The 72,089-nt window shown below is 28.8% G+C and overlaps 2 protein-coding genes and 1 long non-coding RNA gene across 3 annotated transcripts in view; 2 read left to right on the top strand and 1 right to left on the bottom strand.

Moving 5' to 3' along the window:
- Window positions 1–21,072, top strand: part of CycY (cyclin Y) — a 39,783-nt gene extending 18,711 nt beyond the window's left edge. Inside the window, exons 3-6 of the mRNA XM_075358318.1 lie at window positions 2,631–2,819; window positions 11,362–11,495; window positions 16,397–16,549; window positions 19,907–21,072. Coding sequence (XP_075214433.1) covers window positions 2,631–2,819; window positions 11,362–11,495; window positions 16,397–16,549; window positions 19,907–20,201 — 771 coding nt within the window. The 3' untranslated portion in view covers window positions 20,202–21,072. The remainder of the gene's footprint in view (window positions 1–2,630; window positions 2,820–11,361; window positions 11,496–16,396; window positions 16,550–19,906) is intronic.
- Window positions 21,073–60,182: 39,110 nt separating this feature from the next.
- Window positions 60,183–60,673, bottom strand: ox (ubiquinol-cytochrome C reductase complex subunit oxen). Its single transcript, XM_075358317.1, has one exon. The coding sequence runs from the start codon at window positions 60,563–60,565 to the stop codon at window positions 60,383–60,385; it is 183 nt and encodes a 60-aa protein (XP_075214432.1). The 5' UTR covers window positions 60,566–60,673; the 3' UTR covers window positions 60,183–60,382.
- A 529-nt stretch (window positions 60,674–61,202) lies between these two features.
- On the top strand, window positions 61,203–71,833 carry LOC142320483 (uncharacterized). The gene is made up of 2 exons (XR_012755404.1): window positions 61,203–61,425; window positions 69,882–71,833. It is a non-coding gene; the product is annotated as an uncharacterized LOC142320483 (long non-coding RNA).
- Window positions 71,834–72,089: the final 256 nt, after the last annotated feature.

Raw genomic sequence — 72,089 nt, 5'->3', positions numbered from 1 at the left:
CCCTGTAGAAACAACAAAGAGTTCTCACACATTCTAATATTTTGTAAAACTAAACATAAATCTTTTTCTATCATTTCATTTGATTATAAACTATCATAAACATAAAAAAAAGCAAATAACATTTTAGGCCAATTACACTAAATTATTTAAATCAGAAAAGATATTTAAGTACAGTGACTGGCTGACCTGTTTTCCTTATTAATATGTTTCCATAAGGATTTAAACCCTTTTTCCATTTTCATATTTTTTCATGCTGCAAGAATTTTTCATCTTTCCATGGATAGGCTTTTGTTTATGTAGATTGATATATCCATAGGGAGAACCCCCCATGTCATGTTAAGAAGTCTCATTTTATTCTGTTTCTCAGCAGCTCATCTTTGTTGATTTTTCTTGTCAGTTTAGCTAATATCTGCCCAAACATTTTAATTTTTGAATTCATTGCTGAATGTAACATAAATAGGCTGATAGTTTTCATTGGTAATATGATAAATTTTATAACAGTCCTATTTAGTCTTATAGTTGTGTATTTACACCATTAAACTTCATTTTGTATCTTTAAATTGGAAGTATGTTCACAAAAATTAATTTTAAAATCAAACACTGAAATTTGTGATCATTTACATAGTCTGGCACAACTTCAGAGAAAGTTAAGTATTACTAAAATATTAGTTTCATTATTTAAAGAATAACTTTTTACTGAATAAGTAAAATAATTATAATAGTATTAAAGGTCCTCATGTATTACAGTAAACTGAATTTCTTATAACCTGAAGTTCTGCAAAACCTGGAATATCTAGAAATTGTATTCTGAAAATTGAGCAAGTGATGTAAAGAAAATTGCCAGTGATCAAATACATGCTTAATAAACTGTTACTAGTAATTTGTGAAGTGAAAAATTACATGCAGTTTCTTTTAGCATTATTAGTGGCTAATATCTATTTATCTATCTATTATTATTAATATGTAGGTAATATCTATCATTAATGGCCAATATCATTTTTATTATGTTGTTAGTATATTAATATAACAGTATATGAAACAAAATAAAAATACAAAAAATAAACAATTAATCTTTTAGTCTTTAAAATTAAATTAACTGAAATTAATGTTACTTGAAATTTACAGAGAAGCTTAATCTACTTGAATAAGTTTCTCGTGTAACAATTCATTACTAGAAAAATGTTATTCTGAGTTCGTAGAAGAGATGTTTCTGTTCTATACATTTCTATTTATTATAACAACTTTGAATTACAAATTGATTGGTTCTCAGACTATTAATAATTGGTTCATCCATTTTCAACATTCTATCTGTTACTCATTCATAATATTGTCAAGATCAAAATTTCATCTCTGTTTAAAATTTGCATATTTCTTTTCTAGGATTCATTTGTTCCCTTCTATATAATTTGAAATTTTTATTGCTTGTTTATAAACCTTTTCTTTAATTCAATTTTCACAGTTTAATTACTGATTAATCTTACCCAAGCAGGCTGCAAAGGGTTTCTATTATTTTTAATATTCAAGTTAATGGTAAAGTAGTTGTTCAAATTAAGGGTAAATACAAGGCTGTCCAGAGACAGCCTTGTATTTACCCTTAAAAATTAATCCTTTTACTTCATTATATTTCTGTCATGTTAAAGAAAACTTTCCCTAAGTTTAGATCTTATACACTAATTAGCTTAAATTGCAGCACATTTAGCAAACTTTTATGAGTTTTGATTGTTTATTTTGTCTGTCGATGTTGGATTGTCAAAAGTTAAAAAAATATGCCCTCAAGAAAAAGAAGTAACCTTTCTTATTTAAAGTTTGATAAAAGAATGAGAGTATCGCTGTAATAAATTTGCAATGTGAGTTACACTTAAAATCCTCACGAGTTCATACTGATGTCATTGTAGAACTACTATAGTTGCATAAGGATGGAAGTGGCTGTAACTAAAACGTACAGATAAAGTATGCCAATGATGTATATATTGGTGCCATAACAGAAGTGTTGAATGGAGACAATCTAAATCCCAAGATTTTCTGAGCAATATAAGGGCCTACATCAGCGTTTTCAAAGGACTTCAGATGCCTTTGTTTGGAGCAAATCAAAATTAATACAGCAGGGTTCCAAGGGGCAGAGCCACCTGGACTAAATAGGAAGGACAAGCGAAGCAAGCCCTGACCAGTTAGTTTAAGTTACTTTTTTCTTTTTTTTAATTTTTCTTATAAAAGATAAACATTTGCAATATCTAATTTTTAATGTAAATATCTTATACCATTTTGTAACAGGAGTTACTTGAATTCAAAAGAAGGTGGAAGCCATAATAAAATTAGTATAACATGGTAACTCCTGAAGGGCTTGAACATGAACATTTTTACTCGGCTTTTCATAAATAATTCACCACTTAAGCTCAAGGTTTTGCATGGGAATATAATATGTCATATTTTTAGTGTATAAAAATTTCAAGCCTTAACAGAATTCAATCTAGTAACTTTTTAGATGATTGTTTAAATTAATAATAAATTATTTCATAATGTTTGGTTGTAAATCTGAGATTTATGTACGTTTTTATCCAGACTGATATTGTCGGGTACTTCAAACTTGTCAGTTTTAGAAAGTCAGTAATAAGTGTTAATGGTTTTTTCAGATTGCCAATAGCAGTGGATTAAAGAAAAGTAGTTCATGTTCGACAATCTACTTGGACGATAGTACAGTCTCTCAGCCAAATCTTAAAAATACAGTTAAATGTGTATCTCTTGCAATTTACTATCATATAAAAAATCGAACATCTGCTAGACATATGGATATATTTGATGAGAGACTTCATCCACTTACTGTAAGTTATTTTTAAACTTCTTTTTTTGTATTTATATTGTATCAGTATGTTGATGATTGCTTTGTTCTATCATCCTCTGTATATCAACCACAAGCAGACAGACATCTACCCCAAGAGAACTGCTAGCAACATTTTCTGTTTTGATGATCGAAAACAGCATGGTTTCTTTCTATAAAATTTTATCTCTATTTTATATGCACTATCCTTTTAGAATTCATGTGGTTTAAGATGTAGGTTAGTAGAACCATCCAATTGTGTGAGGAGTCCTTAAGTTTTATTTATCATTTTATTGTATGTTGTACATAAAATATTAAAAATGCTTGTTTTTTAATACTCTTAATTAAAAAAAATAGCTGAAAACATTATTGCTGTATGGTATTCTTACAATTATCTGAGTTAATGGTGATAAGGGATCCATGGATAATACACATTATAACTTATTGATCTTGATGATCATTATTTACATTAATTTTCTCAGAATTAAATTCTTTACAGATTTAGTTAGAAGTCATTATTTGTTTATTAACAATTTAACAAAATTATATTACAGAAAACCTAAAAATCATCTTTTTTTACTTTAAATTTTTTAGCTTTGCAATAGTTTTCTCAGAAATTGCTGGAGATTCAAAAACAAGAATTTCAGTCCGACTTAATTTTATCCTTGAACCAGAAACAAGGTGAAATCTTTTAGTTGTAACTTAAAAATAAAGTTTTGGGGAAGTTTGTATCTACTATACAAACTTGCTCAAAGATTACTACTTGACCTTTTAGCTTACATTATTATCCTGAAGTATTGCTTTCCAGTTTTGAATTATCCTAGACTAACAAATACAACTGCAATAACGTATGCCTTGATAGCATCCAAGAAAATTTAAATTTAAGAAATAAAATGAAATTTTTCTTTAATGTGTTAGAAATTGAGATGGACACATTTTTTCCTGCAGTATTTGATAACAGATTATTCTTTCTATAGCATTGAGTTATAAAGGCATGTTGGCCTGGTGACCGTTGTGTATTTGCAATTTCAAGACTCCAGAAAAATGATAATAACACAGCTGCAAAATGGCTGTTTTGGCACAAATTTTTACATCCACCGGGATGATGTCATGTTGTCATCTCATATCATTAAAGTCTGGTTGCAGAATTTAGAAGAAACTTGTTAAGCATTGAATAAGATGCTGTCAGGTAAACAAAGGAGGATTGTACATAATCTTAAAACATAAATGCTAAGAGAGCTACAATACTAAGTAGAAGTCCTAAATGGTTCGCTTGTTATCAACTTGCCTGTCAATTTGATCAATTTGTCAACTTGGTTCAATTTCAACTTGCCTGTCGAACACCAGTGTTTACAGAATTTTTATGTGCATCCATATAAAATACAAGTAAATCAAGCATTAAATGATGCTGAACAAGCTAATTATATGATTTTTTGCTTTCAACTTTTGAATTTTATAAATATTAACAGATGTTATTCATAGTATTATAATGAATGATGGTATCATATTTCCACTTGTGTGGCTGTGTAAATAAACAAAACCTAAAATATTTGGCAATAAACAACCCTAATGAAGCGTATTAAGAACTGTTGCACATTACTAAAGATATCACATTCCGTGCAGTATCATCCTCTGAAATAATCAGCCCATATTTCTTTAAAGAAAATGAAGGGAATTCTCCTACTATCAAACTGAGCATATCTAAATAATTGAAGAAGTTTTGTTTTCTTAGATGGAGGAGAAAGTCAAAATCAATCTAGACGACTATCAACCTTGTAATCAATGAATGCAGTTAAATGCAATCAGTGAATTGCAAGTTACTACAGTTCTTATGAATGTATTATAAAATAATGGCTATGTTCAGAACTAAGCATATTTTAAAGTAGACTTTAATGCTATTAAATATACTGCTAATTTATAGTAATAGTACTTGTTTAAATGTATAAGTAAAAAAAAATTAGCAGATTTTACAAAATGACCTGTATTATTATTGGCTCATCCATTATAAATAGGAAAGCCCTCATTGATTGACAGATCAATTATTCTCCCATTTTCCAGGTAAATAGAAACCTGAAATTTGGCATCATTATTTACAAGGAGTCCTTAAAAAAAAGATAACAAACAGTTATTTTTATCAGTAACCCTTAAGTAGTTAATTAGCGTTAAAACAAATACCAAAACTGAAAGAGCTGAAGACTTGGCCAGGTAGCAGGGTATCCTCAAGAATACCCTTGATAACAGGCTGCTACTAAGGAGGAACTTTTTTCTCTTATCCCTAAGGAGATGAAAAAAAGGAATAACTTTTTAAAATCAGCATATCTGAATAATATTCTATGTTCAGGAGAATTCTTAAAACCACCCTTAAGAGGGATAATCAGAAGTAAATGCATTTTTTTAATTTATTGGCACAAAAGCTTGACATTCAACAAAGATGATCTCCAACATTGTATGGAAACATATCTTGGGTTTTCTCTTTAAGACTTCACTAAAAAGGGAGGGTGAATTAAGGATGATTTTCATGGTATCCATATATTTTGTAACTCAATTATGATAGAAGCTACAACTCAACTCTAAAAGTAACTTCAATAATTATTCAAAAAAATTTGGCATCCGTTTTAAACTCCCTATAAGGTTGAATCAGGATAAGCATAGGACATTGTAATTCCTGTGTATATTTATATGTTAAATAGAAACTGAAATTCAGCGCAGATTAATTACTAATGTATGAAAGTATGTTTAAGTCATCCTTAAGAGATTGCAACTGGACTAAGGAATTTCTTCTTCCAGTTTTTACTCTAAAAATGTTGGACACATTAAATCAGCAATAATATATTCTTGAAGTGCTAAAGCTATGTATGTTGTGAAAAAAATCTCACTGACTCACTATCATCTCTTAATTCTTCCATTTCTGGAGGACTGGAAGTTGAAATTTGGCGGGTTTTGAGGGTTCAAAGTTTTGAGGGGGAAAACAAAAATTAGTTATAACAGTCCCTTAGAGGTTAAATTTGGTATTTGCACTTCACAAGACAATAAAGCTAAGCTTAATAAAGTTGTCATTTGGATGCAGTATAAAACATAAAAATGTTGACAGCCCTCCATGTTAAAATCAAACCATTTAAAATAATTGGTGAGTAGAGTTTGTCCATTTTAATAGGTGATCTACTTAATATTAAATTGTTTCTTAAATTTTCTTCTTGGGTTTCTAAGTCATTAAGCAAAGTGCCGCATTACTCAATATAGAACTATGTTACATTTACATTTTGAGTTGATCTTGTGATTCATCATCTCTATGTTATTTTGTCTTAGTCCTTGGCTTTGTTTAACCCTTCAGGCAGGGAGCACGTGAATGTCACACATATGTTAAGTTGTATGTATCGGCTGGTGGACGTGATAGTCTCGCAGCGTGCAGTGATTGCTTCAAAACTTCATAACACTGCCATCTCGTTATGTTTATTTGAGCAACTGGCTCTGTGTTATCACGAAGCTTTGTTCTTCCCCTCCGTGTTTTTATAACTGTGTAGGATTCCATATCGGTGATGAAATACGATTTTGTTCTACAAAGTTGAATGCTCTTCTTTCAGTCAGTTGCGTCAGCTGTGAGTAAATGAAAATGGCCGGGTCAAGCATGTCGCGTTATCTTACATCGGAACAAATTATTGAATGTTTAGATGAGACGTGTGACAGTAAATATTAGAATATTTGATAGTGACGAAAGTGATGAAGATTTTGTGCCAGAAAATCGTAATGAAAATAAAGAAGATTCTGAACAGAGTAGTGGCGATAGTGATGACGATATTGATATACAAGTGAAGCGTACAAGAAAAGACATAGATTGGAGATGGGAAAAAGTGGATGATTCTTCTGCTGAAAATTTGGTTTAAATTGGTGTAATAATTTTGAAGCTATAATTTTTTACTTTTAGTACTGTAATACAGCTGCTGGTTGGTAGGTAGTTTAAATGCCGGTAGTAGGGTAGAGCTTTAAAAATTTAAATACCGGCTTGAAGGGTTAACAGAAGATAAAAAAAACCTGCACTAAGTTGGTTTCTCTTGGATGGTTGCTCACATTCATCATTGTATTTAAAATATTCATCAATATTTTCACCAAGAGTTTGTTAATTTCCCAAAACTATATTTACTATTTGTACTTGTGTGGTGGATGTTGGTAAATGGTATTAGTGTAAGTAGGTAATGGAAAACTAATTTACAAGGACAATTCCCAAAAATGACTTGTTATTTTGTATGATTGTGATACTCCAATAATAAATTATGTACTATATTGATTACTTTCATTAATAACATTTCAGTTTAGGAAAAATAAAATATTATTATGACAGTTTATATATAATATTATTTTTTTCTTAAAGTAAATAATGAATAGTTCACATTAAACATTTATTATGTAAAAGTAAATTCCTGCATAGTCTCTTGTCAGTGTAATAGATATTTATTCTTAAAATAATTTCCTTCTCCCAGGTAGCCAAAAAATGAATAACTTGATCCCTGAGTTATTCTTTTAATAAATTTAAGTTCTTTGATTTTTTTCAGTCATTGTTATTTGGTATAGATAACCGGTTTCTTTTCTTATCTGAACCTTATGTAATTATTAATAATAGATATAATTATTAAAAATAAGTATTATTTAATTATAAATAATTATTTATTTATATATTTAATTGAATAATTAAATATGTAGCAACCAGACAAAAGTGTATACCCTGTTATTAATATACACACTTTCCCATTATTACTAGTCTTTCTGATAGTGCTATAATCTGAGTAGAATTCTCTAATTTTATTAAATATGTTTTTTAATTTTATTAAGAAAAAAGTAAGAATTAGTATGCTGTAGTATTAAGGTTTTTTCTTCTTTTTTTACTTGTTAGAACATTACTTTTTTTTTTAAACAGAAAATGGTTAATTAGAATATAATTTTAAGTTAGTTTCCTTGGCATGTTCTATTTATATGTGCTGGTATTAACTGAATTGTAGTGTTAATTGCTTAAGTTTGTTTTAGTACTGTTTATTAGTGGTCATTTATTGTTTACTTAATAAATATTTATAATATATTATACAAAGCTCTTTCAAGTATCTCAGTTTTGAATAATTTTAAAATTACATTATCTCTTGCATATTTATGAGAATTGTATGATTTTTTTTTTTTTTTTAAATAAAACATAAATCAGTTATTTATTTACATCTGCATTCATGTAAATATTTATAGATTTTTTTACCAAAGTTGTTTTTTTTATGAAATAAAAGAAGTAATTTATGAATAAATAGTTCAGCTCTGTTATGATGGATTTATTTGAAATAGAGTTCACGCAGGCTTTCTTTTAGAATTGAATTAACAATGACTTCATCATTAGAAAACTGTTTTTTTTTTTTTTTAGAACTTTGTGTGTTTATGTAAAATTATTAATTTACATAACTTTATAATATTTACTATATTAGAAAAGAAATAGATTTCAATTGAATACCTCTTTTATCGTGATCCATATTTATTGTATGGGTAGATTAGATTAGATAAGTGTTAGGAGATCTGGCTGGCTTTACCAATTAGGCATGTCAGACACTAGTTAAGCTTTTTGTACAACTTGCAGAAGTTGAAACAAAGTCTTTGGACAGTAAACAGACATAAAGAGTCTACCAAGTTTCAATAAAGAAAGAATTGCTCTTCTGGCTGCTAGAAGGTATCCCCAGTATAACACTAGATTGGTTGCTGATCCAATCCTTTCCCATCTAACCAAGGAAGAAAGAACTGCTCGTTTTGAGAACTTAGGTGGCAAACAATTTAGTAAATTGCTCAGAAATAGGATTTATGGATTATTTCTGTATGTCATACTGTTGTTACACAGAGAATCCTGTCAAATTGTGCTTAGGTGTATTTTTTAAAGGAGACCGATCAAGACCCCCCCCCCCATCCTACTTGTGCATGTAACTATTGAATCATGTGCAAGCATGAACTAAAGTTTCTGATACAATGAATAACTATAGTTCCCAGCAGCATGGAACATTTAATTTGTCTGCAATCAAGGTTTGGACTTGAATATGGTGTTACTAATCACTCAGATTAGGAAGGTTGTATTTTCAGATCTTTAGCAAGCTCTGGATTCCCTGGATTGCATTAAGTTTCAACTTGACTTGAAGAGCTATTAGGTAGATTTAATAAGAAAGCTACCTATTGTAATGGGTACCATGATTCGACTTCCAGAAAATTGTGACATATCTTCGCATTTCACATTCCCCAGACCCCAAAACCATGGTCAGCTCAAAATTTTATGTATATATATTTCAATTTCTTGTGGATATGATAACTGCCTTAATTTTTTGCCAATCACTTTTAGATTGATAAATAAAATATAACGATCCAAAATCTCGATTGAGTTTGTTAATGGGCAAAATTGGACCATGAGGATGGAAATGGGGAAGCTTTTTTAAAAAAGTAAAATATAACTATAATTTTCTTATTAAGTAAAATATTGAACTGGTTTAAAGTTCCTACTACTCTTTGGATAAGAGCCTAAAACATAACTAAGTAAAGTTTTTTGATATCACCAACCATTGGCTTAGGGGATAAACATTACTTAGTCCTCTAAACTCTAAACTCCTCTTAGTCCTCTAAACATTACCTAAAACTTTTTTCTTAAACAGTTTTTGATATGACCAACCCTTATGGTAAGGGATAACCAAAATGTTGCTGAAATTGTAAAAAGGTGGGACTTGTCGTATGATAAACATGTGAAACTTTTTTCACATGTAACCATTGTCGTATTGAGTAAATTTGAAGTTCTTCTTAACTTAAAGGTGGAAATCTTTTTTATCCCCTACTTAGCAATGGTGAAATCTACCTCCACCTTCCGGTGTGCCGAAAGGGATTTTGTTCTTTAGCTTCTTCACTACAGGCTATTAGATATCAGAATAGATACTAGATATTAGGGGCTAGGGTCCTACACTGCGTAATGGGTATTTCAGGTTTATCAGGTCTCTAAAGTTGATTGCTTATTTGCCTTTGCCTTGCATTGTGAGCTGGTTAGACATGGTGATTGCACTAAGTAAGATCGACCTTTCCTGAAAAACATATTGTGCCCCTGACCAGTTCTCCACCTGACAACTAGTTTTTGGTAAGGACTAATACTCTCAACAAAACCATACTGTGGCTGCAGTGGCTGAGAGCTGATTTGGGCATTTCTTGGCCTGGCATGCTGAGTACATGCTGGACCCTGATTTTCAGTTGGAATTTATCTACAGAATCAGATTGACTGAACAGCATGGAAACTGCTGAGTAGCAATTCATAACCTATGACTATGGTGAGAGCTATGAAGATATCATCAGCTGTCATCGTGGTACATATACACCTTGGATGTATTTTGCTCTCAACAGTTATTGTGAAATTATGATGTAATCAGGGCTTAAAAAGTGGCTTGTAGACCATAAATCTCCATATGATGTTTCTCATCCTTTATGTTGTCTCAAATTCTGTGTGTTCTTTCATTGTGTTGATCCAGAAGGATATGGTATAGTTGTAGTCCTCGTAATCCTTTAATTATATGTTTCAGCTGTTTATTTTTAAACAGCATCTAAATGTCTGGTATTGCAGGTAGTTGTTAGGTCTTAATCCCATTGTGAAGATGTTCTAAGTATCTACTAAGGCTTGAACTGATAATAGCAGTATGATCACTTATTGTTCTAAAAGCACACCAAAATGATTTAGTGTCAGTTCTGAATGCACATATGTTGATGTTTGGTTATTTAGTGCATCTATTTAATGCTCATTGGTTTCTCAGCTTTCACCTGTCACCAGTCAGCCTCAAGTGCCAAGTATGCAGATAGGTTGTCCAACCCTTTTTCATAGACAGCCCTGACCTTTATAAAACACTAGTGGTAAAATAGTGTCAACCATGTTTCTGTGACTCATAGTAACAAGATTCATGTTTGTACATGTGGTCAGTTGGGTTGCTTGTAATCCACCCGAGAATTGATCGCGTTAAAGACCACCCTAATTGCAAGTGCCCTAAACTTAGTACTTGGAACTTAATACCAACTAACATGATAAGTGTATGTAGAATGTGACTTGCAGCTTGAATACTGGTAATCGTATATCTTAAGTATGGTGAATGTCTTGCAGTCAGTGTTTTTCTGGTACCTGTCTGGATTTAGATGTTAAACCTGATCCTGGATGCTTGTCAATGATGTGCTGTACATGTTGCTCCAGAACATGTTTGATCATAGTGTCTGTATTTCCTTCATACAAAAAGTCATTTTTCAATCTACAATACGATTAGGGATTATCTTTTAAAATGTTCCATTCCTACATTTATATTAGAACCTGTTGAAATTAAACACCTTAGTAGATTCTTTTGCATATCATTGTACTAATAATTTTAATTAGGTTTAGATCTTTTTGTACTTCATCATCAAAAATTCATTGCTGTTACGTTTTAGTTATAATTTGTTATTTTTTGTTTACTTTAAAGTCTGTTTAAAAGTTTGAGAGGTAAAATTTTCTATGATTATTTCTTGTATTAATTTTCTTTTTTTTTCAGAGGGATGGTGTTTTGGATGATTATGATATACATAATCCTGAACATCGACAGATCTATAAGTTTGTTAGAACATTATTTAATGCAGCACAGTTAACTGCTGAATGTGCTATAATTACTTTAGTATATTTAGAAAGGTATGTTGGATCTTAAGTTTTTCTTGTATAAAAATTGTATGTCAGCTGTTAGATCCACTCAGATGCAATGCTTCATCTATCAATTATTAAAGTTAATTAGTTGGTTTTATTTGAGAAATGTAAATGTAGTAGCACTAATTTTATATGATGAAAATTCCTCATTAAAACTAATATATTGTGATGAAATGATCATGTAGATTTTTCATTTCAAGTAAGTGGGCTTGTGATTATTGCATCATGGGTTATCAGGATTTTTGTATTAATGGATTGAGTACTAACTCCTTAATAGTCTACGATACCAAATTCTCCTATTTTTTGTGTACTCTTTTGTGGATAGTTATTTGGAATAAAGTATTTAAGCTTGTTAATATATTACTGAACATTTAATAATTGCAGGATGCACTTTGGTAATCAACTAATTTTGTTTTTAAACTTTACTTTTAAGAGAATATAGATTATTCAGAATTTATTTTTATGATGGATATTACATCCTGATGAAAACTATTCTAAATTTTATAAATTAAGAAATATTTTAGTCTTACCTCTTATTTCTTTTTGACATTGTAGATGTATATTTGCTATTGGATTCTGGAGACCATTTTGCTGTAAGACACCTGTTTTTTAGAATATATACATAATTGGAATGTTTCCTTTTATTATATTTTTTATTTTTTTATGGATTTATTCTATAAAAAAGATAATAAAGTATCTACTTGTGTATTGGGGCTTGATGGGATAGTGACCTTTGTGCCTGTAGAACTGTAAAGTTTGCCGTTGAAAATTGGACAAAAAAGCCAAACTGACGTGTCTAAAGTGTAAAATCCAGACCTTTTTCTCATGAAATTTAATCTTATCTAATTATAACAGGCTTGAAATGACTATAAATTGGTTAATTCACTCTCAAGTTTATGGCTTATAAAATAGTTTTATTGCGCTTTTTTTAATTTTTATTTTTTTTAAATGGGATATTTTCTGTTATTACTCCTGAAAATTTTAGGTACCTATCTCCATTATAATGACAGGTTTGAACTATTTGAGTTGAAAGCACTCTTGAATAATAGAAATGGAAGCTCTCTTGAATGGAAACTGAAATTACAGCACGAGTGACTTACTATAATAATCGTAGTGCAAGTGAATTCATACTACAAGTATTTGTAAGTGATTAAACCTATCATTTATCAGTAAAATACTATCAGGAAGAGAGAGACTAGTAACTAGTATGAGGATGAAGGAAATATAAACTGTAATTTTTTTTAATAATTTTATTGATCAATATCATATATTATTCATATCTTTATCATTTCTCTATATTGTCTCCTGCACAGTCTACATACGTTTCCCAACAATTTGGAAGCTTGAATATTCTTTGCTCATAAAAAGTTTGAGGACGAGTTGTCAACCAATTGCGCACACGCTCTTCGACGTCTTCATTGTTTTCGAATTGTTCCCTTCTAAGCAATTCTTTCAAGGGTGCAAACAAAAATAGTCACAGGGGAAAAATTTGTACTGTAGGGATGGTAGTCAAGGGTTTCCCAATGCATATTTTCCAATTTCTACCTTATCAAAATCACGGTGTGCAGCCTGGTGTCATGGAGAAGAATAACATCTCTGATGAGCATACCCCGTCTTTTGTTTCAGTAGGCAGCTGTTGTTGACTATAGCAATTGGCAGTATTAAGCCGCATTCACCGTTCGTTGATTGTGGAGAAAATCAGTGAGTAAAACTCTCCTTGTCAAAAACATCATTGCAAGAACTTTTCTGGCTGACAGACAGTTTTGGCCTTCACTGGGCAGCCCTCATCCTTGACCTGACCTGTTTTTGATTTTCAGTCAACAATCTCAGAAAGCATCGAGCACTCCTATAGCTGTACCCACTTCTGACGTGATTTCTTCAACAGTGAACCAGTGATTACCTTTGATAAGCTCTCGAATGGCATTGATTTTGTCAGTTGTGAGACTTGACCTTGGGTGTCGTTCATGACTTTTGTTTTCTACACTTACTCACCTGACCTTAAAATGTCTGGCCGACATATACACTCGGTTCTGGGACAGTGTAGCATCCCCAAACTGTACCTTTAAACGAGTTAGAATTTCCACGGGTTTAACACTTTCAATAGTTAAAACTTTTATGATTATACATTGTGCAACAGATGACAGAACCTCTTGTTCACTTATGGCTGTACTGACAGAAAGAGTGTAGGAGCTAACCAAGCTGGTTCTTTTTCTCTAACATACCAAACATTAACCTTCCACTATGCCCTTGTAACGATTCACCCTTGTAAATTAAATTTGATTCCCCCTCGTAATGGGTATATAAGATGAGTTAGGAGGATTAGAAGTTACTTTCACTGTTTTCTTTAAAATATAAACCCTTAACTTTAACTGATAGAAAGAATAACAGTTCACAACATTCAATTTTTGCAAAGCGTGAACACACTTGGATAGAATAGATTCATTCATTTTTCACATGGACACACTTGGACAGAAGTCAATCCTCACACAATAGAACATAATTTCCCACACTGTTTTAACATCAATGTGTGGTGTGATCTAGTTTATGATCAGCTAATTGGACCATTCATTCTCCCAGAACATCTAAATTCTGACATTTACTTTGAATTCGTTAAGGGTCAATTGCTGCTGGTATTAGAAGTTGGTATCACTAGCATCAGGATACTGCATGTACTGTAAGCATGCATGGTGCGCCTCTTCATTTCTCATGTGCCATATTATCATACTTAAATGAGCAATTTTCCTGAGTGATAGATTGGCCACAGTGGGCCACATTTCTGGCCATCAAGATTAACTGGTTTAACACTGTTATATTTTGCTTGTGGGATTGGATGTAAAGTATTGCGTACAGGAAAAAGGTTCATAAACGTGAACGAGTTGGTTGCTCGTATTACAAATGCCGCTGCAAAAATTAAGGAAAGTTGTGCAAAATTGTGGAGAGCAACGCAAGCAATCCAAAAGCACGCAGCCAAATGTGTTGAAGTAGGATAGATTTTTGAAAATTTATTAAATATATCATTTTATTTTTATTTTTTCAATATAAGTTTTCATTTCAATTCAAATTTCTTGAACTTATATTTGTTATTTATTGGACTATTTTACATCAGTTTTCTCAGAATTTTTTTTTTGCAAGTTTTGATGATAAATTTTATGCTTTTATTAGTTATTTAACAAAGTTTTTGTATTACAAATGTAAAAAAAAAAACATGTTTTAGACAATAAATTTTTCAGTTATACATCTTTTGAAAACTGCTGGAGATGTGGTTTTTGAACCTTCAATTTGACAGGTCAAAAATCATAAGAAACCATCAAGTTTACCCCTTAATTTGGGTTCCTAGAATTTCAGTACGGTTTTATTTCGCTCTGCCCAGGAATCAGGGTGAAATTTTTCACTAGTAAAATGAGCTCAGAAAGCGCTGGTAACAATGCACCTTGTATATTTGTACACATCTATTTTATTTTTCTATATAATCACCACCATTTTATGAGCATTTTGGATATCTAAGAATAAGCTTTTTAATACTATAAAAATTTGTCATCTGAGATTTCAACCAGTTCAACACTGCCATTTTTAACTTGTCAATGTCTTTAGACCATTCAGAATCAAGCAACCTTTTTTTAGGTGAAGGAAAACATGGTAGTTATCAGATCCAAAGTGCGATATATAAGTGGATAAGATTTTTCATGACATTACAAATGCTTATCATGAATAAGAGCAATTAGTTTTGAAAATTTTTACTGTGTACCTCTACTTAGATTGTTGTTCCTAGCTCGATGAAATCTAGTAGTAGGATGGCTTTTTTATCCCAGAAAATGGTCATGTTGACCTTCCATGCCAGCTGGTTTAGTATAAATTTTTTTCCCTTCAGTGAACAAATTAAGCGATTGTGAAGTTGACTGATGCCATTGTACGGGTTGTTGTTTGGATTCTACATTAACATATGAAATTCCTATTTCATTACCTATTATGATATGGTAGAAAATTTACCCCCTCCTTTCTTGTAGCGGTCCAAAAATGCGTGTGCTGATGCTGTCACTTGATTTTTATGCATAAGTCAACATTTTGAAATCCTGCGCAGAGTTTACAACTTAATTTTGCACTAACAATTCTGTACATTGTACCCTGTGAAATTCTTAGAATTCCTTTGCAAGAAAAAAAGGATTAGGTTTCTGAAATTTTTATTTAATTGTTTAATAAGGATCTTTCAGAACACCAAGAGATTTCCTCACCTCTCATCATGAACATTTGCTTGGCCTTCATTAAACTTATTAGTGTAGGCTTATAAATTTCACACAATTCATAATGAATTATTACAATCTTTTGCATTAAGATGCTGAACATATTGTGGATTTTGCATCTAGCAAAATTGTTTACCGTCATAACCATCATTAATCAATGCTAACGGCAAGAAAACAACAAACTGTTGACAAGATGGCTAGCTAATGAAGCAGTTTAAAGCTACTTGCATAAACACAATATCATTCATAGTTTCCAACCACATTGTATTAGCTACCAGCCCTTTATTTTTTAAACACAGCTCAATTTTTTTGAAAGAGTTTTTGCACTTGTTACTTTCTGCAAATTTAAATTAAAAGTTATGCTTTTTTTTTATAAATGGATAATGCTACAGGGAATTCTGTTACCTTAGTTAGTTTTACTATTTTAGCAAGAGATAATCATTTTCTTTGCTTAATCCAGAAATCATTTTCTCCACTGAAAAAATCTGTTTGAAAAATTAAACAAAGCTGAAAAAAACATCCACTTGTTTAAAATTAGAATCTGTAATTATCAATATCCTGTCAGGGTAATTTTTTTTAACCAAAATGTTTTAGGTAATAAAATATTTTTTTAAACATTTTTTAAATTAATTTTTTTTATTTTTCAAATAGGTTATTGACATATGCAGAAGTTGACATTACTCCTGCAACATGGAAACGTATTGTCCTTGGTGCCATATTATTAGCATCCAAAGTTTGGGATGACCAGGCTGTTTGGAATGTTGACTACTGCCAAATCCTTAAAGATATTACTGTTGAAGATATGTAAGTCTGTATATTTAACATTTATAATTAACATTTTTGAATTTTTTATTTCTGTTTTTTTATAAATTGATCTGTAACTTTCATGATATTTAGCTCGAAATGTTATATTAATTAATTCTTTCATTCCGTTCCCAAATGAGAGAGTTATGTTATAATACATTTGTAGTTGTCAGTCTGAAGGGTAATTTTGCACTCGAATGATGCTACCATTAGCACTTATATAATCTGGCTTATATTGATGTTTAGCGCTATAAATTAAGGAGTAGAAAGTAGAGATGTATAAAATATACAACCAAATGAACTACAAATTTGAAAAAAGTATCCAAATGTGATGGCATGTACCTTTTTTCTTACAGCACTGTAAGTTGCAGTACAGTAACTCTCTCACTATCCACACAATATTATGATATGATGGCTTAAATGAGGTATTATTTCAAGTTGTGGTGATTTTCTTGTTGAACAACTTAAAAGAATATTAAATAATAAAGCTGTGTGTTAAATTTTGTTTAAAATTGGGGGAAACTTTAAGTAAATTGAGAATTATATTACGTGGTTATGGGAAGGAATGAATGAGTTGTACATAGTATTATGAATATTTTGATTATTAAAATTCAGTTAGAGTAACAGTAGAAGATGATGAAAAGTCTGATTGTTCATCAGCCTCTTACAACGGTCGCACTGAAAATGTTCATGTTGTTATCAGAGAAACTTATCAGTTAACAGTGAAATACATGAATTATTAAAAAAGTGAAACTCCACCTTACCAGCAAATTAAATGTGTTTCCCCAGATCTTTCAATCCTTAGACCATCGTGAGGAGAATAAAATAATATTATAAAGTAAAGTTAAAAAATTAGAATGATTAAGCACTCATTACTGTTTGCTATATATCAGTGTACTGAATTGAAATGTAAAGTATAATCTGGTGGAATAAACAATTCAATTCAATATACTGATAAATAGCAAACAGTCATGACTGCTTAATCATTTTAATTTTTTAACTTTATTTTATTCTGACGATGCTCTAAGGACTAGGGAAACACATTTAATTTATCACTTTATTTTTACTGACAAAATTGAACATACATTGTGTTACAGAGAGATGTGTTTGACATGGGTGCTAACCAAAAAATATGCTATGTAATTAGTCAAGAGCTTTAAGCGTTGTTAAATCAGTGACAATTATTTTCTGAAAAATTTCATACCAGATGATGTGCCCGGTTGTGGCACAGTTACCATAGCACAGTCATTGCATCAAATAGGAAAAAAAGTATTGCCAAAAATGAACAAAATTCAATGTAACATCTGAGTCACGTTGATTTTTGTTTTAACTAAAACATTTATCCCATAGAGTCAGATTTGAAGAGAATTTTCACAGTAATGCAATATTTATTAGAGACTATGGACATTGAGAAAAACTGGGTTTGAGCAAGCAGTGGGTGGACGTTAATTATTAGTAAGTTTTGGTAAAAGACACAATATCTCTTTTTTCAGCCTCCCTGCTCTGCTGTGTACTCATTAACAGAACAGAACTTCAAGAACAGTTCCAACTGTGAAAAAGCACTGGTAGCAGTTCATTCTTTAATGAACTGCTGAGGAATACTTAGAATTTAAAGCTCATTTTTTTAATGACCTTTGCTCTACCGATTCACTTATATTATATATATTTACTGACTTGAAAATATTTCTTATATAGTATTTTTAAAGTTTTCAGTGATTTGTGTCATAGAAAAATAAAAATTTGACGTAAATTTTGGATTTAAATGAATTATTAAGGTCGCAAGATAAACATTTAAAAGATACTTATGTCTAAACATACGAAGACAACTTTGAAACATTCATTTCTGGAATTACTATAGTATCATATATTTTTGAAGTATATATTGGTTGTATTTATATACATTTTAAACCTTTGTATCTTATGTCTCTGATCATCCAGAGGTTTTGATTTGAGGCCTTGTTCAGGCATGATACTTTTCACAAATTTTAAATTTCATTATCGCATTTGCTATCATAGGTTATTATCAGGAAGGGCAACTAACCATAAAATTACCCTCAGTTCCATTGGTTTAACTCCAGAAATTAGGAAAAAGTAAATACTTTTAAAAAAATAATAATATAACGTTACAAATAAATATCACTTTGCTGTGATTGCAATATTGACCCTTGAAAGAATTCATATAAACTGCGTTCTGATCTGAAATATAATTTCATGTACCTCTGTGTTTCATCAAATGAAGTAGTGGGTTGTATATGATAAAACTTGGTTTTTTTTACTTGTACCTATTAGTATTCTGCACATCAATCTGTACGTTAAGTTCAACTAGACATATTATAAGATTACAACGATTATTAAAAAGCGATGATATACACATATACCATTAATGAGTTGATAAATAAAAGAAAAATGTTACATAATAAATCTAAAAATATTACAAAAGTAATACTTCGGTTTTTAAAATTATTTCTCTATGGTTCATATTTATTATTTATTTAATTCAATACTCTTTGAATACATACCAGTACTTCCATTTTCTGTTAAGCAATGGACATAAATCTGAACAGTTGCAGAAGGGTGGGCTTTAAATCCATCCTGATTAAAGTAGTGTAATCAGAATAAAATTTTTCTCTATTGGATTTATTACAGTAATTACATAAAAATAGAAGTTTTAATTTGTAAATTCTTATATCTAGAGTGTATTATATGTTGTTATATATTTTAATATCTACTACCATAAACCACCTAATACAGACAGTTGAGATAAGGCATTTTTTAATTTTATCATGATAGTAATTTGATGGGATCCCACATCCTCAGTCATGATTGAATTTGTTTTATTAAATTGTACATTAAAAAAAATAAAAATGTTAAAAAATACTAAGAATATTAAAAATTAATATGTTTCGTCATTAAAATGAAACTGTGCACATGGTGTTATGTTCATTACAGCTCTGTGCTGTTTTTTAATGTGCAATTTAATAAAATGAATTCAGTCACGACTAAGGATGGAATCCTGCAAAAGTTTTCATGATAAAATTAAGGTAAGAAATCTCTTATCTCAATTGTCTGTACTAGATGGTTTATGTTAGTAGAATTTAAAGTATATTATTTAACAGTAGAGAGGAATAATATGAATCTAAAAAGATTAATAAAATATATGTTGTTTATAAAAAGATTTAAAAAAGAGTTTCTAATTTTCCTCTGTGATCCAGTATATATTGGCTCATGCGGTTATCATTTCTTCTGTTTTATTATTGTTGTTGCATTCTTCTTGAGACATTGCAAAAAATAGATTTTGATTGTAATCACTTTTATTTCTCATTATCATATATTGATTGTTTTATTTCATTTTTGTAGGAACGAGCTCGAGCGGCAATTTTTAGAAATGCTTCAATTTAATATCAACGTTCCATCTAGCGTATATGCAAAATATTACTTTGATTTAAGAACCTTAGCCGAAGAAAATGAATTGGCATTCCCTGGAGAACCATTGAGTAAAGAACGAGCACAGAAACTAGAAGCAATGTCACGTGTTTGGGAGGATAAAGTTACTGCAGAAGCGCTTAAAAATGGTATCAAAAAGTGGTCCAGTTTAGACAATGTTAATAACAGTAATTGTCCACCTAGGCGTAGTGTAGCTATTCTTTCATGAACTGTAATGTTTTCCTTAATTTGTATTATTATTATTATCATTAATAATAATATTATAATCATCAGCCCCTGTCATTATCATGATGTTACTGACTGTGAAATGAAAATGTGAGATGAATCCATAAAACATTTTATATTGCATTTTTTTTTTTATTATTAAAAAAATGTTTAATACTCATAATCGATGAACTAATTTAATAAATTAAATTAGATAATTTTCAGCCATAAAAAGAAAATTGTGAATAATTTATATAATATAATAATATAGTAGTAGTGTTATATATTTCTTAATATTAATAATAATAATTATATAATGAACAATGAAATGAGGATGTGGTTGTAAGTTTTTGTATAATCTACATCTAAAAAGAAAAAAGATGTGGTATATTCTTTGATTAATGTATATGTATTGTTTCTTCTTATGTTCTGATAGTAATTTTTCAGTCATGGGTATGTACTCTGATTTATATACTAAAATGAATATATTAGATATTTTGATAAATGTGTACTGTTTGAATAGAATGTGAAAATTCCATTGTGTTCATCAGGTATTATTCTTCTTTTTATTTCTTATGCGGTATAATTCATATATTTTAATTATTATGACTCTTATTAATTAAATAATTTACAAAATATATAAGCAGATAATTTCATCCTTTATGTTTTGAAGTGAGTGCATATAATATTAACATTTTGGGTGCAAACAACTTCATGTGTTTTTTGTTTTTTATTAACAACTTTTTTTGTTGTAAATGCTTATCGCCATGTTTGGTAATTCTTGATAGTACATACTAAAAAAATACTTGCATGTAATATCTCCTAGTCATTTCTTTCTTTAAATGATATATTAATCTGAATATTCATTGCAATAATTCTTTACCTCAAACGAAAAATAATTAAATAAGAATCGCAGTCTGTGTCTGTATCATTTTATCATTACATCACTAGAATTTATAAATAAACTACTTTGCATAATATTTTAATTTTGTAATATAAGTAAAAATTAAACTAGATTTTGATTAATATTTAACTAAACAGTATATAAATTATTTTGTGTAGAGAATTTGCAGCTGCAAAAAGTTATGAAACATAAATAGTTGTATATAAACAAATATTTACAATCAATTTTTTTGAGATACTTTTATTTATTTCTTAAATCTACAAATGTAAGCTTAAATCCAACTAAAAACAACACATTAAAAAAAGAATAGTATAGAACTGCGGTTAGGTAAAAATCGAATTTTATACTAAGAATGTACGTTTTAGATGCTCCACAGTATAACTTTTTTGAGGATTTTAATTAAAAATGATTATGCTGCCCACACCCAATGTATAAATTCATGAGAAATATAAATTTACAATTGACCCCTCAGCCATAAAAGCCAACTTGATCCTAGAAAGGTTGTGAATTGAGCCTTAGCATCAAATGACGCATTATTGCAAACTGGCAAGAAGATTGTGAATTAGATTTAAGTGAATTTTCTTAGTTAAAAATTAAATTATAGTATTTTAATTGAACAATCAGACTCTTTGTCCTAAAAATATAAGTCTTTTTCTTTGTCTGTATACAAAGATGATGTCATATTTCCAATAGAGATCTCTTTCACCATCATTTAATATTAAACAAACTGAGTGTTTGCCTTCCTTTGATATATATATATATATATATATATATATATATATATAGATATTTTAGGATAATTTACAACTGCTGAACTTCTTCACTTGCAGTTTCACCTTGTATTTTATTGTTACATAGTCCAGTTTGTCTTCTAAATCAGTAAAACTCTTCTTAACCACCAGCACACATCATTTATTCAGTCATCTTGCTGTTGATTTAATGTCTATAGATTATTGACGTTGAATCCAAAAATCGTTTTTCATGATAAAGACCCTAAACGTAAAGTAACACAAAGATGTAAAATAATAATTGTAACAAAAATATTTGACCAAAATGTTGAAATAAGAATTTTTTTTTTAAATATCAGGTGAACATAAGAGAATGGATATGTTTGAAAATCTTAAATTTTCACTAAACATCCATGTTATATAAATAGTGTATCTGATCATAAAATCAGAAAGTTTAAGATAAGAGCATTCAGTTGGAATAAGGGCATGTTTTTCCATTAGAGAGTCTCGCCATCAACTGCATGCAATAAATATAGTTTTTCTTTGTGTATTTGTCAGTTATTTATTTTTACCAAATTAAGGGGGTCATTAGTGGCAGATAGTTGTAGATTGAACAGTTTTAAGTTAGTTCTGTATTTACCAAAATGTTTAGAATTAAAAAAAAATTTCAAAACTTAAAAATTACTTTCATTTTTCAGTTTTACATTTTTATTATTATCATCTTTATTATTAATTTTCTGCTATTCTTTTAATTGAGAGACTGAAAGTAAAAAAAGTTAATTCAACATTAAAAGAAAAGGTGTTACATAGTTAAGTAAGAATATTGCTAGCCTTTAATTATCTTTTTTTATTTGTTTAAAAGTATATATTTATTAAAATTAACATTTTATATATTATTTGTGCATAATATATTGTAACTAGTCTTGAAAGCTTTGTGTGTATTTATATTAGTGTATGTATATTCAGAGTTTTTGTCGGAAGTTTGATTATGTTATTCCATGAACATGAAAAAAGATTTGGGTGAAATATAATGTTTTGTTTTACGGTGTAATGGAGACTTTTCTTTTTAGTACAGAAATCCGATATATGCCACGCAATTTTAGAAAAGAAAAGTAATTGATTGTTTAAGAATTTATTCATATTTTTCACTACATATGTTTACTTTTTCATTTATAATCTTAAACAGTACCCTGTGTGGTTATAATCATCTAGTTATGGTGTTGTAAATTAAAGCATGACTATAAGGATTTTTCACCTGCATGAGACACAAGTTACTCCTGTATCCATTCTCAAGATTAGCAAGGGTTCCTTATGTCAGGCTTACTGAAGAAATTGAAAAGTGAAAGTCTTAACTTTTTCACCAATCCAAATGTACTGTTGCATATCAGCATATTAATCCCACTAAAATGAAAGAGATATTCTCAGATAAGAATTAAGCTCACAGCTATACATATAATCAGGAAGTATTAGATAAAAGAACTGGAAGAAATGTTGTAAAATAGCAAATGAATATATTCCATTCAGTATCAGATTTAATGCATTATATATACTGCTGTTCTAAGTAGGGAAATAGGAAAACTGTTAAAGACATAAATTTCCATTCGCTTTAAACATTTTTTTTGTAATAGTAAATTGTACGTTTAGAGTAAACTTCCATTTAAAAATAATTATCCAGATTCCCTTATTGACATTTTTTATTAAATAATTATTTGCTTTAAATAATCATAATTGAAGTAAATGTATAAAAACTTCATAAAACATTATAAGGAATCAAATTTTTGTATAAATAAAATAATTAGGTTACTTCTTTAATTTCAGTTCATATTAATTTACCCATCTAATAAAAAAATAATCAGTCTGTTCTGATCTTTTGTGTATCCCATGATGATCTCATGAACCCAGTTTTTTTTAATTAATAGGAATTTTAATATAATTATTCTTCTTGTTTTAAAAGTATGTACAAACAACAGATCATTTTCATTTTTAATTTGCTTATGATAGAGCATATTTAAACTATTTTACTTTACTGAAAATAATCTTTAAAGATTCATATTATTCCTCAGTACTGTTAAATTATATTTAAATTCTATTAAATAAACTACCTAATAATTGAAATAAAACATATCTTATATTAATTCTTCATGAAAGTACTTTCTGTGGGATCCCGCATCCTCTGTCATGATTGAAAAAATTTTGTTAATGGAATTATTTCCCAGGATCCTGCGAAAGTGCTCTCATGAAAAATTAATTTAATATATGTCTTTCTCAATATTATGGTACTAGGTTGTTTATTTAATAGGATTTAAACTATTTTATAACAAGAGATCAGCCATCCTTGATACTGGAATTTCTGGTTAGTTGATTGAGCAGCTTGATTAATTTGATGTACCTGAGTAGAAGTATAGTAGAAATGCACCTTGTCGTGGCAGAAAACATTACCTTGCTTTGTACTGTCTATCCCAGCATTTAAGAGTAATAATGTAAGCCACTTCAGGTGCGAGGGATACCGATCGTGTTTGCTTTTTTAAAGAGTAGAATGAGACTGCACAGATCCCTTTCATGATGAGGTTAAAAATATAACTTTAAGCTTATTGTTGTCTGCATTTTGTTGATTTTTTAATCGTGGTGAGCAGGTATGCTATGGTGAGGAAAGTAACAGAAAATTTCTTAATTCCTTAATTTTCTTATTTGCTTTAAGAAGAGCGACATTAGTGTTGAGATGATAATCCTGTTTTTGATGGTTCTTTTGTGAGGTTACATTCAGTCATTTGGTTATAGCAGTTAAGATAGCTAGCAGATTGGTAGCTGGCTTAAGATGAACTTTCACCCTTAAAATAACGTAAGAGTTCTTTTTGTTATAATTAAATTTGTTTATTTTTCTAATGTGATTTCATTTTAAAAGAAGTGTCACTTATACTAAATATTGAGGAGATTAATGAATAGATATTTTTCTGTATCTAATCATTGTAGTTCATTCTCATTGGACAGCTTGATTGATGAAGATCTTTGTCGAGATGATTTGGTTAAGATAAGCTTTACTATTTTACACCGATGGTTTCAGTGTTATAGTATTATGTAGTTATTTACTGACTAAAAATCTTTAATTAGCACTATGTATAGAATCGTCCATTTTTGAAAACTTCTTAAGTTATTCATTTCTTGTGTATATTACTTTAACATTTGTATAATACTCCACACTAAATTTAGATATTTATATTTAAAACTTTTGCAAGTTCTTTTTTATAATGATTATGTTTTTATATGGAGCGGTTATTGTAATATCCATCGTGAAAGAAAATGTCTTTGAAAAGTTGTATTGCACTAAAAACTTAATGGAAAAAATTAGTTTCATATTATAATAAACCTTGATCTTTTCTGTTATTGTTTAATTTTATTTTAAGAATATATGTATAATATTAGTTAGCAGGGTTTTATTTTACTTTTAAATAACTGGCATATTGAAACTGAATATCAGAAATAATCTTTTAATTGTTTAAATGACAGATAAAACTGCTATGAAAAAAATACTATAGCGCTTTTTTAATCTCATTAAAAAGTTTTATAATTTTAAATTGGACTAACTTACTGGGAAAATAGGATAATTTTAATCTATTTGGCTGAATTCATAGAATTTAAGAAATTAAAATTCTTCACACTAACGCAGATAATGCATTATTAATGTATTAGTAATGCATTACTAATACAGTTATTATTTCTTCTTCTGATGAACACTCTGAATATATTCTGTTTTGTTTATGTATGCATGTATAGTTTATTTCATTAATGTGTTCTGAAAAATATTCTGTTGACTCTTGCATAAGTTATTGTAATATATCCTGTTGATCATTAATGTTTTGATTTGAAATTAATTTTTGTTATGTTTTATGTTCACATTTTTTTTGCACTTTTTTATTATAATATAAACATTCCCATTGTATATTATGATTGTTATTTTAATTCTGTATTTATGTTATTGAATTTTTTCATGTGTAATTTATTTTTATCGATTATAGAGATCCCAGGCATCATCCTGCAGTTTAGAAAATTATTATTTCTGAAAAATCACAGTGTAAATTAAACTTTATTAATTAATTAGGAGCTGTATGAATTGATGTAAACTGCTCTTAACAGAATCGTAAGAAAGAAAGAAAGAAAAGAACTGCATGTAAAGAAAGAGCATGCTTAATGGGTTATTAAAGTTAAAATTATAATTAAAACTTTCTCAGGAGCAGTTTTCTAACAGAAAAAAAAAACAGTTTAAAATTAGAATATCCATATTTTGATCATCTGTAGATGCGCAGGTAATAATTGATGATAATATAAAAAAAGCAAAACATAAAATAGAAATAAAGAATGTGAAAGAAATATTGTCAATAATACTATTAAAAAAAAACCATTACTTATATAATATAAAATTGTGAACAAATATTTATAAAAAAGAAAACACAATTAAAAAATAATCAATGTAATAAATTATTTATGTACTTACCATTCTAAATGAAGAATGTTCAAGAATAATCAGATAAATGAAGGACTTAGCAAAAACTTCATGCTAAAGCAATAGGATTACAGCAATGAAAAGAATGAGGTAAAATTACTTGAAAAGCATTGGGAAAGGGGTAAATGTTTTTATATGTAATTTTTTTAACTTATGGTTTTTTATTCCTCTGTGTCTGTTGATGATGACAGTTGTATAACATTGAACATGTTTTACATCTGTTTTTATACTAATTATTTTTTTGAGTGAATTTTTTTATAGTTCTCTATTTGTGATTTTATTTCTAATTTAGTTTGATCTGTATTCTTGTTTTCGTCAAGGTTTACAGTTTGGGTTACTTACGAGTAATTCTGACCTCATATTGTAATAAAAGAAATTTTAGTTGAAAAATTACATACTAAAAATCTGATTAGTATGACAGACTTATTTTGCTGCTTTCTTCATTAGAAAGAATAGTTTCTCTTGATGTGAAAAACATTCAGTTATGATACTGTCCTAAAGAATTTTTTATAATTCACTGTAAGAAGAACAATTTCTTGCTTAATACTTGACGTTAACAGGTTGCTTAGGTTTATCAGAGACCATTTTATAATTTTTCTTCTAATAATATTGAGCGCTTGTCTATTTTCTAGAAAATTCTTTTTGTGATTACAGATAAAATTGATCTAGTTGATAGAAAATGACATTACATTATTATTGGTATTTCAGTCTTATAAAAAATTGTAGCGCACCATTTTATTGTATAAGGCGTTTATGAGTAGTTTCATTGCACTTTCTTGTGCAAGACTGTTAAATTATTTATTGTAATTCATTACTCAATATCTTGGATCATTTATATAGAAGACAGATATCAGGAAATGTTTTCATAACTTGTAAACTGCAAAAAATAATAAGGAATGCCTATATTATATATAAACACACACATTAAGTATTTAAGATTAGTTTGAGAAGAATAGTTTGTTATATTAATATTTTCACGTGACAAAAATGTAAGTTGTTATTGAGTGATGAATAATATTATTATTCAAAGTTGTATTTTGGTGTGACTGAATTCAGGATCTAAAAATGGTTGTTTCATTTTATTGATAATAATTATTGAATAATTCAAAAAATGTATTTGTATATTAGAAATTATTGAGCTTAGAAATATGTTTCTCTATAGTATTGTAAAAGATAGTTTATTTATCTATCATTATTATTAGTTGAAGAGTAATTGTATACCATAGAGTTTATTGTATATTTTTAAAAATACCATTGCATTTTTTAATAATTAATTAGCTAATTTTTGTAATTTCTAAAAGTATTGTACTAGCAAAAATTTGGTACTAGTTCATTGCATGGGCATCATTTATATTTTTTTTTAAGAGGCATCACTTGTAAAATGTAATTGAATTTATATAGATAGAAATAATTGAGCTTATGCTTTAGTCAAATGTCTTTTGTTAGTAAATATTTTTCTTAGCTTATGTTCAGTTTAGGGTTGGTTAGGGCAATGATGCAATCTGAATTACTCGCATGGCTTAATAATAGTTTGTATGGAATTATGATTTTGTCCCAGGACATTTACTGTTGCCTTTTTTTTTTACTGAGCAGACTTTAAATCTCATTTTATAAAATACAAAGTTAATGTAATGTAATTTTAATTTAGTAAAATAAAAAATGTCTTGTTAACATCCAAATATGTTAATTGTAGCGTGAGGGGCAGTTTGGTGAGTGGAAGCCTATATGTATGTGTTAAGCAGTTGTAAAACATACTTGTACTCTGTAAAAATTATGTACTGTTATTGAATATTAAATTAAGTTAAATAATTACATAACTGTACAGTTTGTGTTGAAAGATCGATTAATGGTAACTACTTTTCAAGAACATCACCAACCACATGGTTTCTAGCAAATACTATATTTTTAAATTCTCCACATATATGTGTTTTGTAATTTTTATTAACTGGATTACACATATTTGTTTTAACAAAAGTTAATAATAACTTTCATAGTAGTTAATACATGTAATTAAGTACATTAATGCATAAAGTACTTTATTCTAATGGAAATATTATGAAACCAAAATTTTTTTCACTTATGACATGTTATTGCTTACCTTATTACAACGTTCCAGATTAATAGTTATTATAGCTTTTTCAAAATTCATTATAATAGTATAAGAATCTTCTTTCATCTGTATTTTCATTGTAAAAAAATTAATCTAATCTCTTTTGTTTTTACTCTAGAAAGCATACTAAAGTAAATATATAGATTTTATATTTGTCTTTCACCTCACCTCCCCCTCACCATCCTGATGACCGCTATTTTTGTAGCTGGATTGGTTTATATACAGTTTTTTTTTACTGAATGAGTTTTCCTTTCTTAGAAAAGGTTTATTGGATGTTGAAAATTTAGTTATGATTAATTTGTACCAGTTTGTTATTAAAAGCAGAAAATGCTCTGTTTGTACATGGTGGTTCTGCTGCACTCAAACTGAGCTCCATTGGGTCATGAATATTTCCCTTTCCCCACAACCTTATATTTTGATTTTTTTCTTATTGTCAAGAGCTTGTAAATTAAATTGTATTTCAACATATAAACTTTATTTAACGTAATTTCTTTTATTTAATATTCATGTACTTGGAATTTTTTGCTCGTAATTTTGCAATTGTAGTTTTTCAATTAATTATCTTGACCCTCCTTGCCATTGTCCCACTACTTCTTGATTTGTATTTCTGACTGTTGTTAAATTAATTTTCAGTAGATTTCTATTGATTGGAATAAATTCTTCAAAAATTGATCTCTTATAGGTTTACCTTTTGGACTCTGTAAGGCCCAAACTAACACAGGGTGTTCATTTTTGACATCTTACTGATTAATTCCCATCAAAAGTGTATAATGATCATAATGTTCATGTAACAATACTAACTTCTCATCTGACTAATGGATTAGACTCCCAACTTGTAACAGCTGTTGACCTTAGCTCATTAGCTCATTCCATAAATTCTTTAGTTAATCTGATTTTTCTATTGTTATTATCGTGGTATCAGTGCTTAGAACAATGTAATCTAGGAAAACTGGATATTAATTATTTGCTTGAAGGTGCGGTTATAAAGCCATTTAGTTGTTGGTATGCAACTACTTTAAATTATTGCATTTAGTATGCTTTAATACAAAATTCATGATATCTATAATGTGGAATTGGTTCAATTACAATTGCCTTTTTTATATGGTTTTAATGATTTAAGTCATAATCAATACAGTTATATTAATTATAGAAATGACATGAACAAAAATAATAATAAAGTGATCGTGTCTTTGCAATGAACTACCACAAATTCATTTCATAATGCTTTGCTAGTCATGTTATTGAGCTGAAACTATTAATTTAAATACTTCAGTTGATGTTAATATTATAATGATCATCGTTTGTATAATATTTATTAATGAGATTATTTTCTTATAGGCTGTGTAAAATAAAACCCCAAAATTAAAAAAAATATATATGTATATTGTACCTCATTAGCCATAAATATAATTTTTTCTGTAATTGATTGATTATTAATTAAAGCTTTCTATGATGTAATTTAATAACTTAATTTGTGTTGTGGTTTATAGGGTTAAAAAAATATATTTTTTTTTATAATTGGAGCTATAAGATTTTTTAAATTTAATTTAAAAATTGTCTTCCATTTCTTTTTTAATGTATAGGTTTCTTATATTAAACAAATAACAGTTTTATATAATTTTACATATTTCAAATATTTGTTTATAGAAAATTGTTTTTAAAAGGTGGTAGTAAAACTCCATTTATCCAGAATAAAATTAGCCCAAAAGCAGTCTTAAATAAATTTAAAACTTTAGTAGTGAATAAAATAAAAATTAAATTAATATATAGGGCCAAGGGCTGATCAGAAAGTTTCTTCAGTCTTTGTATAAAAAAAAAATTGGAATTTTATTTATATGTAGATCCCTCTGATATAACAACCTTATTTTATTGGTTCCTAATGATTATTCATAAACCAAGTGTTTAGCATTGTACAGCTGTATTATTTAGAGACTCAAGTGCAGGAAGATAAATTAAGAGAATTCTTTTAGTGAAGTTAAATAAAAGTAGATATTAATTGAATAAAATTGAATTTATATTGGGTAAAAATAATTATATTGATTTACCCATCTTTCTTTATGTTAAATCTCGTATACTTTTTCCTTTTTTGTTTTGTGTATATTCTTGATCTCATATGTTTCCATTAGGGGTCTGTTTTTTTCAAGAACAAATCCAAATCTACTGGGATTTTCCTTCCTGTAATAGTTTAATTATATATCAGGTTAATTAATCATTGACTAAAGCAGTTTCACCTAGTACTTTAATAATACACATTTTAATCGATCACATTTTGCTGGCAAAGAGTGCTACTTCTGCTTTAGTTTGTGATTGCTATAACACAAAATATAAAATTATTTTGTAAAAACAGGTGTCTGGTTTCACTAATACATTTGGATGTTATAATTTATATTTTTGAGCTATTTCATTTACTTTCTTGCCTGATTCTTGTTTTAGTATTTTATATTTTTCTACCAAAATAGTTATCTCAAAGTGTTTTGAAGAATTTATTGATTTCTTCTTTCTGCTATTTATAACTAAAACCCTACATGCTTACAAAGCCTAATTTATTAATGAAAATTAATTATGATGAATATAAAGTTACATAAAGCAAATCACGTATTTATTTGTTTTGTGTTATTGCAATCCTGTCAACAATTTATTGGGAAAACATTTCTAGCCTATTCAAAATATCCCTAAAAAGATAACTATACTCAAGAATTTTCTATGCCTATTCAGTTTCTGTTATTGCATGCGTGTTGTTGTGTTGTATGTGTGCACATGTAAAGTAACAAACATTTCAACTAAAATATTGATATAAGCATAAAAAAGTACATTAAGTAGGCGTAGCAAAATTAGAAATTGATTATTCATACTGTAAAAATAAATTTATCTTATAATAATGTTTGAATATGAAATAAAGTGAAAGTGAATAGTTTAAAGCATTATTGAAATCCAAAATTAGAAGGAAGGAGTAATTGTTAGATACATAGATATAACAAAATCAACATGTCTATATTATTTCTAGAACACATAAATATACAGTAATAAATATCACTTTATTAAGGACATTTCACTATAAACATTTGATGTCATTTTGATTCATATTTACAGATCACTGGTGATTGAAAAGTTTTATTATCTGTTATTAGTCTTTTGTTAAATAATTTTTATTTATTCTAACTTTTTATGGCCTTTCACACCTTTTGTTACCCGTATTTTCTGAACTTCCTCAAGATCGATTTGGTATATATTCATCCTCAATTTAAACAGTGATGGTATTGAACTCAAGTGATTTTATGAGAATTATTGTATTAACATTATATAGGCTGCTTATTAATTAATAATGTACAGTTAGTAAAAAAAGTAATATTAAAATATCTGTTAGGTTCATGAATTTATTTAAAATATGTGTATATGAGTGTGTTATAATAACCTCAATAACTGGCTTATGCTGTCAATGGGTAATATCAATTATTTAGAGCTTTGATTATGCTAGAATGGTGTCTTGAGGCATGATCTATTATGTATCAATCAGTTTACTTCCTCAGAAGTATAAATTTCTACTGATTAGTGTATTAGCGAGATGAAAATAAATTCTGTAAAATCCCTACGTTTTTTGACTAATAAACATTAAATCGGTTAAGTTCATATTCAAAGAGAAGTTGAAAATATGATTTTGTTAATATTATTGATCAAATTATTAGATTTTTTAAATCATTTTTGTAGCGAGCCAAAGTGTGAGTATATATAGTATGACAGCACCTCTCACCAAACATCACCCATTCTCATCCTACAGAAATCACTTCATTGTCATTCACTTATTTTTAAATCACAATTCCTTTTTTACAAAATAAAAATAGGAATTTCATCCTGTACATCTCCTAACACTTAAATGAGAGACTTTGCTCATAATATAATGGTGAAACCTGAATAATTGCTACAAAAGTAATTTAATTCTGACTTAAAATAAATGGCTTGGTAAATATATAAATAATATTATGATGTGTTTACTAAGAAGAAAAAAAATTTATAAGTAAGCTATTTTTAATATGTAATATGATGAGTGAAGAGTAACCTGTGAAGTAGTCTGTTTTATTACTCTGATAGATTGTTTGCATTTTTCCTTAATTAGATAATAAAACATCTAATATTTTAATATAGCCATTCAATTTGCATAATTTTTTTATCAAAGAACATACGGTCATCTGAAACATATATACTTTTATTACTTTGTTACATTTTTGAAATTGTAAAACTGTACATGTATAAATTTGTCTTTTTTTTATATATATAACTTATTTTTATTGTTAAGAAATGATTATATTTGTAATTGAAGAAGTGCTAATTTTGAATGATTGGAATCTGGAGAAATGGAGTTTTAATGAATCTTAAAAACTGATTAATATAATAATTATGGGTTTAAAGTACGATTGATATTTTTTGGTCAGATTTTTCTCAATATCTGTTAGGTTGTGATTTATTAAAAAAATATATATGTATAAATCTCATATATATTATATTATTCAGATAATAAAATAATATGAAGGAGCCTGGCCTTACCTACTACTGCTGCATGTATCTTATTTTCTGACAGAAGCTTTTATTAGTTATTCAGTTTATGTGCTTTCAGATTATTCCTAGTTTCTTAATGAGTGTTCTATATCATTTTTAGGGAATTGAAACTTTACCTCTAATTTCTTGGTATTGTATAATAGATATGTTTTGTTAGCTCATAGTAGAATATAAATTATTGCATTAGCGTATATGCTTATTAGTATTGGAATTTGCCTTATTAACAGTCGCATATTTATTTATTGTATGGATTGGAAATTTGGCTTTACCTGATCAACAAATTTAGTCATTGGGCTAACTGTACAGCCATTTAGACAGGTCCAAAAGCATGCTACCAGTTCATACCAAGGATAATCAGGATAATGCAAATATACATTCTTGCATAGAATGTAGATTCCCACATTCTATGCAAAGATCAAGTAAATATTAGATCAGTCCTCCAGAATGTAAACCAGGGAAAAAGGTGGGATCAAGGATAAGAAAACCAATGATGGGATGATGATCTCTCTGTTAAGGACTGCAACATAAAACATACAACTCAAATTGTAATTTGTTTTAATGCAATGGACATCTATCTTGGGTGTGAGAAACACACTAGTAATTTTATGCTGATTTGACTAAATACATGCAAAAATATATTATTTTGTTAAGTTACCATGGGTATAAATATGAAACCAGAATTTTGTTTAGAAAATACACGTTTATTGTACGAAAATGATAAAAAATATTTTTTCTAAATATTGTCCATCGCTAGCTATACATTTTTCCCATCTCTCTGACAATTTATGAATGCCACTCCAAGAAAACTTGCTCTTTTGAAGCAAAGTAGTCATCAAGCCATTTTCATACAATTTCATAAAAAGTGAAACACTGCTCAGCAAGTGCGTATCCCATCAATGCAAATAGTATTCAGACAGAGCCAAGTCTGGTGAGTACTTTCGCATGCGAAAGTATTTCCCAACTGAACACCTCAATCGTTTCCTTGACCGATTTTGCTATTTGTGATGGCATTATCATGAAGCAAAATCACTTTGTGTTGCCTTTTTTGATATTCTGGTCAACTTTCACGCAACACTTGATTCAAATCGATCATTTGTTGTCAGTAGCATTCAATGTTAATGGTTTCACCACGTTTTAGCATCTCATAATAGATCACACCCTTCTGATCCTACCAAACACAGAGCATTGTCTTCTTTCCATAGCAGTTTGGTCTTGAAATCAATGTCGATGGTTCACCTGGAGTTACCCATGATATTTTACCCTTAAGATTCTTGAAATATATCCACTTTTCATCATCTGTCACAATTCGATGGAGAAATGACTTTCTTTTGTACCTGGCGAGCAGCATTTCGCAAGTGTTTTTTTTGTTTTCTTGCTGTCTTTCATTTAGTTCATGTGGAACCCATTTTCCCATCTTCTGGATCTTTTCCGTGGCTTTCAAACGTATGGAGATGGCTTCTCATGTTACTTTTAATTGATCCGCGAGTTGTTGTTGCATTTGAGCGTCATCCTCATCCAACAATGCTTGCAATTCGCTGTCTTCAAACGTTTTTGGTTATCTTATACATTCTTCGTTTCTCACAGCAAAATTACCATTTCTGAATTTTTTAAACCACTCAAAGCACTGTAATTTACCAAGAGCATGCTAATTTACCAAGAGTAAGCTTCAACAAACATTCGATGCGATTCTGCAGCAGTTTTCTTTAAATGGTAACAGAAAATCAGTGTTGTCTGCAAATCATAGTTTGTAGGTATAAAACTTGACATGTTCAACGCTAATTAAAACTATGCTGTTGTATGAAACTTGTATTGTTGTGAGTTGAAAATCTTTGTAAGCAGTCAAAGAAAGAAAATGGAGCCAATGATGCAGTTTGACAGTAACTACATTGACAGCTAGAGCCATCTATGAGCAAATTCCAGTTTCATATTTACACATCTGGTAAAGATCCATGTTAGAACAAGTTCACATTTCTTGAAGGTATGCTGTTGTCAATTCAGTATTGTGTAGCATATGGAGTAGCCAAGTTAAATTTTAAAAATTCATCTAGAACCCTGTGGAGGTTAATCTAAATGTAGACGTGAATTATTACTTTTTCATTTTGTTTTCTTCCACTTTCTGATTATAGAATACAGATTTTACAGGAGGTGTTTGTTAAAGTCTGATCATCACAAGAACAGTGTTCATAATTTAACTGCATAAAGAGTGAGCTTTTATTACAGTTTTATATATACTGTAGCTGAAAAATAAGGTATAGGTATAAGGTGTAGTGTCAGATATTTTTATTATTGCTTGTTTATTAAGTGGCATTGACCATTTGGTCAGTCTGCTGTTTCTTCTCTGAAACCCTACAGCCCATTGTAGGTATTGGCACATCTCCAACCCTCCTTCCAGTCTATCTCGATAATTTAATCATCATCATGAAACGATGTGCCATAAATTCTTTCCATCCATCTTATTTTAAATAACCCTTTTCCTTCATGAATTTGCAGCCACTCCCTCCACATTTTTTTATTCTAATCGTTCTGGTTCAGTTTTATAATTTTGAATTTTTTTTTTAAATTCCTTTTTGGCTCAAATGTAAATTAAATAAATTTGAAATAAAAAAATAGAATTTCCAGATCAGTAACGTACTCAAAAGTTTTTGATTACAGATTACCTGGCCATGTAAACTTCACTGGTACATAATAAATCTTAACAGTTTTTTTTCCATAAAGGGTGTTGAACACAATTGAGAGTACTTTCCACTTCCCATATTTGACAGGTGAAATATTCACCTTAGAGTTTTACTTTCAAAGACATTAAACAACAATTGTCTATATCTCTAAAACATACAGAATTTCAGAGCAATACCAAATATGTAAATATCTTCATTTATGTGTACGTGGATAATAACTTACTCTTGAACAGTTTCTTATTGCAAATGGGTTCAATTAATGATACTATGCCACTACCCTTTCTTAGACTTTTTTAATTTTACATAGAAGCTACTCGAATTAATTTTCTCTTTGAACAAAAATGTCAAAAGGCTGCTTGTTTGTATCTTGTAATTAAAATTAAAGAACTCCACAGATCTAATTATAATTTTTTCATCATTGCATTTCTTTTCTGATCAGTTAGATTACCAGTCTGATGATCTTTGTGATATTTTATAATTATCTAAACCATTTTGAAAAAAAAATGTTTATCCACTCTGTTTAGATGTTTCTGTTAAAGTGGTGCAGATTATGCTCACTGAGATGTTTTATTGTTTGTTTATCGCAAAAACTGATAATCCTTAAAGTTAAAAAAAACAAACAAACCTCACCAATACTTGTCCAATATACTGTCAGTGAACACTTGTAGTCTAGCATTCAGTGTGCTAGGTCATCAATCTAGGATAGCATGCTTCTAATATTGCCATATAAACAGACTTTCTTGTATATTGACCATATTAGCCCAGCATTCCATACTTTAAGCATTTCTTCTTTGATATATAGTTGCAAAAAAATTATTTGTTTTTTCATAAGTGAATGGATGCCCTACATTTCATTTTTTCTGCCATAATTGAATCTACTCCTGAGACATTATTTAATTTCCTTACGGCTTTGGCAATCTTTTCTGGAGTTTTGGTTTGGTTATTAGAAACTAATAAAGGACAATATCTTTCTATGAAAATGCACCCAATGTTACTTAATTAAAATGTTCTTTGGAAACTGGTTTGTTATATGTAGTTTTGACATTTTAAATTGCTTCGCATACTTTGATGACCCTGCAAGACTAAAATTCATTTTTTTTTAATTTCTAGTGGGTGCTTATTTAAGTTTCTTTGCAGTTTGTATATACAATTAAACATTGGCTACCATGAAATGTGCCACAACTAGTTAAGCCAAAAATATAGACTGTACATATTGTGTTTCTAAAGGAACACTTAAATATTATTCATAGTAATACTTTGCAATTTTTATATGACCTCTGGATGTATTGAAAAGTGACTATTTTATAGCGTCATGTTAGTGTTTTCCTTGTACATTGTAGCAACCAACATATTAGAAATGATGATGTGATTACGTTAATTACTTATAAAATTCAGAAAAGAAATTATAAGTTTTTATGTTCAAAAAGAATTTGATATTATATTTAATAAATTGTCTTCTATTCAAATTATACAGTAACTTTAATTTATTAAAACAAATCTTGAACAAGTCTGATTGAATTGAAAAGATAATTGTTTTATGAAACTCCAGGAAGAATTTTCTAACAAATTTAAACGAATCGAATTTAGTCGAATATTTTATTTTGTCTAATCTTGGTCATCGCCTGTGTATATCAAGTTTTCATTCAACTTTCTATTTTAATTTTTTGTTTTTTTAATGTACAACAATTTAAATTCCATGTTATATAATATGTTTAGTCTTCTTTAACTGACCGTGAGGTTGTTCTGCAATGAAACATACTAATTCAGAAATGTTACATTTGTTATCAATATGTCTATGGTAAAGAAGGAAATCCATTATTTTTCTTATATTATAAGAATTCACTGTTTTTGGGAACAAATTCATGTAGTAATGTAAAGTTTTAAAGTAAATTCAACATTATTTATATATTAAAACACATTAACTTAGCAAAATAGCTAAATAATTATTTGTAGGTTAGGAAAATTTACTTATCCACTATTTAATAAATAACCACAGTAGTTTATTTTGGTCTAAATGCTTTTCACTTTTAATTAAAATAGTTACAGATTGGTTTTAATTTAGGTGAATTTTTTTTTAGATATTTTTTAAAAGAAAAATATATAGCCTACGTAAGATCTTACATTTATGCAAGGAAGTCATTTTAGAATTTACAATTTACTTCAAGTTGTAAATTATATTTTAAATGTTGCCCAACACCACACTATCTTTTTTATGATATGAAATATAAACATTTCTTGTAATTATTGTTATTATAAATTACATGTAATTTATATCCTAATTACAGACAATGTTTATAATGGGTTACTTCTCAACAGAAGAGGTGTATTAATTTGTTGCTTTACACTTGCATATGGTTCTAATGCATATAAAGCATCTTTGTACAAGAGGCAGTAGTCAGAATTGCTTTTTCTTAAAGATCTGATGTTCACTGTACCAGTTTGTGGTTCCACTTAGTGTTGAACATCTGCATTTGGCTCAATGAACCAATACGAAACCACCACTCCTCATCGGAATAAGCTTGACATGGATGTTTGTTATCTTGATAATTGCTATGCCATTTTCATGAGTAGTGGCTTGGTTTCAAGTCACCTTTAACATTGTGGGTATAGTATGTAGCATACATATCATAGAATTAACTATTAATAGCGTTCAATAATTTCTAATAATTTATATATCTACTTCCCAAATTATGTGTTCCCTCAGTTTCAGTTTTTATTTAGTAGCTTTCTTTATCAACTTTTATGTGTATAAAGTTGATAGTACCATTTTCAAAATTAATAAATTAAACTCTACTGTAATTAAATATGAAAATTAACAAATTTACAATCATTCATTTTTTAAAATATATTAAAAGATCCATTAACTTGATATTTAAATTAAAATAACTAGAGTTGGAATATAGTATCAATATCTACCTTGTGCAATGATTGGCCGGTTTTTTAACCATAAATGAATCGTACGTTCTCTTAATCACAATAAATTTTATTTTTTAAATAAATTAAAGACGAACTATCTTTATAAGTTGTAGTGATAATCAATTTATACATTTAATTTGCATTTAAAAATTACCAAATTCCTGTGCAAATTAGATAGCAGTGCTTGCTATCTTAACCATTTTTTTCCAAATAATACCACTATAGACATCATGTTAATACAACCTAATTTTTTTTTAATCTTTTAATTATACAGCTCATTTATGGTTAAACCAATAAATTCTTGAATAGATTAGATTTTTATAATTTATTCAATTTATTTAAATAGACTTGGCAATTTGATATCAAGTAACTTCTTAGTGTATTTAAAAAAGTCAGCTACTCAAATTTTTTTCATTTTCATGTCTATTATATAGCTATTTCCCTAACAGTTTAATTAATATATTTTTTAAGTTTTCTGACCAATGTCAAGTACATCAATTTTTGCATTATATTTAATTATGTTATTGCTATTAATTGTTCTCTCTGTTTTGAAATTATATTATGTAATATTTAATGTTGTATACCAATAAAAATGCAATCATTGCAAATGACAAAAATCAGCATTGTACTGGAAACATAGGATTAATATATTTTAATTATTTTATTTATTTATTTTTGGTTATCAAAATTTAGAATAATAGATTTTTTTTTTTGAAAATTTAGAATAAATTAAATAAGTGATTATATTGATTAAAGAATTGCATATCAAAAAGTGCAATGACATTGCTTGTCTCGTAAATTAAAATGGTTTCAGAAGAAAAAAATGAAAGCAGTGCTTTTAAAGTTATCAACTGTAATATTTCATTGTAATTATTTAATACTCTAGTAGAATCCTGCAAACTCAACCTAGTGGATCAAAGTCAAACCAGTTTAGTGTGAATGCAGTTGCACAGAATGAGGTTAGGTTGACCATAATCAAAATAAAAACAGTCTTAATAATATATATTTATTACTATTTATTTGTGACCATAAGTAAGGTAAAATTGAATATAAACACATAGTACTTATACATACATACATACATACATACTTATTAGTTTATTATTATTTCTTATTTTGTGAAAAAGTTCATAATTTTAGTCTGCCTTTCTCTTTCATTAAAATTCCTTTACACTTGGTAGATGGAAAGATAATATCAACTGCTAGCGCTCTCAGTTCTTAAAGATGACGATGCTGATTCGATCACCACCAAACCCTCAGTGTAGCTCATTTTATTTGCATTCTCTTCATCCAGCAGGTCTTCATTTTCATTACATTCCTATAAACAATCAGCAATTTTATCACTAAGATTGGTTTTATCTTGTACCATTCAGTCATTTACATCAGTATACAGATACTGATGCTTTGTTGAGATCAGGTGTTTTCTTCATTAAAGTGACTAAATCAGAATCATCCTTTTCATCTTCAGTGAATTTATTACCTGAATTATCCAGTAACTTGCACCATCATCTAACAATACTTAAAAGGTTTTATTTCGTCCCAGCTTTTGCAAATCCATCCTAATACATGTAGTAAGCGAATTTTTTTTTAAATTTTTTTGATCATATCTTCAACCTAATCGATTGCTAATATGAGACGAAAGTAATGCTGATGTATTTTTTCTTCATCGCTGTAAGGGTACCTCGGTCCATTGATTGACAGAGCCATGTAACATTTGAAGTTAGAAATAGTTTTTATTTCTCTATCACAAATTTCTTCAGCAATGAGGTGAGTCAAATTGTCTGGGATTACAATAGCTTTCCATGAAAAACTTTTTGATCCAAGTAACTTTCTACTGATTGTACGAACTGATTTAAAAAACAATCGTTAAAAATTATTTGGTTCATCTAGATGTTTTTTTTTTTTTTATTTTGGTACCAAACTGTTTCCAAAGTACCAAGTAATATTTCTTTATGTTTTTAAAAGCAAGGGGATTTTTTTATATAGCGACAATGGCAAGCTTTAATTTATGGTCTCCTGTCTGTTGCTATATGATAGAATCGTGATTCTCTCCTTACTTTGTTTGTAACCAGGAGCAGAAATTTCTTTCTTATGAGCTAGATTTGATGGCATCATACAAATGCATAACTGTGACCTGTCTTGTCACAGTTATGCATTTGTTCTCCCAGTAAACCTTCTTCATTGACAAAGGTTAACTTGTAGTGTTTCATTGAATTAAATAATGTTTCTCATTTGCTGATAAACTTTCCCCACTGATAGTCAATTCTTTCACATTGTACAGTTTCTTCCACCTGTTCAGCCACCCAGCACTTGCATTAAAATCTAGTTCATTTTCAGTTTTTATCATCTTGGTAAAATTTTAGAACTTTCTCTTGTAGTATTGGTTCAGTTATGGGAGTCCCTTTTGCCCTCTCATTTATGAACCAAATATTAAGCATCTTACTAACTTTTTTTGTGTTACCCACATTTCATTGATTTTTATTTCTTTTTACCCTTATGACTTTTTGCACACCAGGATTCTTATTTCAGATTTCTTTTTTTTCAGTCTCCCACCTTTTGTTATCCAGCACCTAAAGCTAAAGCAATTTTATTTAAAATTTCTCCTTTGTCCAATCTCTTTAATGCTTGTAATTTAGTGTACGTGGACACATTTTCCTGTTTTCTTTTCTTAACATCAGCCATTATCAGTGATTATAGTTTTTACAGCAAACAGTAACATGACACAACACATCATGACTAACTCAACAGATACACAAATAGTGGACAACTTTATAGTAGAATCTACATGAACACGTGACAAGTGAAATTGGCCTTCACTTTTAAGACTTCCACTACTGTGTGGTGAACATGGTGTATTAACAGTCATGGGAATAACGACCCCACTATACAGTAACTATTTTTATTGGAATAAGTCATCGTTTACATTTAAAGAATTTTTTTACTCCTACTGCTGCTGAGTTACCCAGAATGTTGAATAACCAAAGGCCAATTTTTGCAGGTTCTGCTGTATATCAGTGCACTTGTTATTTTAAATATTATATACATTGTTTTCCAGTTTTATATATATAGTCAGGTATGTCTTTTATTGGTTAGATTTGGTAAAGCCTGGCTTTACAATAAGCACTTCTGCCTTTAGTTTGGCTTCACAAGTGTTTTGTATATAGAGCTCGACCAGGATTTAAGTTCTTATCATATTTTACCTATCCATAGGATAAAGAAAGGGAAGGAGTATAGAGGGATGGGATTATTAAAATATGAAGGAATTTTCTTGATAGATTGATCAACTTGTCCTGACTACACACAAATGGAAGATGTTTACAAACATGTCCATGATCATTGTTAGTTAATCTGAATCTTCTGTTCTTTTTTTCTGTTTAACCTCCAGAAATCACAGTCAGGAATCATTGTATGTTAGTTAATCTGATTAGTTCATGTTCTCATTTTGTTTACATTCCTTGAAGGAAAAGAGATACTGTATTAAATTCTATTAAAATTTCCTATAATAGTAATAAATATAATCAACTTGTCCTCTAGAATAAAATAAAATATTCTTCAAGAACATCTTATTTAAAAATGATGTTCTGTTATTGTTTGATATTTTTTTTTATAAACAGAGTAGACAGTTTCTTGGAATTATTGATATTAAAAAAACTGCATTCTCCATTTCCAAAATCTGTTGCGACACCATTTTTTTTTAATATTATGGTACCAATTTTTATAAAATTAAAACCAAAAGGTTATGTTTTTTACTTGTTTTTGCAATCATATGCTCATTATATGGCCCTATAAAAATTACTCCAACTAAAGGAGAAAATGTGAATCATTGTATATTTTTATTTTAAGCATAAATGATATAAGGATAGAAAAATATTATATTCAAAAGTTTTCTTTTAGAGAATGGTATTTTAAGTTGCATCAGCTGCTATGGTCATTAGCTTGCAACAATCCATTCTACGCAGTGAAACTGCAAAGTTGAACTTGAGTAATCCATGAAACTTCCCATGCATTGCCAGCCTATTCGTAGATTTTTTTTTTTAAATAGATTGGTTCAGCCATTGGCATTTTATCCTTACTTCATCCCTTTCAGTTTCCAGATGTTACTACAGATATTGTTTTATCATTATTTATTGTAATACATCATTATCAAAGGATTGGTCATTTTCAGAATATAATAATTTGTTATACTGTGTTTATTTTTATTGTATTTAAATGTCAGTGTAATTTTCTTTCTTATTCAAGCTCTGGGATTTGGCAAATTATAAAATTCAACAACTAATTTCAAATCTATAGTTACTATTTTGTTTTTATCACAAGCTATTAAAAAAAAAAAAAAAATTGATGTATTGATATAAAAACCAATAAGAATATACTCGCTTCGAAAACTCGCCTGAAACAGAAATGACCATTGGCCTATGTTTTCTTGAAAGAAAAAATTGTTATTTGAATAGGACATATTAAACGTTAAATAGCTGCAATGTTTCATAAAGTAAGATGAAAATTAAAAGACTATTAAGATTAGCTCAAAATGAACTAGTCTTAAGTTATATCATTTGAACTGCTTGAAGGAAAAAATTGAATTTTATAACATATAATGTACACAAACATTGTTTGTGTAACTTTATTCTTTATTGCTTATTCTTGAGCGTTTCAATTTATTGGAAGAAAAGTTATAAGAATTATGAATTGCAGCAAATTATGCTTAAGAAATACCCCGTTGTCTGCTGTTTTCCTAGTAGTAAAGTTTCTTAACTTCTTTAAGATATCACTTAAAAAATTATTGTTTAAAAACAGAGTTTTACATGTTGTTTAGGTGTTCTTAAAATTTTTGTGCTAGTCTATTTCAATACGAGACAATTTTAAAGAAAATTACTGGCTTTTAAAAAATTGGATTATTTGCAAAGAATTATGTGTTAGAAAAACAAATATGAAACATATATATTTTCATAATTTCAATTAACATTGAGTTGGAATAAAGGATTGTGAAGGAAAAAAGAATATCAATATTATAACAGCCAGCAATCTCATCTCCACCTGTTAGAGAAAATGTTCCTTCACAGTGCTGTATATAGATACAGTTGTAGTGCCAAGTTCTAAGTCTATATTATGAAAAGTTACTGTACTTTGGGTTTTAGATATCTAAAATGACCCCAGTTTTAATAGAAGTTCTTTCCTTTATAACCCTTTTCCTACTTAATTGTTATTTGAAACTATGTAAATATTGTTAAAGTATAATTAAGTATAAAGATATTTTGTACTTTTATTGAGACCCTCTATATCAAAAAGACAATTGGAAAAAGAAAAAATACAACAGATAAAAATCAATTCTTAAATATATATATATTTATTTAAACACTATTTTTTTTTTTTAATATAATTTCTTAGTGAAATATTGTAACACTTCAGTTTTATTAAAATCAAAACAAAGAAAAACACTCTTACTGCCTTTTTGTGCACCTTTAACTTTTTATGTGTAATTGACTGTAGTTCCAACAGGTTTACATAAGTAACCTGAAGTTTTCAAGAATAATACAGAAAAGAACATTTTAAATATGTATAAAATTTAGTTATTTCCATCGAGTGATTTGTAAAATATGGAAAAAGAAACTATAAGCTGTCTTCAGTGATACCACAAAAATTCTGCTACAGGACGGACTGTCCTGTAGCAGAATCTTTCTGCTACAGGTAGGGACTCTACCTGGTAGAAATGAATGACAAGGCTCTTCAGATCATGGTATCCTCAACATGGAGAAGCTAATATGGTCAGACCTTCAACTCTTAATCCCCCAGTTATTATAATTCCATTTAAATTACAGTTACAATTATCAGCTTAGCATTTTTCATAAATTAAGTAGACTGAAAATAATAAAGTTTAAAAAAAGGAGATCTCATATATGTCATTTTTATAAAAATTATTATTGCAGATAAATTTAAACAAAATGTTAAGAATGAATCATAACTTTCAAAATAGTGTTTATTTTATAAATAAATTCCATGATATTGTCTTTTATAAATAATAATCTACATAATATTGTTTTATTATGAATATTTAAATTTGTATTTTGTTTATATGTAACTATAATAAATTTATAATTAAATTTACAATTTTTAATTGTAGGGAAGTGTCATTTATAGCAAAAATGTCAGCCTTCCTGGTTTTTTTGTGTATATGTATATAATATATACACACATAGACATATGTGTTAATTTAATAATTATATTTAATACAAAATAAGTGTGGTGAAGTATAAGTGTATGGTCTGAAAAATGTATGCAAGGCTAGTGTAAAAAAAATGTATATTTATATATAAAAGACTGTATTACTTAATAATAAATTTAAAAAAATGTGTAGATGGTATAATACTATTATGTAGTATTTAGCTAATAATATTAATAGATTCATTAATAATAGAGTAATTAATTAGTAGGTTTAATAACAGTTAATGAGGTAATGGTACTATTATAGTAATTATTAACATAATCTTTAATAAGGAAAATTTATTCGTCCAAAGATTAAATAAATAAGAAATAAATTTTTATTATTTATTTTCAAAAAATTAAAAATATATTAAGTTGTAAAAATTATCAAAAGTTATATTAGCAGATGTAATTTATTTAATATTAATTATTTTATTATTTAATATCATATGTTGCCATATTTTGTAAATTGATTTTATTTAATAGCATTTCTAGTGTACTGGAAAAACGTTTTAATTTGTTTTAGCAGTCAAATAATTTAATTGCCGTAACATTTTGAATCCATGCAAACATATCTGTTTGGTACAATATAAGGAAAAAATAATATATTTTATAGTTAATGTTCCAAGTTTCAGTTTTATAATAGGTATAAAATTAGGTAATACCCTTTTTAATATAAAAATTCATTTTTACAATAGATAATGTAAAAAGGGCATATCAGCTAAAACAAAATTTTTAGAAAACTAAATTTTAATTTAAAATCACATGCCTGATTCATTCACTCACTTACAGACACAAATTCTAATCCAAAGAAGTCCTAAAACAAGAAAAACAAAAACAATAGTTTTTGTTAAACAATATGTTTTCTTTTCCACCATTAGAAACTGATAGAAATTTTCAAATTCAGAGTGTAGCTTCTGCAGTAGATACAGTTCTTACAGAGATTTTTTTGACAAATTAGAGGAAGCCTTGGAGTGAAAAATTACAAGAGCTTTTTGTCATCAAATGTGTAGTTATTAGTCATTTTTTGAACCATTGATGAATTTATCATGTGGGAGGTAGACTTAGCTCCAAAAATTGTTTGTATTTTTTACAGATTATTTAAAATATAGACACAATAGAAAAATAAGATAACAGCACATAAGTTAACATTTTCAGATGAAAAAGAAACATAATTTACATAGTTATGGGCACATACAGAGTAACAACAATCGTAATGGGATCCTGCATCTGTAATTCTTTGTGTAGGAAGTTTTAGATAAAAACTTTGTGCAAAATAGATGAAAAAAAATTTGCTTGAAATGACAGGAAAAATTAGAAGTAAAAAACAAGATTGAGCTCTAGTTCTCTTTGATTTTTGAACAATGTCAAAAATTCTTTTTAAAAATTTGAATGGTAGGTTATAATATAAATTTTAATATAAACCAAGCTTAAGGTAGTGTTGTTAAACTAATTTCTCTTACTGTGCACAAAATTTAAAGGCTAATTCTGTGTAAAAGAACCACTTTAAGTTAAAGAAATGATTAGTTTTTGTCTTAAAATACTTGAATATATATTATATTTCATTTATATTACAATTTCATTACATAAAATGATTCACATGTTTCCTTATTTAAATACCCTTTAGTCTGTTGCAATGTCATATTATAAGTAATTTCTAGGATTGAAATATTTCCATGTATATTCCAGGTGTTTTTACTATAATTTACAAAATTTCTTTGGTCTTAATATCTATTACTGAATTATTGTAGTTATTATTGGAGAATGTTTTTATTCTAGACAGTGCTTCTATTACTATGTCTCAGTTCTAAGATGAATTTTAACTGGAATCTTTTTAAAGAAAAATGCAGGGAAAAAATTCTGGAATGGCAAAGCCTTCAAATTGCTAAACAAGGTTATACACACATGTATTCTATGTGCTTACAAATAACCTGTGTTATGCCACCCATTTGAAGGTACCTTCATAGTAACGCTGTTTTAAAGCTAAGTAAATTAATGTTAAAAAGATATGAATTCAGATACCCACTTACAACTGTAAATTACTGACAATCTTGGTATTTATATTATGTATGAAGTTATGGTTATTTAATAATGCTCAAGTGGTTTTTCATTTCTATTAGTGGAAGTTCCAGTAGTGTAGTTTATTTAAATGTTTAAAAGCCAATCAGAGATGAAAATGACCAGCTTATTTTTACTTAATGGCTATTGTGTGGGCTCCTAGAAATAAACAATAGTGGCAACATTTTCAAGAAAAATTACTAGTTTTAATCACTGTTCCTTTGTTCTTTATCACTTTACATTCTGTCTGTGATAAAACTGTGTACTTACAAATAATAAATGCTTGGGACCATCAGAAGGAATTGGAAATGTACTGCATCGTAATCGTATTTTAATTGGGACTGAAGTTCTTTTTATACATTTTTTTTATATATCCAGTTTACTACTTGCTATGTTGTTTCCTAAGGCTAGCCTGACTTCTGTCCATCAACTGTCTGGAACTTGAATATGGTTGTTTCATGTTTTTTGGCAGTGAAGAATTGTTCATCTATCCAATCTTGAATTGGCTTTGTTACAGAGAGTGCATGATTTGAAGGTATATATCTTCATTCTGTTGAGGTGAGCAGCAAGGCAGTCATGTTCAATGTTGAGGTGAAAGTGGGCAACTGCATGTCTTCTGGGTTCATCCTTGTTTTCTTCCCAGCATGCATCTGTATCTCCAGCTTTTATTACCAATACCACTTTTAATTATTACTGCTTTCTGCATCTTTGTTGCTTTCTTGATGATGGATTTCATCATATTAATGGTGGGGACATTTCCAGATTGATGAAGGGTAGTTCCCCTTTTCACCAGCTCATCCGCTCTTTGTTCTCAAAAACTTCATGTAAGGGAATTCACTGTAGTACAATATTTTAATTCAGCTTCTGTAGCATTTCTATCATCAATCGGATGTCCTTAAGGGTTTCGTTGCCACCAGATGTGTATGAAGAGATGACAGTATGAAACATTGGTGAAATTGTGTGAGCAATTCAGAACTGCCAGGAAAGCACGAGATACAGGTTCAATTTCCTCATCAAAGGTTGTTTTATTTCTGCCTAAGGAAAATATGTGAAAAGATAGGTGAGAAGATGCATGCCCCTGTGTTTTGCAATTTTCATTCTTTGATCCATCAGTATAGACCATAAGCCAATGCTGAGATGGGTACCAGTCTTTCTAGTCATTTTAGAAATGACTATTTTGTTGAGGATTGCTAGGAACCAGTCCTTGTTTATATCCTGACAATGACAGATCTGAATTGATTGAAGGGAACTCCACTGTACGGGGTGGTAAGGTGTTTGGCTCTGTAGAGTGAGGAGATTGGCAATCGCTGAGCTGTACGAGTATGAGGAGAGATAAGGTTTTGTGTTTTAAGCATGTTAGTTCCTAGTGGTTTGGTCATGATTTCTGTGACAATCCTTGCAGCCCTACGCACGTAGTTGCCATGTGGAGATTCATTTCTCTTTCAATGGACTGATTCCACGTAAACAATTGTATAACTGCCATCGAGATAGTTTTGACAACTCCATAGATGATCCTACACATGTTATTTTGGCATCTCTCTTGTTGTTCAAAGGTTGGCCTATTTGCAGTGGTCAGTGCTTTGGTTCTGCATGTCATTACTGGCTTGATATAAATCTGATATCTTTTGTTTAATGTGTCTTGGGTGCAACCACGAGTAACCCTGGAGAACTTTTTAAGTAATTTCCTTCTATTGTTTGCCTTCTCTACTACTTGTTTACTGTGTTATTTCCAGCTCAGTTTGTTAACTAAAATAATGCCAAGATATTTGGTGAGTTCACTTTTGGCTATTTCCTGGTTGCATTTAAGGCTGAATTGTGGGTTATGGTGTTTCAGTGAGAAAAACTGGTAAGCAGTTTTGTCATGTTCAGCTTCATGTTCCTGGATGTCTGTTCTGTAGTATTGCCAGGGCCTGATTTATTCTTTCTTGTAATATTGTGTGTTATATTAGGTTGTTTCTTGCCTTAGTCCAGATAACATCATCAGTGAACATGCTTACATTGATTTTTTTTTCTTGATTTAGAAAGGAAGATGTTAAAGAGCATTGTAGTACAAATGGCATCCTGGAAGTCCAGTTTTTGATTGTAAGCTGTGTGTTCATTTCCATATTTTACCCGGGTTCCTCACTGAGGAAGGAACCTTGAAATCCAGCAGAACATATTTCTCCTCACTTTCATGTAATTTAACTTTTGGAGGAGCTTATTCCTCTATAATGCTGTAGGCTCCCTTGAGGTTGATAAAAACTGTGAACACACTTTCATTGAAAGCCTCCCTGACCATCTGAATAAACCTCAATATTTGATGCCAGGTAGATCTTTTCCATCTGAAGCTGGCCTGCTCTTATGTCTGAAGTGAATATATCTCAAGGTACCAGTTCACTCTGTTTGTGATCATGCATTCTTAGATTTTAGCTATAACAGAAGTAAGTGCAGTAGGACAGTATGAGGATGTTTTCTCTTTTTCCTGGTTTGAGGATGGGACAATCACTGCCTTTGTCCACTGTGAGGGTAGATTTGCATTTCCAGTCCAAAGTTTATTATATGCTTTGCCATGGTAAATTCCCTTTGAAAGGTGTCTTCTTAAGTATCGTAGGGGAGACCTTTGATTTTGCTCTTTAGTGTTCTATCTGTTCTCTAGTTGAGAGAGTTGGAGAAGACTGATTGTTGTATTTGGCTATTTCTTTTTACTTGTGTTCTTCTTGTTTATTATTTTTGGATTTCTTGTTAAGCTGATATTTCTGTTAATAAGGACACTGTAGGTTCCAGGGTCCTCTTCTGTATACATAAAGTCAATGGAGTTGTCATTCAAAATGTTTACACAAATGCCGGTGAGGCTGTTAAAACCTCCCATTATAACTGTAGAAGATTCAGTATATTTGATTTCCAAGTTTTTTGTTCAGCGAGCTGTGTAAACAGAAAATTTTAACTCTTGTTGATTTATCCATTCTAAGTTACGCTATCTCGGAAATTTTGCTTTCATTAAAACTTTAACAATGTTGCTCTTGACTAGAACTAAAATACCAGTTGCTATCTGTTGAGCTTTATAAAGGGGTACAAGCTATAGCCCTTGGTTTTGTAGTATTGCACATTTTTTTCTGTGATATTGGCCATTGATTAGAATGATGTTGACATTTTTATGTCTGTCATTTTTTGTGGTGAAGGCCACCTATGTTCCATTGCATAATTTTTACCATTTTTCATAGTTTTTTTAGATCTAAGAAGAGCTTCTTTTTTTGTTCGTACTGAAGTGTTTTATGCCAGCATTATTGCTCATTTTACCCACCCAGGGACTTGCAGCTTAAAGTATGCTGTGGATATGAGCAATGTTGTCCCTCCTATGCGCTATATATTTCTTATCTTTCAAATAACAGCATTAATATTGCCACTGACATTTATTGGCACTTTGAACAATACATATATACATAAAATTTACACTTTTCAGCAAATTCAGTACAACCATTTGTGTATATTTTTTTGTGTTTTTATCTTTCTGTGTTCATAACTAATTGTTTTCAAAATTATATCATTAGCTTTACTAATTAAAGTACATTTTAGGTACACGTGAAATATTTGTGATTTTTCCTAAACCAGTTATCAGGATGAATTTTTTTTTAATTTCATAGTTACATTTGCTAGTACAAAACAAAAACTAAAAGTGTTTATTTTCCTTTCTGATGCAAGAACTTGTACTAAATTATTATATTTCCTCAACTATGTAAACCACATAATTATATGACAAAAAAAATTCAGCGGGTATTTTATGGTACAACTCTTTATCATTAGGCCGAGTAATAATAATTATTCTGTTTAGTAGCTATGATAAACCTGTAGGCTTTTTGAAAAAGCTTGGCTATAAATATTTGTATAAAATTTTTACAAAACATTGTGTTTATTTTTGTAAACATTGTTTTTACATAATTTTGTATTCAAATAGAAATAAAAACAGAAATAGAATTTTCTGGATATTTAGTAATTTCCCTTAAGGTGAATGCAAAAGTATGAGGGTGCAGTATTTTATTTTTAAAAGAAATTAATGTTTTATGATGTAATGAATTGTAATTTCAAGTAAAGGGGATTGAAATTACTATCTTCAAAATTATTATTTTTTTTCATAATTCTAACTTTATTAAAATTTTGTTTAATGTACTTATAAAAAATCTTTCTATATAATATAAAGAAAAAAAATCACTTCTGAATTTTAAATATTATCAGCTATTTTTTTATTTTAAGAGAAATCTATTCAGTTAGCATATACAGTATTAATTTTTGATGACAAATAATTATGAAGTTGAATTTATAATTTTATATACACTAGTATTTAGGTAAAAAGAACTGTCTTACACCTGGGTTGTATAACATTAAACAGAAGGTTTCATACATCAATTTTAATAAGAGAAGGTCCTCTGCATCACTATATTTAATTTTGTAATCTGCTCTCCTTAGTAAATGAGCAAGGTGATCAAATTATGAGTTCTTTCTATTAATGTTTATTGCTGGAAACTACAAGACATCTTTTATTCATTATTGGTACCCTCTGAGAAGTAGCTTTTAGCTTTCTTTTTAACGTTAGTCTGTCTGTTCTTTGAAAAAACCTTATAAAAGATACTACTAATGCAGCCTTTTCTGCAATGGTGTAGCAGGTAGTACTGTTGGTAATGGTGTGTCTGCCTTGAACCAGTAAAGAAACTCCTTTCATATGCAACTGAAGATTATACTGGGCAACTAAAAAGAATTTTTTTTTGTCTCAGGAAGAAAAATATGTGATCCTGATAGTATTTTTTCTACTGAATTCAAATATATCAGTTTTCCCCATCACACAAGGTTTCCGAGAGACAAGCATTTATAATTTCAAACATTTTAATATTTTCTGCATTCTTAACTACATAATATTCAAACATTTGACTCACCTAGAAAGTAAGAAATGATGATTTTCTGCTATATTTTGCCTGTGGAGTATCCCTCTTGATGGTCCAACAATAACTGCCCAGCATATTAGGATTCCATTTGCCTTGATACCTCTTTTCCGTAGCTGAAATATCCTGATGAAAGTGTTCCCCATGCTCAACACTCACTGCATCAATTTTTTCTGGGAAGAAATTTAGGTGCGAGTCCAGAAAGTATTCTTTAAGGACATTTTACTACCTAAATTTTTTTAAGATCATTGACAATATCGCAGTAATTTTCCGCCTTTCAATTCCCCAAAAATCTCTGAGTAACATTTTTGAATGCTTGCCAAGCTGCTTTCTCCATTGGATTCAGTAGTTCATCAAAATTTTCATCATGCATTAGTGATGATGTTTGTGGACTCACAAATATTTCTTTCATTTTTACATCACTAATTTTAGGAAACTTCTGTTTTAATTACTTGAAACCAGGATTATTGTCCATGGCCTTGACAAAATTCTTTAATCCTAGTTTGATTTGTAACTGAGGTAGATACACATTTCTAGGATTACACAATGGGTCAGGTTTCACATTTTTCTATTAAGGAATGAGCGATTCCTAAAGTGTAACTACCTTCAAATCACCACAAATACTCCATTCATATACTGCATATTGTAGCTTTTGTAACGTAAATTTAAAGTTTTCATATGTTTCTTTCATATTAGTAGAGTGAGCCAAAGTACTTGGGCTCACTCTACTGATTGGAATTTATTTCCATTATGCAGAAACACAGCTTTTAAACTTCTTTAGAGGAATCAATGAACAAGCACCATTCTGTTGGATTATGTTTATTACAAAGTGTTTTCCCAAGAGAAGAAATGTCTACAAAACACTAAGCCATTTTCTTCAGAAAAATAGTCTTTAAATTCAGAATGATGATTACAATAAGTACATATCTTTCTATTCTTTTGAAGAAGATTCCATCCTTTTAGCCAGGAAGTAAGCATTTCAGACTGTTTTTTTGAATAATTCTAAATCTCATGAGATCTTTAAGATTTTCTTGGATCAGTAAATGAGGCTCAGATGAACTGCTTTGTTCAAAAGTTGTATCACCAGAATCTATTTCTTTTTCTTCCTTACTTCCATCAGACTCTGAGCTCTCTTCATTTAATGTCACATGTTTTGGAGGCTTTGGTATGGGCAGTTCCTCACAACTGGTCTCATTGCAGATTACAAGTTAGGGTACACCACTGTATGTTTTAATTTTGACATAATTCCTTTAATGTTTGTTAAAAAGAAATAACAGTCAGAAGAGTGATCTTTGGGTTCCCTCCAAATCATAGGGATAGCAAATGGCATGTAGTGTGTGCCATTTTTCCATGCAGTGAAAACTCTAGAACACAATAAACAACAGATATGTGGGGCCCAGGCCCTTGTTTGGTCTCTGATTTTACTCCCAAAATAAAGTTCATAACACTTTTTCGCTAATGGAGTAAGGTTTCGTCTTTGGGACTTGAGCGTCATTTCATCACATATATAACAAAAATTGTTAGGATGATTTAAACAAACTCTAGACATTTTGTAACTAACAACTAATTAAAATAAATAAAGTTGTAAATATGTAATACACAATAATTCAGACACACAAAACACTTACAATGACGTGTTTATTGATTCATTACTATCTCACAACTGGCATCATTATGATGAATGTGTCCTACACTAGATCACGTTTGTACATGTCTATACACGTCTGAACCTGCACAACTGTAGTAACGCTACCTTTGAGTTAGCTCATTTGGTTCCCATCATATTTACAATGCTGTAGGAGCTTTTTACTTGACAATGGACAAATGAACGAAAAAATATTTTAAAAAATTATGTGGATGATGGAGTAATTCTGAATACATATTTGAAAACAGGATAAAAAACCGCATTAAATACACCTACTGGTACTCGTGAGATAAAAATCATGTTGACCATTGTTGTATATGTGGTACTGCTACTGTCAGTACTACACTAAATATTTTTATATTAATCAAGTCAGACCAACTATATTACATTATATTTATTGATTATATTATATTATATTGATTATATTACATTTTTAATAATATTCTACTTTGAACTGTTTTTCTACTTCACAATATTAATACATTACCATAATTTCGTCTGAAGAAATCACTTACTCTTGTAACAATATTTTGAGGACTATATAAAATCTAATTAGAAGAAATAGACATTTAAAAAAATATAGGTAAAACCCACATTACATATGTTCAGAAAACAACTTTGGCAAGTATAGGAACCACACTTAATTTAAAAACAAAATATAGATCACATAACAAAGTGGTTACTAAAACTCTTAAGATAAGGGCCATTAATCAATAATACTACCTGTAACGCTACTAACCCACATAATAACTCAAAAAATATCTTGAAGGAAAGAAAGTGGTTTTATTTTTTATTTATTATCATACTGATCAGTGAACAAATATATAATTTTCTTCCATTTATTTATTTTTTTTTTTGTATTTTAATAATATATTTGCAATTTTTTTAGCTTGGATTCCCAATTTACGTATTTTCCTTAATTGTATTAGGTACAGATTTTGCTACGGAGGTTATTAAAAATGTAGTTTCAAATTTTTTTTAGTGAAATTAGTGCTGTTAATAAATCTGCTAATAATACTCTGTTCTCAGATGACAGTACCACTGAATCTAATATTTCTCAAATGTTTGGATAGCTCACTCAAGCAAAGTTTTGACAAACAGTTAGGTCTGTCTGTTACATGGTTTATGTAAACCAGGTAATAATACCAGAAATCACTGCCTATAGATTTAACAGCTTTTCCTAACATTCTAAGTACATTATCTGCTATTTCATGAAATAAAAATGAGTGTAATGTATCAATTAAGGTTTATGTTGATCACCACCCATAAACTAGTGATGAGATGAAGTCCTGAACATGTGTTCTGCCTTCTTTCTGTTTTATCCATCTTTTTTTTTACAGATTAACTGGTAGAATTTTTCACAGAATAAATTATAAAGCTCTTTTTACATATCACTAAATTAACATAACAGAAAATGATATATCTTAAACAAAAAAATAATTTCTCTGTTTTATTTAACTGAGTTTACAAGTATTCTAAGAGTAATTTTTTTTTTAACTAAAATATTGTTAGGAAAATCCTTATTCATGATAGTTAAGAAAAAAGTGTTCACATTAATTGTAATTAATTCCTAAAATAATTATTGAATTAATAATTTTTTATACTTTAATAATTAAAAATTTTGAAAAAAAATCTGGTGGGTACAGGTTCATAAAAAAAAAGAATAAAAATAATATTAAAAAAAAAGAAAAGAAAATGGTTGTATGTGTAATAATTTATGGTGCTCACTTTAAATCTATATATACATACATATTAATGATATGACTAAAAAATTAATAATTAAATACTTTTTAATCAATTTTATTGTAAATATTTAAATATTAAAAATAATACTTAAAAAGTATTAAGTTGTTTATAGAATACTGTAGCGATTTTTAAATTGTATATTCCATTTTTATTAATATTGTATTAAATATGTGTCACAGTTATTTAATTATAAAATTATTTAACTTGTACTATAATTAATTATAATTGTTATTAGTATGTTTATATAATTATATATATTGCAAAACAAATATTATTATTAATGCCTATATATAATATGTATTTACTGTATTTTTTTCTATGTCTTATTTGTTTGACAAAATTATTAGTAATCACATTTTCTGTGATGTTATTTGAATTCCTTTATCATGTTAATTTTCTTCGGTATTCTAATTTTATTATTATTTTTTATTATTATTAATGTATTAAAAAATATATATATATTTTAATTAATTTTATCTATTCTCTTTTTCTTTTTAAATCTTTTCTTTGCCTTGGTTTGCTCCTACTGAAAAGAACTTATGGAGATTTAAGTAATTTTTAATTATTTAGTAGAACCTAAAGATCCAGTGTTTTGATTCAGTTATTTACTTTACTTAAATGTGTGGATTTAGGTGATAAATTTTTTTTTTTTATTCTGTAGAGGAAATTCCTTTGATGGTTTCTTGTAATTTGAAAGTTTTAATGAAAAATTACATTATTACTAAACTGAGAAAATGAAATATAAATAGGAGTACCACAACGAAAGACAGGGGTTGAGATTCTAGACAAAATCATCAGCAATTCTACATTGGCAATTATATCTCCCTCATTCAACCATATTACCTCTTGATAACAGTGTTATATAAATGGTAACAGATGATTTGATTTAAATTCTTCCTGGGAATAGATACATGCATGACAAATCAAATTTAATTTGCTTATTACAGGATAATCAAGTTTATTTAAAACATTTATTATCACTTTTTAACTATAATCAAATACACAACAGTCTAAAACATAAAATAAGGATAACATAATAATTCTATGAAGAAGGCTGCTAATGTTAATAATAAATCAATATTATTAACAAGTAAAACAAAAAATGAGAAACTATTTAAATAATTAATTTCAGCTTATTTTTTCATACCATGCTCCAATACAGGCTTCATTACATAACTCTCAGTACAACTTTTTTTTAGGCTGCATAAGTATTATATGCATGTTTTTTTTTTAATGCATGAAATGCAAATAAATGTTATGAATTATCTACTCAAAATAATTCATTATATAATTTGGGTGTAGGAAGATCTTATTTACTCAAATACTTTTAAATATTGCAATTATGAAATTCGGTTTATGACTTCATAACACTGTTTACAGTTAATTTAGCGTATCTTAATACAAATTACAACTTTGAAATATAAACAGAGGTATTTATAAAAATATTAATTATGATGTGAAATAATAAAATATGCGAGTTAGCAAGTTGATAATTATTTTCAGTTTGGTTATCTTTTCAGTAGAAATTTTAATAATAAGATTTTTGATAATTACATGATCTTGTACACTTCTTGAAGGTACTTTTTGTTACCATTATCCAGTACAATTAGTATTCTTGGATCATTCAAGTATAATTGATATACTCCTTGAAATCATTCTAATTTTTCAAATTTTCACACAAGCAAAATTAGTTAGAAAACTTACTTTGTTGTTTCTCTGTATTCTTTTTCTATTTTTATAATGATGCAGTTTTCTTGAAATGGTTTTTTCGTTTAAGTAATTTTGAATGGCCCCCACCTAATTTCTAAGAATCTACTTAAAATAAAAATACTTTTCAATTCTAATTTAAATTTGGACTTCAAAAAGTCAAAATTTGTATGTTTTAGTGCTTTTTTAAATATATAATATTTTATCGCTTATAAATGAAATTTGTAACGATGTTCATTACATAGCCAGTCCATGCAGCAAACAGAGTGAAGGTTTCATTTGTGTGTGCAAATATTATTGGACTTCAAATGGGTACATAATATGGTGATAGGTGAAGAAGCAACAACCGAGTATCTGTAAGTTATGGCATCCTGTTAGACAGTAACATAATAAAAAAAAATGACAAACTTTTTAAATGTGTTAATCATGTGTAACACGATTTTTGTAAAAGTAAATTTAACTGTTAAGTTAAAAATCTGTTTACGTTAATTTTTGTTATTCAATATGAGCTATGAGCAGAAAAAAAAACTTATTTTTGTAGTTGAGCAAAATCATTAATTTTATTTTAGTAATTTAGTTCTAGTTAATTTGTAGAATACTCTTCATAATTTAATTGCAGCTTTACTTACAATTTATCCAATTTTGTAATAACTTACAATTAAATTAATTATAAGGTAAGGTTAAATCACAAATATAATCTGTTATTTTTAATTTTCGTATATCAGTGACACTTCCAACAATCAACATTTTACTATCCAATCACAAATTATTTCCTCCCAAATCAATGAACTGGCAAATATGCAATGCATTTACCTCAATACCATTCAGATTTGAACCCAATCAAATTGAAATATACCAAGGCATAAAAACAGAGAACAATAAAGTGTCGCTAAGGACAACTACATTGTTAAATCTCCAGGAGAAAAGACTAAAATAATCAATTATTTTTAACATGAATATTGGCAAGTATAACTGTCTATGAAGACCAAGGTGAGTGTTTAATTATTCATGTTAACTCTCACCAACTCTACTGACAATATAACAAATTTAATTATGGTTTGTGTCATACAACTTTTCATTGTGGCCAGTAATATAAAACAAAGAAAATGATAAATCACAATAATGCAGAAATTTATTACTGTAAAATAGTATGACCTCAATCTCTAATTAATTTTATAATTGTATTTATAATTACGTCTTACTGCAGGAAATTTATGCTGTATAATATTCAATAGGTAGTTTTATAAATAGCTGTTCTGGGCAAATTACAAAAAAAAAATTATACACTACAAATATAAAACATCACTACGATAAAAATAAAATTAATGTACATGGTGTAAATGACTGCCAGTGATTAAATTAAAATGAATGAAATTTATGCAGTATAATATTCAGTAGGTAGTTTTATAATTAACTGTGTATGCAGCTGTTCTGGGCAAATTACAAAAAAAATTATACACTGCAAATATTAATAATCACAACAATAAAAATAAAAATAATGTATATGATGTAAATGACTGCCAGTGATAATTAAAATGAACCCTAACAGTGTCTACTATATGTATTTTACCATTATTTTTTTTTTTGCTTGTGAAATCTTAAAAATTAATGTTGATTATCAAAGGGTTACCATTAGATTGTCAGCAATTTTTTTTTAACAAAAAAAAATGCTCAAAAATGAAATACTGACACAGATGAGATCTTATTGTACACATGAAAGTTTGAACATTTATTAACATATTTAAGCCTGAAAGCAAAATAAATTATTTTCTTGACCTCAAAATTATAAAAACTAATTGACAATACATTGAAAGATACTCATTCCCAATTTCTCAAACTATCATAAAATTCCTAATAGACACAGACTCACTATGTATGAAATACCAAACTAAGATAATCAATGAATACATTACATTAACTTACATAAATGACAACTCAAGAGAAAATACTTCGTACATTTAAAATGAAGACTTATTATCCAGCATTTTGTCTTCGGAACAAAAGGAAAACAACTGTCAATGTCCCTGGACATTCTTGTAGAGTTAGAGGTGTTAAGTTTATAACTCTACAAGAATAAAAATTCAGTAAGCTACAAAAAATAATTGTAACCAACATAATAACCACCTTAAAAATGTTAATCACAAAACATATTCAAATATTAAATACATAAAAATATATTAAATGGACATAATTAAATACATAAACCTAACACTCCTTTCTATAACATCATATAAATGATAACGGCCAGAAAATACCCTCAGCTTATGCTAAAGTAAAAATCAGCAGCACCAGTCATAGAAGATGAAAGCATTATGACATGAGTATCACAGCATATAAATTTGATTAGCAACAATGAAAAATAAAATATTTTTATTGTTGGGCATGTACATTTTTTAACATGAAATAGAATGAAAAGTGCAAGAATAAGAAAAAAATTAAAGAAAAGGGATTTTGTAGTACTTTTAACAGAGACCCTAAACCACTTGAAAGACAATGTTTGATTAAATGAAGAAAATAATTTAATAAAATTCATACTACCTGAAAATGGTTACAATGCAATGGAAAAATGCCCACACAATTTAAAGTCTTAATAAAATCTCAAGTTTAGAAACAAAAAATTATTTAAATTATAAAATTGCTTTTAAAACAATAAAATTATTTGCATCAGCAATACGCAAGAACAATCGAAACAGATTTATGCATTTAAAACAAATTGTTCACAGTCATGCTTTACCTGGTACAATAAGATGGTTTATCTGAAACTGTGTTTATATTAGAATTTTTGCAACCAAAATACTTGTATTAGAAATCAAAAGCTAATAATTTAAATCCCTTATTCTTGATATATATATATACACACACACAATGGTCAGTATAAATTAGCAGTTAACATGAGAAATTTAAATTCAAAACTGTTGCTAAAAAAAGTGCATTTACAATATGTATAATAAAAATAGCTTAAAATGAGACCACAAAATTTGGAAAAAGGATATAACTTAATACTTGTGAAAAATAAGCTAAAATTATAACTATGGCCTTAAAAAACCAACTCAGGAAAAAGCCCTGCAATTTAATTACCACAAACATGTGCAATACATTATAAAAATAAATTCAATTTGATTTTGGAAATAAATTAAAATCCAGATTCTGGCAATTATATTGGAGTAAAAAATGTTCAAACAATACCTAACGTGCAAGTACACCGGGTTAAAACCTACGTATTCCACAAAAGATGTCTCCACTATATTTAAGATCACAGTTTCATTGAACACACAGATGAACTACCATAACCAATGAGTTAATTTAAAGGAAATAAATATAGAACATAAAAGAACACACATATTAAATTGTAATAAATTTATAATTTAGAAATTAACTTTGTACACATAACGAACATTTACAAGTAAAATATTTTTTAAATTGTACTTAAATGCAAACTAATTTTCAGTATCTACGAAGTAATAAATTATACATTTTCCACACTTTACAGATGTTAAGATCAACAAGCTAAAAAAAAAACTATTAATCTGAATTCTTAAGATTTATTTTTCTGTATAATTGTGTTTGATATGTTTCCACATTTTTCCTTTATTTATCTGTTCAAAGAGGTGTTCCGTACCAACATCAAAAGCCCTTTCGAAGAAAAATGAAGCTCCAATTATTGTAAGAGCATAAGTCGACGATCTTCTAAATATTATATTATAAATATTGTTCAGCGCAGACATTTTGAAAGTCAAAAATGCAAGCACCAAAATTTAAACGCAGCTATTCCCAACAGCAAAAATTTTGCGAGCACGACCTACAATCAGATACTTAAAGGTTAACATAGAGAATAAGAAATCGTTATTATGGTAACATAGAGATTATATAAAGCAACAATATACTGAATATTATTGCAAAACAATAATGCACTCATTTACTCTAACATAATGTGTTAATTTTTTTACAGTGATCTCAAGCAGCCTCGTTAGTGATACAAGGAGTACTAAGAATTTATAAAATAAATATTCTAATATCTGCCCCACATATAACATGGAACTCCCTTAGTTACCTGAAATGAATAAGAAAACCATGAGATAACCTAGATAATTGTAGCTTCATAATTTAATCTAAATTAATAAAACAAAAATAAGCTGTTAAATTTGATATTAATACATAAAATAATAATAGTATAAAATAACAGTGACCTAAATATTTTAAAGTACAAAAAATTCAATACAAAACAAAATAGAACAATTTCAAAGGCGTTAATCAGTATGATGAAATAACTTTTTTTTTTAATATTACAAATTATTTTTAAAACTACAATGAAATTATGTGGAAATGAATCTTTTCAGTAAGATTCTTTGGGAGCTAATATGATCAAAGCAGTTAACCGTGCGTGACACTGTTGTTAATGGTGAACGTTTTAAATTGGTTAGGAGATCCCTTTAATATGGAATAAATATACTTAATCTGCCTTGCGTTTGATTTCATATTCAAGATGTTGGTTTTCAAATACTATGCATGAAAACCAACATGATGTTTGTAAAACTGCATGTTGTGGTTTACGTCTATGTTAACAAGTGATTTATAAAGGTTGAAGGTTTGTTTGTAGTATTTGTATGTTCTCTTTGTTACTCTGAATGAATACATTCATTGTCGTTCTCAGTGCAATTTAGAAGATATATTTTTGAATTGCTATGGTTATCAGTGTGTTTTGTTATTATGCTATTTTTATTTTGATTTGCATTTTATGTAACAGTCCATTATAATTTAAAATGAATATCCTACATAAAGTTTTTATGGCCACCCAGTGTTATTTATTAAAAATGATATTGGAAGCATAAAAATGTTCTTGTAAAAAAACTGTTATGCTGTTTTGTATAAAAATGGGTATGATGGATGTGGATATGGCTATTTTTGGAATAAATAACTAGATTTTCTCTTGAAACTTTGGTGCATCTATAAATACTAACCTGAGATCTTAAATTTTTTGTTTATTAAATATCAGAATAAATCTAGTCAGATATACACTTAATATTTGCTGAAGTAAAATGCAAAATTCTCAAAAAGGATGTAATATTATTACATTCTATATTTAAAATTTGTACTGAACTAGTATTAAGGATAGATAAAATTGATTTTCAATATAAACTTATTAATGGCTACCTCTGGGTAGGTCAACAGTCTTTCAGGTGTGAATATTTAGAACAATGTTACACAAGTATTATTGTATAAATTGAAAGTAAACAATACTTGACCATGTATATTATAGTACCAGCTACAATATTACCTGGTGATATAATACATAGCTATTGCACCAGCCAATTATCAAATTTTTATGATACCTTCCCATATCTTCAGTTTTCACTGAATATATGTGTATATTTTGCAATTTTTAAAAAAATTGTTTGCAATCCTTAGAACATCGTCTAACAAAGAAATGACCTAAGAATATTTAGAACATATTCTTCAACTACTTTCCCTCCTTAAATTTTTCTCCCTATGGAATACAATTCTCAAATACAGTCACATTATTACATTCTTTACATGTTTGTTTAGGCCAAATATTTTTTCATATTTTCTTTCAATCTCCCCTTTTTTGCTGAAGAGGTTGTTATATGAAACTTAATTTTGGTAATAATAACAAACTTCTTTCTACCTTAATGTCACTGAGCAGTATCTCATCTTCATCTTTCTCTCCCTCTATTACCATTCACTGAACCCTGTAAGGCAAACTTTAACAAACAGTCCTTCAGTAACACATGTCCAGGCCAGTTTCTTTTTCTATTTCTAAAAGTCTGCCTTAGTGATCTATCCTCTCCCACTGTCTTGTTCTGCCCTTTCCATCTTCCTCCAGAACCACATTTCAAAAGCTTCTAATTTTTTCTCATCTTGCTCGTATAAAGTCCACATCTTCACTCCATACAATGCTACACTTTTCTTATCCTTCCAATCGTCATACATTTAGTTTTCTCATTATTGATTTTTATACCAAAGTTCTCCAGCATTCCTGTACCTTGATACTTAATGCTAGCAATACCATATTCTCAGCAAATCTGATGCATTCTACACTTTCATATTATGTTACATAAAAATTACTAATTAATTAAGGCCTAATATTTACATTTGAAATAACTTGCAACTAAAATTTATTGACTGTACTGTATTTTTTGTACTGATCAATCTAATAAATTAAAATTAATAACTTTTTTAAATTTTTTATTTATTTATTTTTTTGTTTGTGAGCAAAAAACGCCTGGGCATTATCATCACTCGGAATTTTATTAATAAAAGGGTAAAATAACTCCAAAATAATAAAACTTATAAGGTGTAAAATTAATATTAATCATATAATAAAAATTTATTAAAACAAGAGTCAAGAAGGTAAAATAAAACTCAAAACTAATACCGCAGATGAAGTCTTTAAAATATAAAATTTAAAATAATCGAATAAAGAAACTATATAAAACTTACCTAATTCCGATGGGTTGTGCAAAATGCTCCCTTCTCGGATAATAAAATTAAAGACATAGAACCAAAAAAAAAAAAAATTGAAAGTAAAGGTTAAAAATTATCAACAACTCTTCTAGCATAAAAATGTATATGATAATATTAAATTTTTTGCAGTAACCTGGTACTATGCAAAAACAGAAACATCCAGTCCAAAATTTCATTATTATTGTACAAGATATCACGGATGTTTCTAGGTAGATTAAACTTACAACGCAACGCCGCATAGTTGCATCGTGTGCATAGGGGTGGGACTTCTCCTGAAATTAGGTATTCGTGTGTGATCCTCGTATGTCCTATCTGTAACCGGCAGAGGATCACTTCCTCACGATGAGATTTTCTGCAAGAGGAGCCCCATGGCAACACTAAATCTTTAGTCCGTCAAAGTTTATTATCGACTGTAGTCGCCCAGTCACTTTGCCACCTTGCTCTCAGTGATTGTTTTACACGATTGATAAAATCAAAGGTAGTAACTCGGGTGGTGAAAGGAGGTTGAACACACGCTTCTTTAGCAGCATAATCTGTTCTTTCGTTACCTAGAATCCCTATGTGGCTAGGGACCCAGCAAAAACTTACTTCTGTGTTGTAATTACCTAAATCAGCGATTGCATCATAAATTTCAATGACAACAGGATGTTTGGAATAAAAGTTTTGTAATGTCTGGAGAGCACTACAAGAGTCACTGCAAATAAGAATGTTTCTATATTTAGGGTTAACGATATTTAGAGCCCTATTTATAACGAGTAGTTCAGCGGTGAATACACTCATAATACCGGGTAGGCCAAACATATAAGTTCTTTCATTGACAACAAAAGCACAACCAGCGGTGTCTTCTTGTTTCATCCCATCTGGGTTTGTCTTGGTGAAAATATACTAAAACATTTGCCGGAAAACAGTAGGTGGTGTTGATTGTTTATCGTATGTTGTAAGGTCAAATGTAAAATTTAAAAGGTTTATTCTCCACAGAGGATTTGAGCACGAGCATGATGGAAAGAACGAGGGAGTGTCAACATTTATATGCTGCAACAGGCGTCGGGTACGAACACCCACAGGCGCAGTACAGCATGGACGGTCCTCATACATCCTTAAATTAGGATTCCTAAGAACGGGGTCAAAAGCCGGGTGATTTGGCTGTCCTTTGAGACGGGCAAAATAAGATAACAAAAGCTGGTCTTGTCTATCCCAAAGTAATGGCTCGCCACAGTCTACAAGTAAGCTTGCAATAGGGCTTGATCTAAACGCACCTATGGCAAGCCGAAGAAAAGCCTGATGTACAGCATTTTAAGCACGGTTTGACGAGCTGAAGAGTAGGCACGGTTATAGATTATAGTTATAATCTAAATGGGAATGAACAAGGGAATAGTAAAAACGTAACATATATGACCGATCGGCTCAACACCAATCGGTCCTTAGAAAGTTTGGAACATTCTGTCCTCAATTCCTTTATATGTTTGAACCAAGTAAGACGGCTATCAAAAAGCAAACCTAGAAACTCGACGTAAGGAAAGACAGCAATAAGCTCTCTGTTCAGAAAAACTTGCGGAATAGAAGGGTTCCATAGCCGAGAAAAGACTACACATTTCTTTCTGTCGGATGAAAATGTGAAACCAGTAGTTCTGGATCAAGCCTCAAGGTGAAATATAGTGTTCTGTAGCAGTCGCTCTGCAGTGGGTATTGAGCGGCTCGCAATTTAAACAACAAAATCGTCAACAAACAGAGAACATGAGACAAGAGGCTGTAGACAATTGGTAATGCTGTTTATGGCTACAGAAAACAAGGTGGCACTTAATACACTACCTTGAGATACTCCATTTTCGGAGATGACGCTGTCTGAAAGTAAATCATATACATGAACACGAAATGTTCAGTGATTTAAGAATCCCCGGATAAAGCAAGCATATTGCCCTTGATTCCCCATCTCTTGACAGTGTTAAGAATACCATGTCGCCAGGCTGTGTCATACGCCTTTTTTATATCGAAGAAGATAGCAACAAGTTGTTGGCGGTTCAGGAAGGCGTTTTGTATGGCTGTCTCCATTGACACTAAATGGTCAATGGAAGTTTTTCCCTGTCGGAAACCACACTGTTCCGAAGAAAGAAAGCCATGTTTTTCCAAGTACCATGTAAGCCTGCGGTTTACCACTCTCTCCATTATTTTACACAACATGCTTGTTAAAGAAATAGGGTGGTACCTTGAGATATTGGTTTTGTCTTTACCAGGCTTTAGTACTGGTATAATAAATGCTTCTGACCAGCCTGGCGGAAAGACTTGTTCGGAGAATAAACCATTGTAAATATTCAAAAGATGTTGAAGGGCTGAGTTAGGAAGGTGTGAAAGCATACAAAGGCGAACGTTGTCTGATCCAGGGGAAATGTCACATGAGTTCTTAAGTACATGCAACAATTCTTTAAATAAGAATGGAGTGTTCAATTCACCAACTGAATCACCAATATTTCTATCTGTGCTTTGTACCTCTGAAAGTCGTTACTATATGATGAAGTGAGAGACACAGAGCGGAAAAATTTTGCTAAAGTATTTGTTACAGCCGAAGATGATGAAAGGAGTTCTCCTTCATCAATGAGACCGAGAATAGATTGCCTTGGCGATCTGAAAATTGCATGACTTTTTTTCCACACAGTAGACGTGGGAGTAGTACGCGAGATGGTGTTCACATATTTCATCCATGAATTCCTCTTAGCGTTCAAGAAGACCCAACGGCATACCGCTCTAGCCCTGCGGTACAAATTTAAATATTCAGTTGTAGGTTTATTATTAAATTTGCGTAGTGCTCGCCATCGATTCTTAATAGCACATTTGCAATCATCATTCCACCATGGAACAGAAGGATGTTTAGGATTACCCGATGTTTTTGGGGTATATCTGCTGGCAGTTTCAAGTATCATGGATGTAAAAGAGGAAAATTGCTCTAGGATGTCCGCACTGTCGTCATACTGTGATTGGAAGGGTTTATGATATCCATCCCAATCTGCCCTTTCAAGAATCCACTTCCGTGGCCTTCTCTTAATCTTGTGGTCCACACCGAAACCAATGATAATTGGTTTTTGGTCACTGCCGTGAAAGTCATCACAAAACAGACCAATCAAGATGAGGGAATAAATTTGGTGAGCATATGGAGAGATCGATGTTAGACATAGTACCAGATGATAAAGACATGAATGTGTGAGATCCATTATTCAGCAAACAAAGGTCTGTCTTGTTTCACACTGTGTACTATATTTCCTTGAGTAGAGCAGAAGGTCGAGCCCCAGGAAACATGGTGGGCAAATTAGTTAATTTTATTAAAACTTTTTCTTGGTAATTAATTTATCATAAAACAACAATTGACTTTCAATAATGCATATAGCATTAATGATATTTTGAAAAATTAATTGGCAGTTTTATGTACTATTATCTCCACTCCTACAGTTTGTATAACTAGTTTTTCATCTTAGCTATAAGTATTGTGTTGAATAAGTACATTTGTGGTTAGGAAATGTATTTATTTTTTAGTAGAAAGTACCATTTGTTCTATTCTATACCTGCTGAAAACTTTAGTTACTTAAATTCATCTTATACTTTCACATACATATGGCAAAACCAATCTCATAAAAATAATATTACAAACATTTTTAAAAGCTTGCTTTATACTTTTGTCATACTTTAATAGAATTATTATCATGCACTGCATGAGTTTAATTAGTAGGTTAATTTGGATTTCAAAAGATAACATCATATATTGAAATTTCTAATATATTTATAAAATATCAAACAAATTTTTAATCAAACAGTTACTATACAAAGTAACGAAATAGTAGAGTTTTTGCATAGTGAAGTTTTTATTTCATTTACTTAATTAACTATTACAATTTTCGCCAGGGGCTATGGAACTTAAAAAAATATCACATCTTAAGGAAACATCATACATAAAGAACTATCACAGAGCTGAGTGAATCATCAGGAGCTGTGTCTCAACATCAACATACTGCCTGCCAAAAATCATCTGTATGTGTATATATATATGATGATGATGATAAAATGTCAAATTCAAAAGTACAAAAACTCCTGTACCAAGTTTTTGTCATTTTTTTAATGTCAAACAGCTATCAGATTTGTCATCTGCGACCCCAAAAACAGCACATAGCCATTTTTTAAATTTTGTAATTTTTTACACCTGCACCCTTAATTTATCCTCTTACAGGTGGATGTTTGTAAAAGTAATGGTGGAATATTCTATTGTCACCCGACCGACCTTAGTAACTGTACAAAATTTAATCTATAGGCAATGCCTGACATTGGCTATAGATGAAATTAAGTATGTTAAGTTAAGAATGCAAAATCTGAGGACAAACATGAAAAATACCATTGCAAGTTAAAGAAAAGCAACTAATTTATATGACAACGTTACAACAGATTTAAGATAACATTGTCATAACACAAAAAAAATCTGTATCGGAAGAAATGTTAAAAACTAGACAATCTTATTTAACTCATAAATTTGTATAATTAAAGGTTTCACATGCATGTTTGTAGATTGATTATTACAAGAAATCAAAGTAATTGAACAAAATATTTTAACAGTTTGCTATTGTAATTTCAGGTAAAATCAATGAAAATAAATAATGTATGAATGGTATTTTTATAGATAAAACTATTTTTGAGTTCAATGAATGTATTGTGTTATAAGTAATAGATACAATTCATGAATGTAGGAAACTGAAAATGCATACAATACCTAGACACACATTTTGAGGAAATGCAGTATCTAAAATTGTTTGGTATAGTTTAATGAAAAATTATGTATTTGGACCTTTTTGCGTAATTGAAAAAAAAATGTATAGAAATATTGATCTTAACATGTTTTAAATAAGATAAAAATAAAACTTTTCATATAATTTAACCACTGATATATAATATTAAATATCATTGGCCCAAACTACTCTCTGAAAAAAGTTCTCTTAGATTATCAAATTTAAAAAAATACTTTGCATTTTTTAATAAATAATGGTCGTACAGTTGATGCCAACTGAAATGAAAAAATTAAAAACTCAATGAACTAATAAGTAAAATATCATTTATTTATATTTAATTTTTTGGGGGGTTTTCAATATCATTGTAATTCCATATCTTAACCTCCAAAATGTCCTTGCTTGTTATTTTGTAATTTATGTTTGATCAGAAAGTTCACTTATATCCAGACTTGTAATTTTACTCAAGTTTGAAAAGATCTGGTAATGCGTTTAAAGACTTTATCACAAAAACAAAAAACAGAGTATTTCAATTTATGGGTTCCATCATATTGCACTATACAATACTAATGTAGTATATATTATAAAAAAGAAAGAAATAATGTTAAGTGATACAAACAAAAAAATTTAATAAAACAGAATATTATTTTTCCATCTTGGCAACAACTAACTAGTTAATAATCAGTTTTTTTTTCTAAATGAGATGAATTTTATAACCTGTGAAAAATGCTAAGATTGTCCAGATTTATACAGAATCATGCATAAGTGAGATTTTTTATAACAATATCAGAGATTTACTTCTTCAACATGGAAATCAACAAGCACAAATATAATATTAATACAAATAATAAAAAGAAAAATGAAGTGGGAAAATAAATATTATTAACTTGACAATGCATAAGGAATGGTAATTTACTCCAACTGATTGATTGTATGACAAAGAAATAATCAGAACAATAATCGCTCACTAAAAGTTATTAACCACATCAGAATGAAGAAAGTCATAAAAAAGAGAATTTAGGGAAAGTAAGTTCTATTCATACTAACCACTAAGACAGAATATACTTGATTGGGGACAGAGCACTCAGACATGAGTTGCTATACTCGGGTCCTTTATATTGCTCAATGGACCAATGCTCTCCATTGGTCCATCAATCCTAATCACTTAATTTATTTATGTATTCATTTAACACAAATTCTAAATAATTTCTTTTATAAATAACAGTTTATAATATAAATAAATAAATAATGAAATATTATAAAAAGAGTTGGTCTACTTATGTGAATTGAAAATTTTTAGTGATGCATAACTATATATCTTGCAGCAAGTAATTTAAAACAATATTCTTGTTAGTTACTGATATTTCAATAATACTAAAATAATAGACTAGTTGAAAGATAGGTATGTAGGTTTCATTCTATCTACCTGTAATCAGTACTTTGTTTTTTTTATTCATCAAAAAAAGTAAATTTTATTCAAGCTACTTCATTGAGTGATGAAAGTTTTGGAATTCCATTCTTTTAAATTTATTTTTAGTTTCAGGAAATTTTAATGGATTTTTTCATGCTTTTTTTATTATTTTCAATTAATATTAGATTATTTTTTAAATTAAAAGAATTTCTTAGAAAATGTTCAAATATTTCAGAAAATGGTTGGAAATAGTAAAGATAATCTTGAGCTAATAATAAATTTATTTTTTCCAAGAAAAAAAAAGTTAACCTTTGGTATAGTTAAGAAGAATTAAGCATGTAGAGCATGACAATTTAGAAATTGATGAAGTGTTTATTTGATTTATTTCAGGTATTGATGAATATTCAGATTCTGCCTCAATTGGTTACTCTGAAAAGTACTTTATTCTGACAATGATAATGATGCATGACTAAAAAAAAAATTAAAGGTTTAAAAAAAATTTAAAAGGTTTTTGTGTTACTTTTTAACAAGTAAAGTTAAAACTTAGAGCCATGAATGGCATTCAACTCTCAGAAAAATAGATATTTGATTAAATTTTCATTGGAATTCAGTATAAAACTCTTATGATGTTATAATAGATTTGAATTTCATACGAGTTCAACTGAGTTTAATGCCAAAGATATTTCAATGTTTCAGTCTGAAAATGCTTAAACATTTCCTGTAATTCAAGAAATTTGGAAAGAATTTGTAATAATTCTTATAAATCTGAAATAATGATTCATCCATTAATTTTGAATCATGTGACCGAAAAAGAAAAATGTTATTATTAGATAATATTAATATGTTATCATTGGAATTGTTTCATCTAATGTATAAGACAAAACTAATCTTTTTTTAAAAAATGAAACTCAAAAAGCTAATGTAATTACTGTCACAGTGACAAATTTACAGCTTCAATGTGTCAAACAAATCTAACCTCCCAGTTTTTATTTATTTATTTTTTTAACAGTCTAGTATTTTGCAGGTATTACTTTCAATTAATCCCTGTTTCATTAATGTAGCATATGTATTAATAAGAAAGTATGTTCTAAAAATATTTAGTTTGTAATAGTTTATCTGCTATTAAAATTATTTTTATCGTTATTTTATTTGTATTTCATTAATCATCCCAGGCGATTTTCCTGTAAACTATGTACAATACAAAAAAATGACCTAAACAAAAGTTACTCAGATCAGAGGGGGGGGACACCTCATGGTGACCTTAAACTTGACCATGACCGTTATTCCAAGGTTAACACCCTTTTTTGAATAGAATGATGTATTTTTGACCCCACCAATGAAAAGAGCAGAAAATTTTACATTAAAGTAGTCTCACATGTATGACCGGCTAACCAGCTAACTATCAAAGATAGTTAAGCAATAGTGTAAAGTCATTTTTATGCCCTTTTCCATAGTTTGCGAGATAAATGGCCTGGAATATATTCTAGTAATATTTTATGACCTGCAAAAATGTGTAACTCTAATTAACATTATCTCCATATAACACTATCACCTATATTTTTCTTTTATATAGATATATAATTTAAATACTCTATGTTCATGTTCATATATTGTTTTACATTAAAGATTTTGTAACCTATGTCTAATATTTACTTTTGATCTTTATTTTTACTGTTTAATATTCATTTACTTATAATTCAAAGAAATTATTTTATTAATTTATTCTAATACAATGTGCAACCTTACAAAAAAAAATAGCTGTTGTACAGTTTAAAAAATAAAATGTAGAGATTTGTTGTTTTAAATAATTTGTTTTTTAATTACTCATAACATTTTTGTAATTTAGCTGCTAACTTATTGTGTTTATAATTTGTCTATAATTTTATTGTAATTTGTGGGCTGACAGAAGATTGATTGATAATATATAAAAAATATTTACTTAATAATTTAATTCTTAAAATTTTATTGGCACTGTTTGTTCATCTATGGAGCAATGGAATAAAATGTTGTTGCCATTTATGTAAAAATCTTGTATCTGAGATTATTAAAAGTGATAATACTTTTTTTTTAAATGATAAATACTACTTGTCAATTTATCTTCTGTCTGCATCAGAATTTTTAAATTAATTATTGCACTGGCAGTAATAATGATAACATAAAGGTGACAATGTCTTAATTATCAGTAGACTCTATCTAACATAATCTGTTTAGTAGATAATATATTATAGTGTAATGTGTTGATTAAAGACTTTAATTGTGTAAAATAATTTTTATTGTTATTATTATTGTCATACATTGTATTTTATATTCTTCATGGAAAATTAAATGTTATTTTAGCCTAATCTTGTCTTATTTACTTCCCTTGTTGTGTTCTCTGAAAGTATGTATACATTAAAATCTGCATACATTTTTATAACTTTATACATGACAATTTCACAGATGTTAGTGTTTTTGCGGAATAGTATTGGTGATTTAGGTTTATAAAGAAATTATTTTTATATTAAAAAAAAGTATATAATTTTTTTTTTAATAACAGCCTTCAGTAAATGTTTTGATTAGTTGGAGTTTTTTTGATATAATTGATTTGATACGGTGAAA

The sequence above is a fragment of the Lycorma delicatula genome, chromosome 2 (assembly GCF_047948215.1).
Source record: "Lycorma delicatula isolate Av1 chromosome 2, ASM4794821v1, whole genome shotgun sequence".
Taxonomy (NCBI): domain Eukaryota; kingdom Metazoa; phylum Arthropoda; class Insecta; order Hemiptera; family Fulgoridae; genus Lycorma; species Lycorma delicatula.
Note: the sequence above shows the minus strand (reverse complement) of the source record. Positions and strands in the feature narration are given on the sequence as shown.

What these genes read in the sequence shown, in the direction of transcription:
- ox (XM_075358317.1), bottom strand. Translation starts at nt 60,565, where the DNA reads ATGTCTGCGCTGAACAATATTTATAATATAATATTTAGAAGATCGTCG.